This window comes from Callorhinchus milii, unplaced genomic scaffold (assembly GCF_018977255.1).
Source record: "Callorhinchus milii isolate IMCB2004 unplaced genomic scaffold, IMCB_Cmil_1.0 Scaffold6, whole genome shotgun sequence".
NCBI lineage: Eukaryota > Metazoa > Chordata > Chondrichthyes > Chimaeriformes > Callorhinchidae > Callorhinchus > Callorhinchus milii.
This window is the reverse complement of record NW_024704747.1, coordinates 27,804,623-27,859,353: the sequence shown is the minus strand read 5'-3', so window position 1 is coordinate 27,859,353 and position 54,731 is coordinate 27,804,623. Positions and strand designations below refer to the sequence as shown.

The following is a 54,731-nucleotide window of genomic DNA, read 5'->3' as shown; positions in this document are numbered from 1 at the left end:
CTATTCAACAATTAGGTGCACTGCTGTCTGTTTTTATTTGGCTGCATTGCTGTGTGTCTGGTGGGAGTCCCCATAGCATTGAGAGTTGTTAGGTGATGCTCCTAACACTTGCTGCTTGATGGAGTGGAGGAGCTGATTGTCGGGATGTTCACAGACATCGACAGGAGGTTAGAAATGGGAGATAGATATTGAATTTCTTGTCGTTCTGCCTTTGGCGGTACAGATTTTTTTCTCAGATTCCTTTCCATTGTGGCTCGACCAACGTATTATGTGTTGTTCCAACCATATGAGGAGGACAGAAGCCCCAAAAATCACAGTAGGGTTCAGGGAATTGTAGATGTGCAAAACGTTTTACATTGTATTTACCCGATCAACTGTAAATACCAAAATCATAGTAACAGAGGCCAGGTGCCAAGTCTGACCATCCTAGCAACTTGTTTCCTGCCTATTTTTGTTCAGTCACTTTGTTTTCCACCCCCAATAGGCTTTTACCTAAATAGGTCAATCTAAACGCCTGCATGAAATAGGGGAGAAAATATAACTTCCGGTTTGTTTGCTGCTTTTTTTTGGGGGGGGAAAAACTTTGCTGATTTGGGATTCACAATTCTCTGCCTGTGAATGTTGAATCGTTGCAAAACTCCTGGCTTGAGAAGGTTGCCAAAGTCTATAGGTTCGTAGAATGTCCAATGTTTTGGCTTTGCAGTTCAATGAATCAATGTTGGATAAATTGCAGGAAGTTATGCAGAAACTGGCTTCAACAGAAACTGATGTGAGGAACCTGGAGCCACATGTTCTTATGGCTTATAACAGAGCTCCTTTATGCACTGTATTACGAAAGCATATTTTACAGAGGAAATAAGGGTAATTCTATTAACCAACATTCTTATGCAAAACATCCATGTTAACAGAAAATAAATCTCTACAGTATTAAAAGGAGAATCTGAGCTCCTGATCCTCATGTTGGCCTTTGACCGTCCTAATTGGCTGCAGTGCTCGTTCAGTACGTCAATATTATAGTCGATTGTGTTTTAGAAACTAAATTTAATTCTCATTTGCTGTTTAAAAAGAATAAACTGGTTACTCAATTGGCTGCAACAGTATATGCTGTGAAGTGCTTTGGGATGTCACGGACATAAGGTGCTATATCAAATGCAAGGATTATTATTACTTTACCAGCCAGAAAAAAGTCTATTTATTTTCTCATCGTCATTTATACCACCTGGAAGCACATTCTCAGTAGTGTTTCTCTGCCAGTCATTTTTTTCTCTTCAGTGAATAATTATGGTTTTCAATCATTTCATCTGCAGTCCAGAAGTTTCTTTTCCCCCCTCACATTCTCTCTGGGATCTTTCTTATGGAATATATTGCTAACTTGCTGCCATATAAAGATCTGGCAACCTGCTTAGTGCTTCTCATTGAATGGAAACCAATCAAGAATGTTCTGATATTTCAGATAGCAGTAATCTCTTTCAGGGTTCTGCTAACCCGATGGAAGCAATGCACCTAACCTTTACGGTACGGCTTCTATTTTCTCCTGGTCGGCCGGGTGTCTGACACATGTGGAATCCCATCACTGTGCTTAAGAGTATCCAAACCAAGCTGAGAATGCCACACATCCCACCGACACGTACACATTCCAGAGATAGATTGCTAGAATGGAAACTCTCTCTCTGCTTACTTAATTCTAGAAAGTATTAGTGTAGGTTGGAAAGAGCCAAGACTTGCCATCAATATCGCTGCCTGGTGAGCTTTCCCGCTGTTTGTCCAGCTAGGATCATCCTATCCGTTAGGGCTTTGGCTTGCAGGGTTATATTCTGTTAATGGCATATCATTCTTCAGAGCATTCGCTGGTTGTCTTTCACATAGATTCTGGTCATGCTCCAGTTGATCTTAACCATGATCAAAGTTTAATAATTACATGGATTGCACAACAGCACAATTATCCACAATGACTAAGGACAAATGAATACTGTACATATCCAGTAACTCCAAGTTTAAGGACACTATTATTTGGGCGGATAAGTACATATGAACTTGCGTGTTGAAGCACTTATTAGACTTCCGAGACCTTTTGAAACATATCATCAGTATTAATAAAGTCTTTGTCTATTTCCCCCCAAAAATGACACTTCACTGAATACATCCTTTGTACTAACATTGAGTTTAATTTGATTCCTTGGATGTGACAGGATTTGTTTTCATTTAGACAAAGTAGAACAAGTCACATCAGCTGAGTTAAGGATGCAAACATGCTAGTCATGGTGGATAGCAATACTTTGCACACAGAGCATCATTCTTTCCAAAGGCCATTTAACTCATGGGCAGAATACTAGACTTATGTACAGCTTTAAATTGCTGCTTTAATAGATGCATTCTGCTGTATATTTACCTCCACAACTAATGAAAAAGTAACCTTAAATAGCCAGAAGATTGAAATACTGTACAGGCGAGAGCATTCACTTGCACCATTCTATGAGAAGCACGAAGCCAATTTCAGCACAGCAAATTATATGTTTCTTGATACTACTCAAAATGGTGCAATAGAGGTCAAGGCGTCCATTTACTGGAAGTATTTTACTTATGGGCTTTGAATGAGCAAAGGTGGGTGTGCCTTCCCTTTGCCAGGTGATAAGAACGTGTTAATCTCACCATCTAAGCAGTCAGAGGGCCCCTCACATGCCAGGCTGTGATTTTCTGTGCTACATCCTACTTCCTGAATGATGTATACCTCTCCCAGAATTTTGTTTTAATACAGTTGTACTGAACTGGCAAAAAAAATCATAATCATTAACTCTTTCAACGTTTGGCCCCCGGAATATCAGGCCACAAAGAGTTAAACTGTCTCTGTAGACTTAATCCACGACTGTTTGTGGGACACTGCTGTGCGCAATTGGCTGCGGCGTTTCACCCACAAAGTATATAGTCAATTCACTTTACACTACATGCTTTGAAGCGCTTTGATAATTCCCGAAAACACTATAAGGTGCTATTTCAAATGCAAGGATTACTATTATTCTATAGTATCATTGGAGGTGAAGGTATCCACAGCAAAAATAGAGCTTTGGGTAGCCACAGTACTGGAAGTTACACACAAGAATCAAATGTGTCTTTCACTGATTACATGTAATGTTTAAAAGTTGTGCATTTTGCAGGAAGTCTTAATTTATGTTTGGAAATGTTTTTTTTTCTCCCAAACTTCAGGTTTTGGGACTGCCCAGTTCCTAAAGTTGCATAAAGTCAGCACATGATATACAAAACAGGAATAGGATGTCTGCAAGTGAAACAGATGTATGAAATCTGCTACAAAAACAGAAAAAGAACACAATATAAATTAAGACCATAAAAGGCAAACAATTTCTAAAGTGAGAAATATTTGCAGTTAGAGATATACCAGCGACTATACAGCAGTGACCTTCTGCATTACCACTGACCGAATCTTACGGAATTATGATTCTGGCTTTGCTTTGACCAGCATGTCCAAATAATTCACTTTTTTTTTGCATTGGGAAACAAATATAAAAATGTGGGATTTAGGTGAATTATAACCAAATCCAGAAGAGGTTTATTGGCTAAGAGATGTTCCCCATTGTCCTCCTGACATTTGTGAAAGGCGCTACACAAATGTAATGTGCTGTTGCCACATTGATACAGTATATAAATTGTAATTATTTTGAGGGTAATGAAATCAAACAAGAAATGGTAAAATTAAGAGCAAGAAGAACTCTCTAATAAACAGAGCACATTATCCTTCCACTTAAAATATATAGGTAGATTCACTCAAAAGCAGTAAAAGGTTCATATGAAGTAATGGATTATTTTGAATAATAATCCTTGCATTTGATATAGCACCTTATGTCTTTGAGACGTCTCAAAGCTTCACTACGATTAAATGGCTGACAGAGTTTTCTGCAGTCCCAGTGTATCTAAAACCATCTTTAGAAGGAAACAAGGACAATAACCAGGAAATGTCTAACTGGAACATTCAGAAAGTTTTCTACTTCACGTTTAACAGAACTTGCCTACACTCTAATTTAAAGAATTTATGGCAAGAATACGGATTTGTTTTGAAATCTTGATTTATGCCTAAATTTATGAACACTCCTAAATTGGACAAAACTCTAATCCCTCGCTCAGCTCCGCAAAGCACGTGATTCAGGTGAATTTGAAATAAAGACATATGCTGATGTGTTATAATACTTAATTGTGATGCTTTTAGAAGGCTTCAGTGTAATAGCATTTTTCCCATGGAAGGATCCAATAGCGTACAAGGTTTGTGTGTTATTCGGGAAGTTGCGATTTCCCGTTCTAAGACTTGTGGAAGATCACATGTAACATTTTTAACAACAGCCATTATTTCAGTAGTGTGATTAAGCCAGGAAACTTGTCCCATACTGAGGCGGTGATAAGCAGGTCGTGGGTGTAGAGCAACCCGTTTACAAGAACAAGGTGGATTAGTGGATTACTTCATTTATTTTATTCGCCCCTGTTTTTTCCCCCCTCGAATTAAGGCCATTTAAAAACTAGCTTTACAAGATAAGCAAGTTACAATCACTCCTTGCCCTGATTCCATAGTGCGCAATCCTCAAATCTTCCCCTCCCACCCAGCCCTGCGTTTAGATGAGTTATCAGTCAATACATCATTAAACAGTGTGATGCAACAGATTCCTACAATACATTTCTGAATTAGGTCAAGTGTAGAAGCTCAATCTCACCAAAGCCGTGTGCAACATTTGACAGATTAATACATTTCTGACATTAGAGGAATTAGTCACTGTTAAAAATATCATCAATAGAACCTCCTACAATGAAAGTACTAACTTACACTCTGTAGCAAAGTGAAGACAAAATATTTGTGAAAAAAAAACAAATTGTGTTTTTGAGGAGACTTAAAATGATCCTATTTAACGTCAGCTGAGACTCTGCCGAAGCCAAAAGAAACGCACATTCAATTAGTGGCAAAAATAAACGAGCAGGTTCCTGTAATCATTTACAAGGTTGTGTTTTGTTGTTTATATCTTGATATATTTTCAAAAAGTGATTCATGTTGTTGCCATAACGAAGTAAACAAAATGAGATAAATGCAACAGTGACATGATCCTGGAAGGAGGAAACTGAAAAAAAAAGAAGCTATTTTGTGGTTAATTTCATGGAGGGTTGCTAGTTGTTTGTGAAAATACTATTTTGTTTTTGAAAATACTATTCAGAGTATTTTGGAATAGCACATCTAAACACATCTTAAATTGTAGCAAGTTGCCTTTCATCCTCTCCTTAACATAAGTTACCAGAATTGTGATACACCTATTAGACAGTGAACCTCTATTTTGAAGAATACTTTCTTTCAAGAACAATGTTTAACATTAACCTCTCGATTGCACAAAAACAAGTCAAGTTTAAAGAGTCTCCTCTAAACGATGGGAACTTAGTGGAATTCCTACCTATCTGCTGGCAGGGCGACTTACAACAGAAACTGTGCCTGAAGCAAACTGCACCGGTGCATTTACGAGAAAACTTGATGCATACACAAGAGAGAAGGGGTGTGGAACTTGTGTGGAATATAAATGTCGTCACGGACTAGTTGGGCTGAATGGTCTGTCTCCATACTCTCCACCTCTATAGCATTCTTCGCATTGGGAAAATGTCACACAGCCTTTTACACGGTTGACCAAGCAGCAGAGCCTGACACAAGGTTGAGTGGGAGGAAAGGTGACCGAAAGTACAGTCCAAAATATAGGGACCTCCTCAACGGTCACTTTTCATTTGGAAAAAATGATGATTCTACAGGAACAATAATAATCCTTGCATTCGATTATAGCGCCTCATCACACCTTCGAGTCATCTCAAAGCGTTTCATAGAATATACTGTGTATTATGTGGGCAAAAGTAGAGGGATTAGTTAGTTAGTTAGTGTGGTAATAGATGAAAATTAGTCAGCAAAGATCCACAACTGGATCACAAGCGATTGGGTGGATGTTTGTAAAATTATTTTTTTAACATGAGACATCTCACCTGACAGAAAAATATAAAAAGGCTACAATTTTTAGAATTTATATAAAATTAATTTAATATAAAAATCACTTTTAAAGTACAGTTCACCACATCAACCTAATGCCACCATACACACTTATCACACATCAGAGGGACTGCTATCATTCTCAGAAAGATACACATAGCATTTTCCTGTTTTGTGTCACCATGTCATTTGCAAAAAATCTTTTGTATTAGTTAGAGATCCTGTTCATGTCTAATTGAACCTCAGGAAAATTAGGTGATTAAGTACTATTCATGCAAATTCAAACATCAAGATTAGAAACAGCAATTTAGCTGACACATAATAATTTCTTATTTCTGAAGATATACATGTCTTACTTATCACCACTATGAAAAGTAAAGCATTATCAGAAATGGAAGACTCCATTCTTTTCAAAAGAAACTGCAAATATTGGTTCTCAAGTGAAAATAAATGTTATAACTTCACACATAGTACAACCTCAAAAAGGCCTACCAAGCAAACAGAAGCATAACTATTACATTATGTACATACAAATAAGAAAGCAAAGCTTGAATATCAAGAGCTAGTTTGTACCATAATGGCACACAAACCTCTAAGGCAACCTTGATTTACCAAGGTCAGACTTTCAGAATACTTAGAGTTACCCTTACCTCCTTCATATCATCAACACAAGGCTCCCTCACCTCCACTACCTTCTCTATTAAGATCTCTCTCATCAATGATTGTTTTATTCTCAACCACATCAATAACCACTGGTGCCCTTCTCTGAATATAAACTGACCTACCAGTTCAACTCCCTTGTTACAGCCATCAAGTGACATGAGGTATAAAGTTTCCCTATTTATAATGAGGCAACTTTAAACAGAAACATCATCAATTACTATCAAGATCTGGTTCTGCATTGACTAATGAGAACAGCCCTAACTTCAAGAGCTGTATCTAATGAACTCTAATTGTCTCCTTCCCATTGATAGCAGTGGAGGGTGTTTAGTGGCTTGATTGAGTTCAGTCTCAGTGTGAATTATAAAGAGGGGAAGCTCATCAGGGATGTTGAACATTTGAAATGACGGTCATCAACATTCATGTCCCTGGTTTTGTCATCCAAGTCTGTGTTAAAATGGATTTGGAAAATGGGGCGGTGACACTTAAAGTCACCCTGTTTCTCTTTAACCTGCTCTTCTTGGTATTTGTCATTATATTCAATCCTCCATTTTCTATGGCTTCAGGTGAAAAACATCCAGTTATGACATGTCTTGAGATAAGTTAATACAGTATCATTTTTTCATGTTCAGTTGGGACTTTTTGGTAACTTGTTTAAGTGCTCCAGGATGCTACCTTGTGTGAAGGGTACCATATAAGTGCACGTTCTTGCTATCAACTTGCAGAAATTAACTTGTATAGTTATTTTGAAATTGTCTTTTTTTCTCCTCTGGTATTTTCTAATGGTTTTGTGTTGGTTAATTTGGTGCTAATTGGAAAAATCCAAACCAGCCAACACCAAAATAATTTTTCTCCACAGCTATATTTTTGGTGTTCTGTCCTTTCTGCTGTTTAGTGTTTCTTTTCTGAAACCTCCTTTCATTCTGTTGGTTCCAAACTTCAGTTATTTTCTCTCTTTCTCTCTCACCCCTTTGCCTCAGGATAAATTTACATAAATTTCCTGTGTTGTAAAGCCACTCCACTCCAGAAATGCACTTTATTTATTGGCCATTATGATTCTGAAATTCATATTTTCTTAGTGATAGTGATAATCTACAGTTTAATTATCATGTTCTCTAATATTCACTGATATCATTTGGTTTGCATCCAAAGTTTTAGATTTGACTCATGGATTTATGTCTTGGCTAAGTGACTTGCTTGAGAACTCTTTAATTCAATGTTTTGTTTACAGGTTTTTCTTGATTGAATATTTGATTTATGGCATAAATCAATAAAAATTACTTTGTTGGCCAACCAAATGGGTTGGCCCATCCTCTATAGCTTCTGAGTCGGAAGGTTGTAGCTCCTCATCGGTGCTTCAAGCGCTACATTGAGCTTACAGTGTAAACTGACACTCCAGTGTATAGCGCTGAAGATATAAATGTTAATTATTGTTGAGGTTGGGGATGTATTGCATTGTTTAAGTGATGTCCTTCAAGTGAGATGTTAAATTGAAGTCTCACCTGCCTGTTCAGATGAATGTTAAAGATTTCATGGCACTATTTGAAAAGAGAAGGCAGTTTTCCCCCAGTATATTGGCTAAAAATCCTCCCGATAAAATTTTCATTCACTTTATGTTGTGTTTGCCTACAGGCTACTTACTCATTACACTCTTTTGAGACGTTCTGCTGGTGTGAAAGGTGCTATATGAAATGCAAAGATTGTTATTATCATCCCCTTCCAGATCAGGCCAAGATCAGCAATGTCAAAAGGGATACTTTGAGCTTCAGATAACCTGAACTTGTCTCTTATTTGTAGCCAATGACTTAGATTTATAGCTACCAAGCTATCCATCTCTAGTCGATCATCTTATGAAACTGGTGAGAGGAATCGCAATTCCAATAAAGAGGCAGATGCTTTTCCAGCAATAGGAAACTAATAGAAAACAAATGTCTGTGCTGAAGAAATATTAACAGCTGTGCTGGCTTAATATATTACATATATATAAATAATTGTACATTTGCTTCTACTTAAGGAAGAAATCTAAGCCTTTGCTCCATATGGATCATGATTCTAAGAAAGATTCATCTATATGCAACTTGAGATTTAAACAATTCTCTTAACTAATGCAGAACTGCAGTATTTTAATGATTTGACCATTGTCGACTCTGGGATGCGTAAAATGGACTGATGCACTAAAGTTATAATACTTCAAAGGCCTTGCCAGATGGAACATAAATTTATCTTTTTAAGACATCCCGTAAACTTTGTTTCCTCTTTTCCCTAATATAAAACAATAGTTCAAAGTTGACTCCATATAAAATATGGCAAGATGAATTTGCTTAACCTTTGTTACAATAATGCTATATTAACTTCCAGTGTATAACTTGATAAAGCTTTCTTATTTTTTTTAGGTGCTGGGGATTATCCTTATGGGGATTGGTGTCTCAATCCAGTTGAATCTGCACGATATCTCTTTAGTGGTCAGTAAATCAACCTCTGGAGCTCTTGCTGTGCTCACTATCACTGGAGTCGCTGTTTTCTTTATGGCTGTCTTTGGGATTATTGCTGCTTGGAAGGAAAGCGTTACCATGATGAAAGTGGTAAAGTGGCATTTTTCACTTCTGTATTATTCTATCTCAGGTCACCTAATTCAACACACAGCAGATTGAACTTGTGGTCTTCTGCCCTCTGTTGCTTGGTGCTATACTGGACAAAGCTAGGTTATTAGGGGAGTTCGCTGTGGTTTGTGCAGTGATAAGGTTGAAGCTGTTTATGTTTAGTGTGCGCATTTTGTTTTCTATTTCTTTTTTTTTGTCAGCTTGGGGGTTTGCCATGCAGAAATCCCTTGACATGGTTAAGAGTTTCCTCTCCCAGCGACTGAGAACTCAGAGAAGCACGGTTTCTGTTTGCCAGCGCTAGAGTGCACAGTCTTTCCTGGGAAAATGCTCATTTACCCAAGGCCAAAGAACAGAGGTGCAGGTTCCCAGAAGCCAAGGCATTACGCAGTCTGAAGTGGTGTTGGTTACTGTTCCAATTGAAACCACTTGCACTCTGCTGCTTGCCAATACAAGTGAGCTTCCTGCTTTTTGCCCAGTTCAGGTTACCCTACCTGTTAGGATATTGATTATCAGGATTCAAGAGGGAAGATTCAAAAACGTACAGTCATCATGTGATTTTATTGAGTGATGGGAGTTCCCTGTATCGTATTAATCTATTGGTATTAAAGTTCTGCGGTTAAAAAAAAAAAATTATTAGCGAGCAGCTCACAGTGAGTTACTTTCAAAGTTCCAATCTGTGATTGCGAGTCTGCTCTTCACTATTTTCTCTCATTTCATTTTGGAGAAAAGACAGTGAGAGGAATAGTTTAATACTGATTGCAGCTACTATTGCGGCCCAAATGGGAAGGCTAAGTTGAACAATCTTACTAGTTTGAAACTGTCCCAGGTATAGTAGCACAAGCTGAATTTTTACTGGAATTTAATTTCTTCTGTAGTTTCTGATTTTGATGACATTGGTTTTGCTTATGGAAATCACCGTTGAGGTGCTTGCCTACGTCTTCAGAAGTCGAGTAAGTATTGCTTTTATTTCAGATTTACTGAATTCCCTTTTTTTCCTCTATTTCTACAAAAAAAATTACAATAGTGCGATCACAGGTTTGTCTCTGCCATCCCATTTTCTAGGTACACAAGGACCTAGCTGATGGTTTCGAGAAGGCGATGGCGGCTTATGAAAATGAGCCTAAGCTAAGGGCAATGGTGGATGGTTTGCAAATCAGGTCAATTTACAATCGTATGGGTGATGCATCAATCTGACAAATTTGAAATTGCAACCGTGAATGCCTCTATATTAAGTGAAGTCTAACTTGCAAGATGTGAATGCAAAACTGCTGCAAAATTATATTATGCACGTTTATTTTATCATTCCTACAAGATGCAGATGTGCTAATCTTGTGAAGTTTTCTTTTCACTATTTTGTGCTACTGATAATCCACACCTGAAACATTAACCTTTCTTGACCGCTTGCGTTTTTTTATGTATTCTCTATGATTTAAAATTTCCAATCTTTATTTATTATTTGACATCTGTATTGAGGAATCTCGCATCTAAAGTTTTGCTACCATATTACTGCTCTTTCGTTTGATTTACCGCTGTTTGTCTAGCTTATGTTCTTTTACCTTTCACCTTCCTTGCTTATCGCTGTTCTCCTGAATTTGTGTTAATTTCAGAACGTGATGATGTCTCCAACTATTCAAAGAAAATGTAACTTGCCCAACAATGACTATTAACGACAGAATCTTGATGGTGCTTTTGAACTTTAACTTGCACCATTGGAATCAGTTTGCAATTTAAATGTGAAGGTTATTGCATACAGTGTCGCTTTCTGAATGTTTGTTTCTCTAGTGGCTTTGTTACTCAGTAAAATGATTGTTAATCTCCTCGAAAGTATGTGTTCTCTCTTTGAATGTTTTCATAGTTCCACTGTTGTGGTGCCAACAATTACACAGACTGGCTCAAGACCATGTTTGGGCAGGTTGTTCCATCAAGCTGTTACATTCGCATCACAGAGATGAGTGGAAGAAATACTTCATCCCAAACAACAACTATCAATACTCTGGTAAGATTGACTACACACTGATGCAAATTGTATCGGTGGTTGAAGGTAATTGAAAGATTAGCTCAATCATCTCGGAGCCAGGAATAAAGAAATGCTAATTCAAACTCCTTTGGTGGCCTCGTGGGTTAGGTTTTGACTATCGTAGCTTTAAACTATGACCACCAGAAAGTTGCTGGTTTGAATTCACCCCTTTCTAGGCTGAGTTAGCTCATTAGGGCAGTGATTGGATTCAGTGACCCCTTGTTAGAGATGGGGCAATCGCTCAGTCAGGGTATCTGTTTCTAATTGCTTTCCATTGATACCGGCTGGAAATATGTGCACAAGGATATTAATTAAGGAAACCAATGGGGGAATAGACTGTGGCAGCTCACAGATGAAGAATGTAAATAAACACAAATCGATTAACATAATGGGCAGATGAGTGGAAATGAATCACAATGTGATTCATTTTGGCAGAAAAAATGAAGAGTACATATTGAATGGCAGTATCTTGCGAGGAGCAAAGTGGTTTGGGAGTGCAGATACACAAGTCCTTGAAAGTGGCAGAACAATTGGAAAGAAGACGAGAGAATAAATTATTGCAATACAACAACTTGCACTGACAAAGTGCCCTGCACGCAGGGTGGTGTCTCAGAGTGCTTTCTCATGCTAATAGCTGTATTGCGTGTGGTTGTGTACAGGGCTGTCCTGGGGTAATGTCATTGTGGATTGAAGACCATATTTCAACTATTGGAGGAGTTGGTGTTGGCTTTGTGTTTGCACAGGTAACGGCAAAACTATGTAGAAAGATATGGTGTTGATAATATAACAAAACATTAATGTTAATCATGTAAATCATTTTGAGATGTTCTCATGATGTGAAACACGCATAATCAAATGCAACAAGTTAGCATCTAATGCTTAAATGCATTAAAATATTATTTTCTTCTCCTTTAGGTAATTGGGATTGTGGTTTCCTGCTCGTATATAAAGATCCTCCGAGAGAATTATATACCAGATTACTAGTGGCATAAATGTTTTGTTAATTAAATTTCATGTAGAACTGGATACCTGAAGAATCAATAAACATTCACCTGGCAACTTTTGACTTGATTGAAGAATGTTACTTTATTTTTAACACTAAATTGGAATTGAGAAGGCCCATTTCCTCAACAATTTGCATGTATGTACCTTAAAACACAGAGGCCATTCTATGCTGGTGCTCAATGAAGCTAAGTAGTTCAAATCCCATTCCCCTGATCATTTCCCAGACCCTTTAATACTAATCCATGCATTTAATACAGCGCCTTATCATGCCTTGCAGATATATCAAAGCCCTTTACAGAATATACTTAAAAGTGAATTGACTGTATCTTTTGTGGGTGAAACACGGCAGCCAATTGGGCACAGCCAATTCCACACAGGAATTTAATATTACCAAGTATAGATAATTCTATTTTAAATGCTGTTACAGACTCAGCTTTAACAACCATTTGTGGGAAGCATTCCTATGAGTGAACTGTGATTTAAGTTCTATTTTCAATGGAAATTTATTGTGAATTTTATTTAAAAATTACTCAAAGTATCATGGAATTTTAAAATGGCTCTCCAGTATTGTTTTACAATATAATAATTTAGAGTAAAAAAAATTCTGAGTCAAATGAGTAAGGAATTTGATCTAAATAACTAATATGAGACTTTGTAGGAAACATTGAAACAATGCATTACTTAATATCAAATTGAGTAATAATTACAAATGAGTTCATAAATGAAGGAGTTCTTTGCCAGATTAATATGTCAATTAGTATTTACAGCCAATACAGATGTTGGAATGCCTTCAGTGGAATAAATGGGTTTTAGTACCAAGCATTTCTGTTTTCAAACATTAAAGCATTCCAGTGATATTTTCCCTTTCCTACTGACCTAAGAGGTTAAAAAAGAATGAGCAGAAGAAACGTTTTGCTATCAAGTAGAACGTTTTTGCCATTTTTAGACATTTATTTCTTTAAGGAAGTTGAGATCTGTTTTTATCACCCCTACTCACATTCCAGACACATTTCTGTGGCCGAGATCATCTTGTGTTCAGTCAACCAAATTTGGCACAAATACAGTCTCTGAAAAATCAGACTATCTAAAATGCTAATTCCTGCTGACATGGGCAATATAATGTTCATTTTTTCTGAAAACTTAAAAGAAACCTGCAAGAAAACATTGGGGGATCAGGACAAGTGAATAACTAATTTGTCAAGATGCTTTATGCTTGATGCCTGACTCCAATCCAAGAGAAAAGATCGGTTCGAAAGCTGTCTGTGGATCCAGATAATACTTTTTTTATGACCTCATTTGGGGTACAGTAACCTTTTAAACGCTATTTCTAAATAATGATTTTTTTAAACAAATCCTAGGACTAATCTTTCGCATTATTTGGCTTATAATTTTAGATTTTAATTGATTAATTAAAAGATGGTCTCTTTCAACCATTGACCCGTCAACTAGGAATCTCTCAATGGTTTAGACCAGGACTTTATTGTGTGAATATTCAGCTCTTTGATAGGAGATTCTGTTTGGGGAAAGTGCGACACTCCACTCAAGATTAGGAAAGAGCTGACAAAACCCGTTACAAGAGTTGATTTCAGTTCTGTAATTTTAAACCCCAATAAATCTTTTTAGAGCACTTGAAAATCATATCACGTTACATTTGGTTTCATTCAAAAGTAGAAACTACTGTACTCCTATTCTTCAACATTGACATCTTTCAAATTTGAATGCATTTCATATTTTATGTTCATCAAAGTAAACGTCTGCTTTTTAAGATGTTTCTTTCTGGAAGAAATTATTGGCTTTTGGTGAAATAACCTGAAATGAGGGCAGAGCTGGACTTTGCAATTCTCTTGCTCTCGGTACCTCAAACTGAATGCACATCACTTGTATATACAGATTTTAAATGTGATTGAGAAAGTGAACCCAGAACAATACTTTTGAATGTACACCAAGAGAGCAGAAGAGGACACAGGTTTAGGTGAAATTTCAGTTAGACATCAGGAAATGACTGCGTAACACATGAGCTCATATGGGTCCACCTCTGCTCAAAGGTTGTATCACATGAACTCATGTACTGATTTACTTATACAAAACTTATACAATGATTAAGTAATGCAAGTAAAAAATTATCTACTTTTTTGATCTGTAACCTAGTGGAATGTGGAAGTTGCACACTATGGATTAAATGATATGCTTGTAATTGGGGTGTGAGTTTTCTGGTAATAATAACAATAATAATCCTTGCGTTTGACATAGCACCTTATCACGTCTTCTAAGACGTCTCAAAGCGCTTCACAGAATAGACCGTAAAGTGAATTGACTGGATATATTTGTGGGCAAAACGCGGCAGCAATGGATTGAAGTGACCAATTTATTATTGTATTTTGTGTTGTATTTTTTTTCTTGAGGGATTATTATCAGGCGTGTGGAGTAAGGAAACTTACCCAAGGCTTCGCCTTCACTGCCCGGAATCGAACCCAGGTTTCTCGCTTGTGAGGCGAGTGCTCTAACCACTGAGCTACAGGATTCTGATGTGTGGTCATTGCAGATCCTGCGCAACAGGATAGGATGACGTGGAATTGTGCCTCATTGTAAATCAATAGTTCTGCACAAAATGTTCCAGGTGTTCTGTCATTGTTGGCTGGTGTGGAAGGAACCTCTTGTTCAGAAGACAGTTCAGTTTTTGTTACAATGGCACCGCAAAGCATTTAGTTTTCTCTCTCTCAGGCATTGGTGTACGACCTTAGGCAGCGCAACTAAATTGTCATTCCTCACATGCGATTCCCAGACAGGGAGCATCAAGAAGATAATCAGCCTTAACTGAGCCCATTCTTGTCCTCAGCTAACATCCAACTTGTACGTTTTCCAGCAGCATTCACTGGACTGCGTTGTGGAACAGAAACTCTGCCTGAATTTGTTTCCATTCTGTGTTCAGCTAAATAATCTCACCCACGGTAATGGTGGGGCAATGCTGTTTGGTAGCCAAAGCTACTGATATCCAGTGACCCTTCCTCCCAGAAGTATATGTGCGGTTGGTGGATGAGATCAGGATTCAGCAACTGAGATTACTCTCCGAGAGGAATGGACTGTCGACCCTAACTCTCTAGAGTCACATCATGTCATTTACTTGGGTAAATTGCTGGAGGAAGGCTAGAGTTCATGGAGCTGTTATGAGATGGTCTGCGCAAGAGATGACAGGAGAACATAGAGGGGGAAGAGAGATAGTTGCATTGTTTTAACTGGAAGAACAGCACGCACAACAGTGAAAATGAAAACACAAATGCTACAAATAGTTTTGGTGATTTGAAAGGTGGATTGCATAAATCTATTGTATTAGATGACATCTTCAAAGTGTTCCACAATTACAATTAATGATGATGGCCAAAGATGTGCATCATTGTATTAGTGTCAATATCATCTATTTCTAAGCAGCACTGTCAATTTTAAACTTTAGGAACACTATTCTGACTATTGACTTAGCCTTTTAGTATTTTATAATCTAAATTGGCTGTTTTCTTTGAATCTTCATTCTCTAACCCTTTAATATTCATTTTCTCCAGGTGTTTCCTTTGCTGTCTAGACATTGCTGGGAGTGAGTCCCATTTTCCATTTTAATGTTGTGCTGGCTTTTTCTTTTGTTATTTTTCCTGCTTTGCTAACCCATTTGTTTTTTCAAATCATTCCCCTTTTTGAGCGGTTTCCAAATTTTTGGAGACTGAGATCAGGTACCATCACTTGTGTGTGTGTGTGTGTATAGGATGTACTTTCATTGATTAATAGGTTACAGTTGTACTATAAATTATCTAGGTAATCCATCACTGTTTTAATGTGAAAGAATTCTTTGTGGGTTCTCTTNAAAAAAAACTGCTTTAGTTCAGTGGAATGTGCCAGTGTGACAGGTTTCCTTTCTTCTTCAGGAAATAACAGCATATTTTCTACAGCTGAAACTTGTAAATTAAAACGAGAGCTAATTGCACACATATATACATCTTTCAAAAAACGTTCAATACTTCAAGATGAATTTTCTTCACTTAAAGTGGTTCTAGTCAAGAATTTTTGTCTTACAGCTGGAAATTTCTGCGTGAAAATAGGCTCCAATTCAGGGTACTGTTAAAATGATATTGGCCATAATTTAATGGAAAAAATTCTGCATCCGTTCAACCAAAGATACTCTCATTATTGACAGTTCCGGTACACACATAGCCATTGCCATTTTGATCTCCTAAATTATTGTTTTCAATTCAGTATAAATATAAAACAAAATACAATCAACTTTATATCTTCTGTGATTCGCTTGAGCCGTCTCGACGACGTGATAAGGTGCTATACCAAATGCAAGGATGATTATTATTATTAAGTCAAGCAATGTGCTCCATTTACAATAGTTCAGATGTTGCCAAGCATCTTTTTTTGGATGGTCAATATTAATTCCTTTATTCTCCCAACAACGCTTGTCTGACACCAGCATTGAGTGAAAGTGAAAGGGTTAATTCACAGAACGGAACAATTGGTGGAAGTTACATATCCAGTTGCTGACCAAACTAACATATTACGGTAACACATGTAGTCAGTCCCCAGGTTATAGTCAGGTGAATTCCAGGGCACCCAGTCCAGGAGGTTATGAAAACAAGAGAACGTACTGCACATTTATTTTTAACAACTTTGTTCTTCATTTCCTCCTTCCAGTTCTCACTATCCACTTTGGAGGCGGAAGTATGCTTTACTTGTCAAAAGCTGTTAAGTTTGGTTCAATTTTGCAGTCTAATCAAGAGACCAGAATCAAATGAATCGACATTGCTCTCTTCCCCAGAACCCTTTTTTATTCCCGACGGAACCAGACTTCTTTCTGACTCTTTTCTGAATGAATCAAAATGCAACCATATGTTGCATTCATTTTTTGCATTGATCTGTAACAGGGTGTATGAACAGATTTCTCTGGAATTTTAGTCAAGTCGTGAGTACAGTTATTCAGTTGACATAGTGAGCTTGACTGGAATTCCCTCCAGGCATAACAGTTAATTTGGCTTCAACGAGCTTGGATATAAATTGCTAAGTAATTGAAATGTAGCATTTCTTAGTCACAGAAATTATTTAAGTCTGCTAAGCAAGACCACACAAAGCAATTGCTAGAGTAATCATATCAAGGGTAGCAAAACATATTTTACACTAGTCCTGAAAGTGCACCTATTCTTTATCGGTCCGTCAACCCAAATAGTGGAGAAAGCATGCAATTTCTGGGTGTTTATGGCACATTTGCAACAGACTCACAAATGTATACTAGATTTCGTTAATTGTAATTTTTTTTTAAAGGGTCATATTGGAACATTATATTTAGACCTATGTTTAGCAATTACACAAAAAGTTTTGTTTATAAAATGCACTTGTTTCATTCAGCGTTTGTTTAAGTCTCTCAAACATAGAAAACAAATTAGAAAAAAAATCTGTTGTTTCCAGAAGTACAAATATTTCTGTTTTTTTATGCATTCAATATTGTAGGTTCCTATCCTTGCCTTTGCTCCAATCCTAGGATTATCTGGATAATTAACTATGGGATTCATCATGGGCTGATCAATAAATTGGGTGTAATTTCGATTGCTTGTTTAAAAAAAGATGCTATTTTTAAGAAATGTGATAGATCCCAATAGTTAAATGTCGTATTGGATCTTACAGAAGAGCTACAATTTTAGAAGCATTCAATTTATGCAAACATTAGAAAAAGAAACGTCAGCCTTTATTTTCTGAAATTAAATTGGTAGTTACATAAAAACTAAAATGCATTGGCCACAATTACAATAATGCAAAAATACTGATAAAAAGTGTAAAAAAAATATTAAAAACATCAAATCACACTTCTAATGATCAATTAAAACAAAGTCCAGTAATGTGCCCATCCTTTTAAAAAAAAACAACTTAGTTTTGAACATTTTCAGTCAATTCATCTCAAGAAGTCTGTCCGTAAACTTCTTTGCAGTCTGGCAATGTTAGCATCAAGGGCGGCTAAACCATTTTGGAATGCCTGCTCATCACGAGAACTAAATGAAGAAACAGATGACATGGTCCAGTCAGACTTCACAGACCTGGAGTCAAAGGTTGAAAAGCTTGAATCCACTGCCGAAACCCTGCTTTTATTCAACAACAGCCCGTTTCTTTCATGTGGCAAAGAAGTATGTTGATGTGCATTTAGTTTAGGAAGGTTAGATGCATTATCTGTAAAATCAACAGCAGTTATGTCGGAAGGCTTCATCTGAATCAGGTCATTTTCTGGCACAGTCGCTCTGAAAAATATTCTCGATGAGCAATCCGTTGCAGCAATTTCCTGTAATTTACACAAAACAGGTAACTGTTCATCGACTGCTTTTTCTGGCAGTTCCCATGTAGAGGGCATCGCTCCTGCTCTGTTATACAAGTTTGCATCAGAACTTTCATTGTCGATGTTGAATCTTTTTGAATCTCTGCTTGACTGAGGTGGTATACAATTCCTTTGTTCAAATAGTTTGTTTTGTATTTTGGAAACGTTGCCAACCAATGGAATATAAGTAGTTTCATCCAGATTAGATTCCTCACCCACTAAAGTACTGCCATCACTTACAGTTTTTTAGGGCTGGGAAAATTAAGTTGCCTTCCAAAAGCTTTGGGAAGTGCATTATTGGTTGAGTACATTGGAATAGTTGTAAATGTTTGAACAGGAACAGTTGGCTCAGACTCTTGTCTTTCACCTGATTGTAATATTGTTCTTATTGCACAGGCTTTATCAATGTCCAGATTTTTAAGATACATGGCAACCGAGTTTATGCCTTTATCCATGATTGGTTCCTCTTCTAGCTGATGGTTATATTCCTCAAGAAGATTTCTGGTCAGTCTGGTTTCAGGTTTGGCTTTCGTACAGTCTATACTGAGATCAGAGACGAGTCTTGCCATGCTGCATTGCAGGGTTCTGTTAAACAAGTAAGGCCATAGATTAAATGCAAGCAACAGCTTATCAAAATAATTCATCCAGCTGATTGTACAAAGTAAATAATACAGCACAACAGCAGCCAATTCATAAAGATTGCCAACCTATATCTTAATGGTTATCCTCCGTACCTACACTGATTAAGTCAATTGCCTTTTCAAAATACAGCCAAGTAACCTCTTATTGTCAAATGCTGAATTACAAATTCAGTTGATTTTAAGTTGCAGACAGACACAAAGGTCACCCTGAAAGGTTCAGGTTATTAGTTCTTGTAGGGTTATTAGACTGAATATTATGAGAAAGAAAAGTAGCTCTGTTTTGGTTTGACGAGAAGGGGAAAGAAAGAGGGAAATTAGTGAAGATCCATACCTACACCATGAAGGCCAACAGGATGTGTGCACTGAGGTCTGTAGTCATTAAGAGGCCAGGCCTGTCGCTCTTGCCGAGTCTGAGCCATTAAGAGTGTATATTTTTACCTCAAGGTATAGCACCTCCCTCACAGGAACCCTTACTGTCATAATAGAAACTGTTGCTCTAGGTTAAAAGAAATATAAACTTGGAGATTTTCCCAAGAATATGAACTTTACAAAGATATCTATTGAGAGTCAAGGGGAATGCTTATTTGGATGTCAGTGACATTTTCACACTTCAAATGCCATCTAGTAGTCAATGGTACAGTTATAAAGTAATGCAGTTTCTTGGAACCATATATTTCCTCTGTAAATGATTTTGGAATGTATTTATTCTACTCATTACTTTTGTCAATATACAATGTAGAAATAATATTGTTTGATTAGACTAAATTAGATGCCAATGACAATACCTATACTAATTACAACCACAGCTTCATGTATAAAAATGTAGCATTGATGCAAAAAATATGGGGGGAAAAATACAAACGACAGGAATATATATATTTTATATTATATAATTTTAGGCATTAGAAATTTAGAAAGAAGTTTTAAAAATGTTTCTGACTGCAATTGCCAAAAAATTGAATGTCTAGTTTTATAATCGGCTCAAAATAAGTGAATAGCATCAGTTACTCAAGCGGTTATTGCCTTTTCTAACAAAAGGAGGAAAAAGTATTTCCTAATCTAAAAACAAAAGAATATAAATTTTGCTTCTCTCCAGCAACAAAGACAATCTTTGATCTGTTCAATCTTCTAATCTTCAGTGCATCCAAGAATTAATAGCAAATGCTAATAAAATGAGTTAGTGGCACAATGTAACTGCAGCTACATATCATAGATAAGATATTCATATAAAAGCACAATTCAGTTTTAGAGCATCCAATAAAGCTCTCTGCAGTACCTGGTGAGATCTCGTAACCGGCTCACTTCCATATCACGCTGTCGTAGTGTTATTCCTACGATCTGATTCTCTTTCTCAGAAGCCTCCAGTTTCAGTTGAAGACTCCTCATTTTGCCAAAGCTTCATCGACTTCTGTAAATATGTAAATATGTTCTGTAAAAACACATCTGTAAGAATTTTTTTCAAGCTTAAATAAAAAAACAATTTTTCTCTAAACAAAATACCTAACCTACCCATTTTGACCCGAGTTGTGTCCCTCTCACATTGCTGTCTATTGTGGAACAGATCCTGTTCTTTCTCTTGCATTTGTTGCAGTAGCTGTTTATTCCCTTTACTCTGTTCATCTATTACACTCAGAAGCTCTTCATTCTTTCTCTGCAGTGACTCAAGTCCTTTCTGAGACTCTTTAAGCTGTGTCTGCAGTGTAGTATTCATGCACTGCAAAGAGATCACTACAGGAGGTATGAAAAAATACTTGTGGGTACACATCAATTGTGTAATCAGAACAAAAGAATATCAAGATAACAGACAAACACTTGATGTAAATTACAGACATCCTGATACTTTTGTTTTACTTTAAAAAGTTAGTTTAAAAATGAAAAGCAGTATCAGAACTTTTTTTTAAAAATAGGAATTTGTAAATATTCCCCAACAAGAGCTTCAATAGATCAATTTGTTATCCTGAAAAGGCCATATTACGTTCAAAGTTGCAGTCCGTGATCCTAGATTCTTTCTCAGCTCTTTCTCGCTCTCGAAGCTGCTGGTTTACTATCCTTAACCGCCTGTGAAGATTAAAAGAAAACATTACTTGAAAAGAAATGAAAAACAGTGGCTGTAAGACAAATCAAAATTATCCAAGATTCAGACAAAAATCAGAAATTCTATTTCATTAAATTCAATTTTATTTTGTTAAGAATTACGGCAACTTTAACCTCACAGTATTACTGACCTGCGCAGTTGTGCATTCTCACTACGCAGAGACTGAAGACCGATAGCTATTTCTGCTTGTACGTTTGTGCTTCCAACCCCGGTTGGCAAGAGAGAGACACTTTCGTCCAGCTCCATTATCAACCTGATAATCTCAGAGTCATCTGCCAGTAAAAAGACACTGATGCTCAACAAATCACATCAAAATGCATTTCTCATATACACTTTATTACCAATGTGACATATAACAAATCATAAATTCAGTTGTAAAAGCCTCTTGTTTATCCAATATTGAATAAATAAAACAGGGTTCAATGAGAAGACATTAAATGAATTAATATGTGCAAATTAACACAAATATTTTCAAACAAGAAATCCTCAAGCATTGATTTCAGGCATTTTGAAGACCATTTGTGTTAGAACAGTCTCAGATTTGCACCAAATGGATTGCTGCTGAAGCCTTGTTTTTGATTTTTCTGTAAATGTCATTGATTTGAAATCACTTGCCTCATCCCTAATATGTAGGGTTGGTGGAAATTGATTTTGTTTTATTATTTTTGTGAAGATGATATCACCGATTATTTCTATGGGGGGGGATGTTTATGACAAAAAAGGCTAACATGTGGGTCATCGAGTCACCATAGAAATTTGGTTTCATACTCAAAATTACAGAGATAAAAAAGATGAAATACATTTATTTCTATTGATTTGAATAAACAATACTGGATTGAGCTAAATTGCAATGTCAGATATGCAAATATGAGTTGAAGCAAATCATTACAACTACCTTTATCAGAAACCCGTGTTTTCAGTTCACTGAGAAGATTTTTCACAGTTCTCACTTTCTTTGCTGTTTTATCAGGACTTCTCGTTTTCAGTTGCAAGTGTCTGTCAAAGCTGGTTTGACAGCTCGTGTCTCTTACTGGTGTTATATCTACTGAATTTAAGTCATCTTCTTCAGTCGTAGTCCCATCACAGCCCTCTTCGTCTGACTCAGATGACTCCTGGACCCGTGCCTGTGTTTGCCAAGCTTTCTGCTGGAGTTCTACCTCGGGATTTTGCATCTTGGTGACTTGATGTTGAATGCACTTCAATGGGTCTCGTTCTTTTAGGCACTGTTCACCGTAGTTAATCAAGGTACCAACTCCATCGCCACCACTTAGAGGCTGAATTAAGGTAGGCATAGCCACAGTATGTAGACTTGTATGAGGGATTCCAGATGGAGCAAAAGTCATCACAGGTTGGATTGCAGGGGCTGTAGTTGTATAAATTGGAAAAAAGTTCATTCCTCCCTGTGATGAAGTTTGGTTGTAAAGATCATGAGGCATGGCCTGTTAAAAATTAAAAAAAGATGGTTTATGAATCTAGCAACTCTCAAAATGTGCTCTCTCCAATGTTGAATTAAACGTTTCATGGAACACTTCTCCCTAAAGACCGTTCTGAAAAAAATCCTAGTTACTTGTAACAGTGGCCGTTAAGAAATTACACCTGTTTAGCTTAAGTCTATAATTCATCAGCAGCATGCGTTTGCTCACGGAACATTAACATTTTGGCTGACAAATTGATTAATGGAAAACAGATGTTGAAACATGACACCATATCATTTTCCATTTGTTTCTTCCAATGATGCCAGTCTGGCTCAGGAGATAGCATTCTCGCCTCAGAGTCACAAGGTTGTGAGTTAAAGGCCCCGTGTCTAGGCTTCAAAATAATTAGCTTTACTAAGTGTGGGGGTGGGGAGGGAGCTAAACTTTTCAATGCAATATCTTGGTTGCTTGGGTATAAAAAGATTTTGAAATTTAAATTAATTTATTTAAATCACTGTTTTTCACATTAATTAAATCTCAAAAACAGTCACATTTTGAACTACACATTTGTAAAAGAGTGCCTATACTTTTTAAATTTAAAAAGCAGCTTGATGCTATGATGGGACGAAACTAGGATGAGTGGGTGTTTTTGAAGGATGAGATCCAATGGGCCAAAAAGCCTTTTTCGTCCCATCTGGTGACCTTGTGAGTATACTTACAGATTGGATTACCAATGGTTGGCCAGCATTCTGAGGAGACAAAGCTGGAGTGGAGGTCGGAAGTCGAGAATTAAACTTTGGAGCATCTTGACAACCTAATAAAAAGCATTAACAATGAATCATGATTGGATCTTACGTGCACATGCAATCCCCATCTTATAAGACTCCCAACCATTCCAATAGAATGATGATAGGTCTCTTGCAACCACAAATAAAACTCAGGAGGTAATTTCTTACCCGATTCCATGACTGCATAGTAAGACTGCATTGGTATTCCATTAGAGGCACTTTTTGCAGCTTGGCTGTTAATAAGCGACATCTGTGTCTGCACTTCACCAGAGACAGGCTGATTCATTACAGACACGTGCTTGTTGGATGGAACTGCGACCTGCAGCATTGTCAATTCAGCTCCATTGTTGTTCACAACTGGTTCAGCTGCACCAGGGAGCACCTTGAACTCCGATACTGAGACTAACAGAACAAATACATTTGAAACTCTTAGTAAAGTTTGCTTTGCATCATGGTGATAGCTCGCATCACAGCACTGCGTGAAATAAAATTCCTAATGTTTGTAATACACTTCTAATTAAGAGGCTCATCAAACATTTATATTGTACATTAATAGGCTCACAATACAGTTACATGCTATTGTATGTAGTGAAAAGCTACATAAATACACATACATCAGATCAACAGTAGAAATTTCATGACCAATTTGCATTTGCAAGTTCCTATAATACCTCCACCAATATAAAGCACCACTTGTACCACATCTCTAGTTTATTACCAGATCACCATTTGCTCTTTCTATAACTTACCAATCTGTTTTTGTACATGTGAGGTACGTGGAACAGGGCCATTCTTCTTAAATTCCTTCCTTTTAGTACTTTCTCCTTTGCTAAGTATTCCTTTGGATTTTGTAACATTTCCTGGATTTAGAGTAGCAGTCTTCAAATCTAACGGTGGTTGGTAGAAAACAAGGTTAGTAAGCCACATTTCCAACTTAGAAAATGCCCTCTGGAAAGTCAATTCGATTTTTTTATATAACAATAATCCTGGCCTTCCATATAGCATCTTATCACATCAACAAGTCTCACAGTGCTTCAGTTTTGTATAGTGTAGTGAATCCATTTACGTAGGCAAAAATGGCAAGCAATTTGCACACCGCAGTGTTCCACAAACAGCCATGAAGTTAATTACTTTTTTTAAATAAAGTACTCCCTCTCATTCTTTTCAAGTTATATTTTGAAAATTCCTTACAGAAGTGAGAGCATAAAGACTAACAGGACAGACATGCTCATTTTCCAGCTAATGTCAAAGGTAAACATGAATTAGTTGAATCAATTAATTTGCGCCAGCTTTCTGTTTTGTAGTTGAAGAAAGACCTGTCTGTAAATACAAACTGCTAAGTTTTGTACTACTGTTAAGCTACTTACACGGATAGCTACAAAATAATTCCACCATAACTAATTTCTTCAAAACATTCTAGCCAAGTGAAAAAAAATAATTTTGCATTTACTTGCGGTATCATTTTGCAAGATATCCTGCAATAAAGCTGCACATCGGTCAAGACCTTTATGAATATAGGTAACCTATGGGCGGGATTTAAAAATATGGTTGAGATAGATTATAGCATGTTTAAGATATCAATAACATATCTTACTATATTCAGCATTCATATGCAACATAGCATAAATAAAACTAGAAGTACATTCAAATCCTAAAAAGAGCTGTACCTGATCCTCAGAATCAGTGGAATACAGAGAGTAACCAGACTCCACAGATGATGTTGAAGCTTTTCCACTTGCAGTCCTAGATAAAATAGGGAAAATGAACATGGGAAATCTTTACTGAACGAACATCATAGGGTAAATCATTTGCATACGTTTAATTCAATGTGAAATTTTCACTTCAATGGACACATTAAGGGCTTTATTTATAGTTAGAGCTTGAGGTATTGAGGCACTAACATGGGCTAAACAGGACAACCTCAGTTTGTCAATACTGTGTTGGGAAAGGTACAGCTCATCCATGACTGAAAGGCATCTGTTAGAGCACCAATAATTCTGGAGTTGAGGGTGGAGACACGATCAAGTGGGTGTCACATTACAAATGCACATTAAAATTCAACAATTGTCAAAAATAATGGGAGCAAATGATAACTGACAGACACCAGTAAATCTATAATACAACTCTCTATAACATTAAGGTTAATATGACAATCAAAAAATAGTTCCAGAATATGCACCACCACATAGCCTTCTGTGGCATATTGTTATATGTCAGGAGACACAAATGATGAGTTTCCTAATTTTAGGGGATAAGATATATTCCCTGGGAAAATAACCTAATTACTCATAATCTTTCAAATGGTGTAGTGAGATGATGGAAGAGAATATTTATACTTTTTTTTTACATAAAACAGTAGTTTGTCTTTACCTGTTGTTGTGAGCATATGGTCTGCAAACAAATACATGGAGAAAACAGATTAGCAATTAAGTTTGTGAAAATATAGAATGCTTAAGGCAACAAAACTATATCAAATGCATTTGCTATACAGAAGTACAAAGAATTGGGGATAACATTTTTCTTCAGGGGTAATACTGAAACACAGAATCATTTTTTTTTAAATGTCAGGAAGAAGTACCAGGAATTACTACTGTGTGTAAATATTGGCACGACATTGATGACGATAACGTAGGCTGCTATAAAAGTAATTTAAGCATACACGTTAAGGGGAGAAACAATACTGCCAAGCCAAAAGACGTACTGTGCAAAACGTGGCCTGAAAAATCAAAGGAATAGATAAAGATAACTTAACACTACCATACATCATTTATTTAATAGAGTGGTCACGTTATGGAGTTTGACTGCCACCTAGTGTAGTACATCATAATTCACCTTAAGCAATGAGGAACAAATTGGATTTATTCCCAGAAATAGAAAGAAATGCTGAACGATGAGAATCCGAATTATAAGCGATTGGCACTGAATAAAAACACAGTCATAATTTTAGGACCTTACCTCTGTTTTCCATTCCACGGTTTGGAAGAACCTACTAACCTTCCTGAAGAGAATACCTGGCAAGGAAATGGGAATTATCGTACTTGCATAAAACTCAAAAAACTCTTCAAAAAGCGACCAAAATTACCACGTGTAATCCCTTGAACTTCCTCCATACCGTTTTCACGCAATTCAAATGAGTGTTTTAAGTGCAACAACGAAAATCCACGTACAAACGAGGGTAGTGAGTGTTGTTCACCTCAGTGTGACTGACCGGTACGGTTCGGTTCACTTGAAGGACGATGATTTGTATTTAAGTGAAGCAACAACGAAATGACATTTGTATAGCGCCTTTCACGTCGGGAGGACGTCCCAAGGCGCTGGACAGACAAGAGTTTCGGACAGAGTTTTAAACAAGCCTTACAGCGGCAATCTGCAGCCCATTCGATGACTCCCACCATCCCGGTAACCGCTGCAGACGACGGGCAGAATCAATCCAGTCCAATCATTCCCCCCCACCCACCCCGCAGAGAATTCCTCGCCCACCCACCCCAGTCCGCAGTCGGTTCACGGCGCGGCGCGGGGTACCCAGGAAAGAAAAAAAAACTACAATCCCAATTTGGGCGCTCAGTCCACGACCGTTCGTTCGCGGGACACTTGCGAAGCGCTCGCGCTGCGCCCGCGAAACACACGGTCACTGCGCGCTGCGGTGTGTCCCGCGAAAGCGCTTTGAGACGTCCCGGTAGAAGACGCGATGAGACGCTCCATCAAATGCAAGGATTATTATTATTATTATTATTGTGATTGCTATTATTATTCCAGTCCCTTACCTTGCCCGTCCTGCCGGCTTTGGCCTTTGGGTTCCTGTCTCGCTTGTACCCCACGGGCATCTCCTAGGGGGGGGGGAGTGTGGGGGGGGGGGGGGGGGGGGGGGAGAGGGGCGATCAGACCACGAAGACGTTTACCCCCTTTAAGCCCAGGTCTCGGAGGTGCAGGACAAGGAGGCCATGAGCCCGCGGAGGCGGCTGTTTACGTTTGAATTCGTCACCTCGACCCTCCCCGCCTCCCCCTTCTCTCAGCGGAAAGCCCCGGCAGTTCCTTCCACCGGGCAGCGAGCGCTGCGGACAGCCAAAGCCCTTCGCGGGTTGACAGTTGGGCAATTCAAACAGCCGCCATTCCTCTCTCTCCTTCTCACTCACTCACTCACCTCAGAGCGGAGGAAGTCCCGCCCCCCCCCTCTCCCCACCCCGCCGCTTCTGATTGGTCCGGTTTCCTAACGGGGGCGGAGGCTCGGTCGTCGTCCTGTCTGGTGAGTGGCCAGGCGACCTGTCACTCACGCCGTGGCCCCTCCCCCTCTCGCCCCGTCCCCCCCTCCCTCCTCCCCTCAGGCAGTTGGCGGTTGGCGGTGGCGCGCGCTGTGCCGCCGCGAGCCGTTAGTCCAGAGGGAGGGAGCGATGGGGGGAGAGACGTGGGTTCGCGGGGGACGGAGCGCATTCTCCCGCCGCCGATTATTATTATTATTATTATCATCGACAACAACAACTTGCATTTATATAGCGACCCCCCCACACCCCCCCCACCCGGGCAGGGTACTGTCCCGCAGCGCTTGACAACGGCGGAGCAAGACGGTGAGCCCCGGGGGAGGGGGGAGGGGGGATGTGAGGTGACCGTAGGGCCCGGTCGAAGAGGAAAGGTCTGCGGGGGCGAAGGGAATCGGAGGAAAAGGCGAGCGAGAGGGCCGGACGTGCGGGGAGTGTGTGTGGGGAGGGGGGGGGGTGGGCTCCGAGGGAGGGCCGGACGTGCGGGGAGTGTGTGTGGGGGGGTGGCTCCGAGGAGGGCCGGACGTGCGGGGAGTGTGTGTGGGGGGGGTGGGCTCCCGAGGGAGGGACGGAGACGGACGGACGGGGGAAGGGGAAAGGCCGCCGGTCCTTTCCGAAGAGCCTCCTTTAGATCCGGGGGTGGGTGGGGGGGAGGGGTGGGGGTTTGGGTAATATCCCGGGACCCGACCTCCGCCAGAGCGGGCACCTGGTCCCGCCGAAACCCGCCTCGGTTCTCGACACGCAGGGTGGTCCGACCGGTCGGCTGCGGTTGGGGAGGAGGTGGCGGGGGGGTGGGGGGGGAAGGGTGGGTGGGGGTGGGGGGCCGCGAGTGCCCCGTTTGAGCGACGCCCGCGAGGCCGCACGAGCGAATACTTTCCGGGGTTCCCCTTCCGTAAAAGGTAACTTGACATTCGCGCAGCGTCCTCCCTCGCGTTCGGGAAGGGACGTCTCAAAAGTGCTGTCTCCGAGGGTGTCGGGGGGGGGGGGGGGGCGTTGGGGTGGGAGGGGGATGGGGAAGGGCAAATAAGACGACCGGTCAAAGAGTTGGGTCTTCTCGACGTGCCTTGAAGGGGGTGGGGGGGGGGGGCGGGAGCGCGGGAGGAAGCGGGTTGGAGGGACTCTGGGAACGGAACTCCAGAGAGCCGGGGTGGGGGCAAAATGCCGATGGTGGGGGTGGGGGTGGGGGGGGGGGGGCAGACGGGCTGGGATGACCCTAAGCAAAGCCGGTGTTTCGCTGGGCAAAGGGAACGGGCGGGTCGAGGATGATGAGGAGGATGAGGAGGGGCGGATGAAGGATATAGAGGCAAAGTGGGTTTGACACCCTAATCGTTCATTTTATTCTTGTTTGTTATGACATAAGAGCGTTACGAAACACCGAGCTTTTTTTTGGGAGAGAGCGATCAAAATCTGCATAACACCGCTTACACGGGGTGGGGGAGGCGGGGGGTGGGGGGGGGGGGCGCTGGGGGAGCTGCACAAAATGACGCTAAGATGACGCGACTCCAAATTCTAGCTCGTGTAAAAGAAAATTATTTATTTCTAACAGTATTTTAGAGGGAAAGGTTAAATAATTTAAATATTTTTGTCATCTTTTTTTAAATTAGCGCAATAAAATCGTAATGATATAGCACTTAATAAAATATTCTACTGCTAATGAGCAGTACGAAAGTTAGAACATTTTGAGTAGGCTTATTCCATTAAAGTTAGATAGAAAATCTTAGATAAATTTTACCTTGCATCACCCGATTATTAACACAGACATCTGAAAATGTATTTCTCCACTAATCTACAAGGTTTATTGATGTATGCAAATTTAAGTGGCATTATGGACAAAGTAAGTTCATTGCCAAGCAGTGCTGTTTCTGAAAGGGCAAAAGAATTTTAATTGGCACAATTTGTGCTTAGCCTTCACATTTTTCACTGGATGATTTCATCTGGTGGCTAGTTCCATCATCTACAGTTGCTGGTAAAATCGGACACTTTGACAAGACCATCGCTTTCAGCGCTGTGGGTCACAGGAAAAAGATGTAGTTATAGTGAAGGCAGTATGGCAGTTATTAATACTATAATTGTATAGTATTACTCACAAAAAATACAGTCAATTCACTTTACAGTACATTCTGTGAAGCGCTTAGAGACGCCTCGAAGAAGTGATAAGGCACTATAACAAATGCAAGGATTATTATTTTTAATTAATTCAAAACTACCTCATGCAAAGGAGTTTCTTTTGTACAGATCATATATTTAATTAGCTTTTAGTTTTACTGTAGTCTCTTGTAATTTATGTTTTGAAGAATAATTAGGTTGAATATCCATAACCAGGATATAGAATTGTTGGATGTATGAAAATTAGGCTATTTTAATGAAGCCGTGTTTGAAAATCTCATTAAAAATTAAAGGAAGATTCTGACTACAAACAAAAATCCACCCCGCTGTTAGTACAGTATCTAATTTTAGTTCAAAGAAAAGGGTAATTTTAAAATTGTTTATATTGTTATCAGTGAAGCAGTAGATTTTTTTTAAAAAGGAACCTTTCGGCTAAAGTCTGGTGCAGAGTTTAAATATCCTGGTCATTTTATTCTTTTAAATTGAGTGTTTCTTTTTAAAAAAAATAAGATTACTGCATTTAATTAATTTAAGAATGTCACCAGTCTTCAGTTGAACAGCCCTTTTTAATTTAAGAAAAAACACAGAACAGCTAAATTACATAGAAATACATTTAGAATGTTTTATCTGAAATATTCTGGTTTGTGTGATCAGATCTGTGTTTTTGAAGTGAGTTTAATACTAATGGTACTAATTTCACCCACAAAATATACAGTCAATTCACTTTACAGTATATTCTGTGAAGCGCTTTGAGACGTCTCGAAGATATGATAAGGCACTATATCAAATGCAAGGATTATTATTATTACTAGTATATAACCACGTAAACTCCTTAGGATGCATTTGAAAAGGCTCTCAAATGTGAATGCAGGAATCAAGAATTTAGCGGCCTTATGAAATATATTGTTAATTTTCCCCATCAGGTGGATAAGAATCCTTCAACCCAGTAAAGGCCCAGGTTTAATATGATAAACTGGAAAACCTTAAACGAGACTAGTGGGTAGAGTTGAACAGCCACTAGAAGTAGCCTGTGAAAGATTATTTTGTTTGGTTCTATTAATTTTAAGCCTAAAGGACTTCTTTCCTCCTCTTGAGCTACAATGATACGGAGGAAACATGATATAGGCCTGAGGAATACTCATGCTATGAGGTAGTGAGTTTATCTTTCCTTTATAAAATATTCTCATCATACTTACACTTGACGCTCAATGTTGTTCAACATTTTTTCAATTTGTGATCGATGAATTTCTCCATCTATCATAGCAAGATAGCTGTATAGAAATCGGAATGTGGTGTAAGGGATTCGACCACTTTCTTCATTTGAGCTCAAAATTTCAAAGGCATATTTCATGGCATTTGTGATGTTCTGTGGACAAAGAGTGAAATCTTTTTTGTGCAGCACGCAGGAAGTGAAACCAGCGATGTTTAATGCTGAAAGTGTTGTCAGTGGCTGTCTGGGAGGCAGTGAATGTTTAGAGCAGAAAACTGGCTAATTAACTCCACAATCGAGGTGTATTGCGTTTCCAGTACAGGGTCAAGCTACCCCCACTTCCTGTTTTCACCCCTTCTCCTTAAGGCACTCACTCGATAGATTCTGTGGCCTTCCTGCAAGTTACTCAAGTGGCCACTTTTCACACGGGGGCTGTATTTATTATTGACTGGCGATTTGACTGGTGCCAATTACTTTCATTTTTCTTCCCTGAAAAGTACTAGGGCCAAACGTAGTGATCTGTGGCTGTCGAACTAGGAGCAAATGTTGCTTGACCATGACTAATTTTGTTACTGGACTGACAAATTCATTTTGTTAAAATGCCATTGATGGCATTTCAGCTTTAGTAATGAGAACTACATGAAGGTAAACTAATCCATTAACTAGTAATTTGGGATTAAATTTAAAAATATATAATAAAAGACTGCCAGGATACTTACTGAATCAATAGTGCTGCACCCTAGTGCAAAGAACTTCATCCATTCAATTTCAGTGCCAAAACCACCCACAGTCATGATTCGTCTCAGAATGTCATGTGGTAGTCCAAGATCATTCCATTTTTGTTCAATTTCTTTTGATTGTACTATTAATCTTCCATTGACCTTATAAAGAGGGGAAACTGGATTGATAACTACAAATTATGTGCATCTTACGTTAATCAGCATCCAATAATAATAATACTGAACTCCAAATGTAAAGGTTGAAATCTTGTACATTACATTTTACTATCAAAATAATAATTGCTCCTCTGCTCTCAGTGGATTGTTTCACTAATGTTTGATGCGACGCAATAATAATAATAATAATAATAATCCTTGTATTTGATACAGCAACTTATATCTTCAAGATGTCTCAAAGCGCTTCACAGAATATACTGTAAAGTGAATTGACTAGATTTTGTGGACAAAACTCAGCAGCTAATTGCGCACAACAGTGTTTCACAAATGGTCGTGGATTGAGGGACCAAATTATTATTATCATTTTTACAGTTTTATGACAGTAGGTTAATTAATGTGCTGAGATGATAATAAAGATAGTCACAAATTAATAGGTTTTTGAACATTGAATACTTGAAAAAAATGAAGTTTTTGAAAAAAATGAAATGATGATTTCTATAAAACGTTTTTTATCTGCCAAATTTACAACTTTAGATACAAATTTCCTTTGATGCTATTTGCTTTACAAGAATATCAAGAAGTATTTTGATGTACAATCTCCTAGAGACATGTAATTGAAATGAATCTTGTTCCCAAATGAAAACGTTAATATTGTTCATTTTTAGTTATGGTACTAGAGTAAATGCAAACAGATTTGTCCTACTCTTTCATTTCCACTGGGTTCTCCCAGTGCTACAGCTTGGTGAAGCCAATATGGTGAGTAAGATGAAATCTGTTCGTGAGCTTCTATCAATGTTATTCTTAAATGGTCACGAATGTAAAATTAACAAATTCAAACATAACTGAGTTTTGGTTTATGATGACATATCAATTGTTGGAAATCAACCCCTCCACCTCACCCCTGTGAATAAGCGGCAGCTTCCTTCATCATGCTGACAGATGTATCACACGCCTCCCTTCATGTCATCGGACGTTGCTGCCTCTTCTAGTTAAACAGCTGTGTTGACAGGTGCACTTTTATGAGATCACAAAAGATAAGCCTGCAGTTTGAGAGTTGCTTTATGTGAGGCAGCGGGACAAAGACTGAAACTAATGTAAATGATTTGGGAACTATCCATGAAAAGTCAAAATAAAAGGCCAATTTGTGGCATAGAGTCGGATATTACAGTCTCTTGTACAAAAAGTATGATTTGATTCAAACCTAGAATTCCCCATAAAATAAGTTTTCAAAAGAGTGACAATGAAGGAAGGAGGTGAAAACAGATATGAAGTGAGTGAACCTTAACCATTTCTACTTAATAGTAAGTATTGCAAATTATCAGGAAAGTTTCAGTTTGCTTGCACTATTAGCAGTGGCAGGATAAAATAGGAATTATTCTTCATTAATCATTTTTCGCACTTACTGTGCTGTTTACAATTAGATAAAATGAATTGAAGAGACAAAAAAAAGTATACTCTCTTACTTGTGAGTGTAATGCCCTTAATAAGCCAGGTGTAAGAGTTACTTTGCATGGTGGTAGAGACTTTTCTTTTTCCTCCTTTGATCTTCCTGGACGAAGTTCTCCAGTTGCCATCGTGATGAAGTAACTGCAGAAATTATATTTTTGTTAAGTATGCAGAGGTAGAATGTCACTCATAAAATAGCACTCTTGAGATGTAGAGCAGAGAAAGCTACATTCTTATCTCACTTGTATTCCTACTCAGTTCCTGTTACCCCTACAAGTCAGATCCCCAACAACTAGATTGGCCGATTGAATCTACACCGCTGTTACACCTATCAAACAGTGAGGATTAGATCTGGTAGACCATTTCACATCTTCTACTTATTGTATAGGTCATTTCAACAAGCTGCGACTTTCATAACTCTTGGCGTAATAATAATCTTTGCATTTGGTATAGCACCTTATCACATCAGTCTCAAAGCGCTTCACAGGATTTACTGTGAAATGGAGTGACTATGTATTTGTACGCAAACGCTGCAGCCCAATTGTCCACAGCACAAACAGCCATGAAACGCCACATCAGATATGACATCTTGGGGCAACGTATGGGGCATTCCTTGTCTTAAATAGCAATTGGGACCAGAAATGTTTTAAGGAGTACATGCAACATTGTTAGTGTTCCTAAATTAGAACCATTCATGCTATTAGAGCACTTACCTTTACACCCCGCTGCTCTTGACCTCTGATTTCCCCCACTGCCGACTTCTCCCGGTGAGCTAGCTGTCCACTTGCTGGTTTAACATAAACACCTTTATTTGGTCAGGTGTAGGTCAGAAAGATGGTTGTAATGACATATTAGGAATTTGACCTTGGGGGAAATCGTTAGTTAAAATTCCTAATATGGGTTTAAAACCACAATTTTGGCTCACACAAGGAAACTGACCATATCAAGAGTGTTTTCCCTGGTAATTAGCCAGCTGACCAAGAGAAGCGTCTATGGGGGAATCAGACCAGAGAATCGTGAGGTGAGTAAAGGTGAACCCTTAATAGACACGTGATGATTAAGGGATAACAAATTTGAAGGATTTATTGACATGTTCCATGTGCTGATTAATACAAGCGGCTTGTTGAAGAACCACTGCAAATGTTGCCCCAATAGTCCATAGCTAAAAAGATTACATAGAGCCAGAGCCCACGGAAGGTGGACAGGGGATAATAGCACTTCACTGAGGGTAAAACTTAAACGTTCCAATGCAACTTACTCTGCAGACCCACTGAATGTATCACAAGGTTGAGCCCTAATGCAATCCTATGTACATTGTTTCAGGATATCCGGAAGCTGGATAAATCAATATTGCCCCAATATTCCCCAGCTAAATTTTGGTTGCCGCGTTTCACCCACAAAATATACAGTCAATTCACTTTACAGTATATTCTGTGAAGCGCTTTAAGACGTCTCAAAGATGTGATAAGGCGCTATATCAAATGCAAGGTTTATTATTACGTAGAGCCAAAGGCTATGGAAAATGAATAGGGAATTACACTGAGGTAAAACTTAAAGAGTTTAATGTAACTTACTCTGTAGACCACTGAATGATATCTGAAGGTTGGGCCCTAATACAATCCTTTGTATACTGTTTCAGGATATCCGGAAGCTGGCCTACAGCAGTACCATATTTCTGTGTAGATGGCATCTTCCCCAGTCTACTGGAAACAACACGTATCAAGATTAGCTCTATTAAAATTATCATATAAGTCAAGAATTTTCTAATTGAAACTAAGAAATATTGTAATGGGGATCTAATTTACAAGATTCATAAAGGAATTTATATTTAATAAAAATAGTAGATCTACAGGGATATTAATTTCCAATAACATGTACCAAGACAACCACAGATGTCCAAATGGGATTGATGATTCTCAAAGCTGCCAACTTGCTATATCAAAAATAAAATGAACATCCAGAGTTCTGGAGAAATGGCATGAGATACATCCACCTCCTTACGGTCTTATGGTCACCTCCCCCCTCCCTCTCCCCCTGGCTTGTGTCAGACTCCGCTAGGCCACGTGAAGGGCGCTACATGAAAGCAAGTTGTTGAAGTAACCAAGATAGATGCCTAATCGTGCTATTCACCTGGAAGCTGGCAGCGAGTATATACTACCCAGAAAGTGAGGGTTTTAACCTAGATTTGTAGGATTTCAACTAGTGACTATCCTCCTTTGGATAGGGTGAGGTGAGCAGGGTTTTCTTGCGGCTGAGCTGGCTTCAAAATGAAATATTTAGCCACCGTGGAATTCAAAAAAAGCTGTTTAGGGGGACTTTGAGGCAATCTCAGAATGGATTAACATAGCTTCCAGTTTGTTATTTTTTATTTGGATTGTTCAGATCAATATTATTTTAGTTTCTGAAGCATCTAATGTTTTGAAGGTTATCCTCCCAAAGTGTACATTTTATTCCAAAGGTAGCAAAACTATTTATACAAGGTTGGGGAATTTGCTTCATGTTTGTAAGATGATGCTTTCACTAAATAGTTCATAAGTTGATAACCTACAAAGTATACAGTCATTACATTTGGCATTATATCCTGTGAAGCGCTTTGAGATGTGCTCCCAATGTGAAAATCACTATGTCAAATGCATGGATTATTATTAAGTATTACTCAAAGTCCATTTACACCTTAACTAGTGGTCATTCTTTCAGCACATACTGCATGTTCAAGTCTGCTAACCTTATTGATCTTTATTAAAATGCATTAGACCTTGGGCTTAAATGGACCTAATCATTTTTGGTGCTGCCCTCCTCTCTCGTGTTCATCGCGTATCCATTTTCTGTATCTTATCAATTGCTCATCAGCTCTCGTGTCACAAATATTACAAAGGCTAAACATGTCAACCTCTGGTGTGTGTTGTGAAAGTCCACTGCAGCTCGAAAACAGCTGCTGCATACAAAGCCAAAGCTTTGAAGTTCTATTATTATTTTTCTAAGCTGTCCCCTAACATAATGTTAGATGGATGCCAACAGAAATTTGACAAATCTTTATCTTCCTTTATTATTCCCCAGAGCCTGACTGCTCAAGTAAAAATTAAAATTTTCAGTTTTTTTTTTTAAAAAAATCAAAGAACAATTAACTGGTGCTGGTTATTCCTGTATAATTAGGAGTACAGAGGATATCGTGCAGAGCGGAAATTGACCAGACTGGAAGCAGAGCACGTATATTAAAAGGTATAAATGCAGTTTCTACCAATTGGTGTAATTTTGCACCAACTAGAAAATCAGAATTTCCAATGCCAAACACTGCTGCACTCCTCTTCCTTTCAGCTCATGTTATTAGCTCACCCCACAGCAGGACCAGCATTCAAAATCAGCACTTGGGCTATTTCAAACACTGTTACAGAACCTTAAAAAATACTATGTGTATTGCAAGTTGGAATACACACCCATTACAATGTTTTGACAGTGAATAAACCACTGGAATGACTGAGGTAACTCGCTCGTGGCTGCAACACTGGAGTGGGGTCTTTCTTGTGCTGTTTAACCACTCAACTTGATTTATTTTTCATAAATAATGGCTCAAAAAGTTGTATTCTATCCTTAAAAGCGTTCCCTGGCGGTTTGAGGTCGTGCAGCATCCTATGGGGGGGGGGGGGGGGTGCGCCGGGTTTGATGAATGATAATTCTCGCTGAGCTTTTGTTTGCAGTTGGAGTGGTTGTGTGTGTGACACAGTTCCACCGGTGAGGGATCCCCTAATGCTATTTCCTCGGGAAACACTCACTGTATTGCGTTGACACCTGAAGAGCTCTCCCCTCGGAGAGGGACCTAAAAGCTGCCAGAATCTAACCCCCGGGATGAAACAAGGCGGAGAGGTGACTAAATCGGAAGGAAAATATATATGTATTTTTTTATATATATATATATGTGTATATATACATATGAAAGACGTGTCAGCGTTTTGCTGGAAAAGAGCGCAGCGCAACAGAGGCGGAGAGAGAGAGAGAGAGAGAGGAAAAAAGAATTGAGATCAAAGAGAGAAACCCCCTGTCGCCCCCTCTTGCAAACCACTCGAGTGTCAGAGGAATTACCTGAAATATTCAAGACTGCGCTGTGCTGCGTTGAAATGACCTCTCTCTCAGCGGCGCATCATTCAGGTATCGGAGGGGGATGTGTGCGGCGGTGTTGTGTTGTGTTGCGTACGGTGTTGCGGTCCATTGTCCGCATTGCGTTGTGACCCGTCTCCCGGCAACTGACCGCCTGACGGCACAGACGGGTTTGGCTACGCTGTGGCTCTCGCACTTTCAAGCAGTGAAACAACAGCTAAAGGCAGAGGTCCAACTTGTAAGGTGTGAGTCCCCCCCTCTCCCTCCTCTCCTCTCTCTCTCCCCTGGGGTTGGGGGGTCAAAGTGACAAGACACCGTGGAGCTGATCGCCGATGGATCGGTCGTTACAAGTTCCGTCCATCTCTGGTCACACAGTGCGACTTTTCAGTTTTTCTTTTTTTTTTGTGTGGTTGTCGGTTAAAAAAAATAATATATGGATTGAATTAAAAAAAAGGTTGGAAACCAGCGCGTGACTCCTGGCAAATCTCTGTGTGTGTCTGTGTGTGTCTGTGTGTGTGTGTTTTTGTGGGGGGGTCCGATTTAGTGCTTTTCTTGTGAGTTATTGGCGATGCGCACTGCGCGCTGACGGGTCCCACACCTCTCAGCCTCAGGTGATGAGAGAGAGAGAGTGTGTGTGTGTGGGTTCGGGTGTGAATCGTGAGAGACGCACCGGGGGAGTGGGGAGTGGGAGTGGTGTTGAGAGCCATCAGCTCAGACGTGTGGTGGCCTCACGGATCATTCTGTGCGAGTGATAACTGTCTGTGCAACAGGTGAGCCTCTGGACACAGGTGTGTGTGTGTTTTTTTTATTGAGCAAAATCCCGAGTATTTCAACTTCACACCGAGAACTGATGAAACGATCACCAAAATTGCTCTTTTTTGTTCCCTGAGGTGCGATCGCCCCTCTCTCCAATTTTCGGAGCCGATCTAAAACATCTCAGTGACAAGTAACCGTGAGCAGAAAAGTGCTCACACGGTGAGCAGATTGACTCCGGGGAATACATAAGTCTCGTGTGTTTAAGCAAAACAAAACCCGTGACACCTAAATGGAATTTTAAAAAAAAGACTTATCTTATGTGGAGTCCTGTAGCTCAGTGGTTAGAGCACTCGCTTTGCGAGCGAGTAGACCTGAGATCAATTCCAGGCAGAGGGCGAAACCTTGGGCCAAGTTTCCTTACTCCACACAGAGCCTAATAATAATCCCTCCATAACCCAAAACAATAATAAATTGGTCATTTTCAATCCACGACTGTTTGTGGGACATTGCTGTGCGCAATTGGCTGCCGCGTTCGCCCACAAATATACAGTCGATTCACTTTACAGTGTGTTCTGTGAAGCGCTTTGGGACGTCCTCCCGACGTGAAAAGCGCTATATCAAATGCAAGGATTATTATTATTATTATTATTATCATCATCGTGTCGGTTGGCGGAGACGAGATCACTCGCCGTACCACAAGGTCGCGATGATCACATTCCAAATGACAGATAACCCGCAGATTAAAACAAGACTGGGGGGGACGAGTACCTTCGTGGGAATAAATAATAATAATAATAATAATAATAATAATCCTTGCATTACGCAACGATCGATGGGAAGAGAATTGGGATACTGCTGAGTGCTTAAACCCAACAGCAGACGGCGGTACACAGCCACGGAATGGTCCAGGTCCAGGTCAGGGAACCAGCGCTGCTCTCCACCCTTCCTTTTAATTTTTTTTTTAAAAAAAGGGGAAGGGTTTTCACCGTAAGAGCAGCTCTCAGTGCAGGGACAGCTGCCCAAGTGGGATCACTGCCTCTGCCTTTCTCGAACACATCCTATTTTGATTTGTTTCAATTCTAACGTTGCAAATTCCTTCTGCCAGAAACCCACATCACCAAGTCAAGGTTTCCTAATTGGGCTTTTTTTTTGGGGGGTGGGGGGTGGGGTGGGGTGGGGGGGCTAAGGGCAAACGCCCTGTGTGTGTGTGTGTGTGTGTGTTTGTCTGTGTCATTAATGTTATTTCAATTGGAGGCTTTCGCTGATTCACTCACTCACTCACTCACTGTGGTTGAGTTGCATTTTAGGCTCATTTTTTTAAAAAAAAAACTGGTTCTGTTACTTATTGGGGGGGGGAAAGGGTGAGTGGGCATTTCTGCCCTTCGTGTGGACGTCCCCCCGATCTGTTGCATGTTTTAAAGGCGGTGTGTGTGTGTGTGTGTGTGTTAAAGGACTGAGCTGTCACTGGGGGGGGAAATGCACAGCATTGAGTCGAGCTCCATGTGCAGCCTATGGTTGGTGTTGTGATGCTGCTGTTGGGGAGAGGAGGGCGCATGTGAACAATAGAGAGAGGACACAGACAGACACAGGAGAGGGTTCAACCACTCGATCAGAGAGAAAGACAGACAGAGAGAGACACACACACACAGAGAGAGAGACAGACACACACACACACACACACACACAGGGGTGAGCAAGCCCTGCCCTCACCAGTGGCGAGCTCGCCAGCCAAACACCCAACATGGAGCTGCACTAGAAGTGGATGTAATTGTATATCTCTACACCCAGACCAAGCCATGAATCCCACGGAAGGGACAGAAGAATGCGTCAACGATGCTGACATCGCAGCATTTTTCAAGACAGGTAAGTGAAAGCCTGACTTGGGGGGTGTGGGGAGGATGGAGAAGGGGGGGGGGGGGGGGGGAGGATGGAGAGGGGGGAGGATGGAGAGGGGGGGAGGATGGAGAGGGGGGGGATGGAGAGGGGGGGATGGAGAGGGGGGAGATGGAGAGGGGGGAGGATGGAGAAGGGGGGAGGATGGAGAGGGGGGGGATGGAGAAGGGGGGAGGATGGAGAGGGGGGAGGATGGAGAGGGGGGAGGATGGAGAGGGGGGAGGATGGAGAGGGGGGGAGGATGGAGAGGGGGGGAGGAGGGGAGGATGGAGAGGAGGGGAGGATGGAGAGGAGGGGAGGATGGAGAGGGGGAGGATGGAGAGGGGGGAGGATGGAGAGGGGGGGAGGATGGAGAGGGGGGAGGATGGAGAGGGGGGAGGATGGAGAGGGGGGAGGATGGAGAGGGGGGGGAGATGCTTCTTTGCTTCACCCTTGTCTGTGCTGTTGAACAGCATCCCTGACTTGCCCACCGTTGGTTGATGCCCTGGAGTGAGTTCAGTGTGGTCACTGTCACCCTGACTCAATCATTACTTGTCTGCCTTTTCCACCACTCTGGCAAACTGCTGTCTTGAATTTAGTGGGGGGGGGAACTGAGCTGAAATCTTTCTTTGATAGCCCAAATGAAAAATGCATTCATCTTGTCTTTATTTATTCTGAACCCCCCCCCCCCCCCCTCCCCTCCCTCCTAAAAAAAAGTGTGTGTGTGTGTGTGTTTAAACTGTCAGCTGATATCGCTTGTTCATTGTTCTGAAAAAATCAGGGCTTTTCTCTTGATTTCTGTTGATTTTTATTGGTGTAAAATAAACACACACACAACACACATTGCTCAGTTTGAAGGCCGTGTGTGTGTGTGTGTGTGTGTGTGTGTTGTAATCATTGGGAGGTATTGGGCATTTACAATGGCGCTTTGTGCTTCCTTTGGGGGAAATCCAGATTACATTGGTTGAAATCTTCACAAATGTATGTCTTGTGCAAAATCATGCGCTGGTTGTGGAGCAATTCATTGAATTAAAAAAAAAGATTCAATTCTTCAAGCCCTTCGTTTCTGGAAGGGTTAAATCCTGATCAAACGCAAGATGCTTAAAGTGAAATGTTGGTTCTAATTTAAGCGCGTTGGATTGTAATGGTTTTTTTTCTCTGCAGACACCAATAGTATTGTTAATGCTGCCATTGCTATGTCCTTTCTACTGTTCTGGAGAACCTCTGCATGTCAGATACCTTGCTGGGTATTAGCACTCCAAACACGCCTGCGGTGTGGCTTATAGGATCTGCTGATGGAAACATGGGTCCTTTTTGAACGTGTGTGTAGGAAAAACTGCCCATGGCTAGAATTTGCAATAAATATACAGACTGTAGCAATCTCTCATTTTCCATTCAGAGACCCAAGTCTTTCTTTCCTCTCCCCACGTTGACAAGTGATGGTCGAAAGATGCTAAAATGTAAATTATTTGTTCCCCCAATGCAAGAGGTTAGTGTGTGCACAATGACAGTGTTGAAATCCCCTTTGCTATGTGGTCATAAATCGTTCTGCGTTACCACTAAATCCATAATAACATTGGAACTGGATCATTCGAGTGTTTTATTTATGATCGACAATTGCAGTCGTGTGTGTGTGTGTGTGTGTGTAAAGAAAAGAAAGTCATCAAAACCAATATTAATTGTTTAAATATCCTTAGCTGCTTCTAATCTTGAGTATTAATAATAATTAATAACAAAGAGTCCACGTCTGGGTGGTGGGGAAGAGGGAAATGTCTTCTTTTGTTTGTTTATTGGATCAACAGATGTTTAAAGCACCATGTTGCATTTTTGGAAGAATAAGATGTCATTGAGCTTAATTCTGTTTTTTTTTAAATTGCAATTTTAAACTTCGAATCCATATATCCAAACATTGGCAGTTAAAGGTCAGATGCAGTGCTAAACATGAGGGAAGGGGTATTTTGCCTCTCTCTCTACCCCCACCCCAACCCAACATGTTGTCTAGGAAACTAGATCATTTGGGACTGATCACAGGCTGTAGCACCCCAGCTGGTCTCTGATCAGTGGGCTTGTCAGAGATGCAGAAGTGGCCTTATCTCGTGGTCTCTTCTTTACAACCCTATTAATGGGGAATAAAGCAAGAGTAAGCAGTTTTTAACAGGTCTGGTTTTTTTTAAAAAAACTTGATTTTTAAGATGTATTATTTGCTGTCTTGAAGCTTCTACCCCACATCTGCGCCATGACCCGCTCTGCCTTCCCCCCACTCCCGTAATGTCACCCGGCTCTGACACTGTCTCACACCACAGGCCACCAAAACCCTCAGACACGCTTTCATTACATCGAGGCTCGACTATGCAAACTCACTGCTTGTCGGCCTTTCCAACTCCTCCCTCCACAGGCTGCAGATCACCCAGAACTCTGTAGCCCGTGTCCTCTCTTGCACCAGGCTCCGTGACCCCATCACCCCATCCTCACCCAACTCCACTGGCTTCCCATCAGAGATACTGTTCAAGATCCTGGTCCTCACCTTCAAATCCCTCCATGGTCTTGCTCCCCCCGACCTCTGCGACCTCCTAACCCCCTACCACCACGTTCGCTCCCTCCGCTCAGCGGGCTCCGGCCTGCTTCATGTCCCCCGTCTTGCTCGCCCCACTATCGGTGGGCGGGCTCCTGCAATTCCTCCGTCTCACCCCCTCCCTCGCCACCTTCAAGACCCTCCTCTTCAACCGTGCTTTCGATCTCTCTGCTTCACCCCCTGCCCTCCCCCCTCTCCCACCCTGACACTCAGCTCGGGTCCGTAACTCTGTCTGTCCAGCGCCTTGGGACGTCCTCCCGACATGAAAGGCGCTATACAAATGTAACTTTGTTGATGTTGTAATAATTGATTGTTCAATCCATGATTGTTTGTGGGACTCTGCTATGCGCAATTATCTGCCGCAATTCGCCCAAAATGGTCAATTCACTTTGCAGTATATTCTGTGAAGCACTTTGAGATGTCTCAATGACGTGATAAGGCTTTATATTGAATGCAAGGATTATTATTATTAGAAATATTTCAAGTTTGATACTTCTGCTCAGCAGCTACTGACAGTTTGGTGCAGTTAAGCAGCACTTTTGTTTCTGAGTCAACTCGGAAGGTTCTAAGTTCAAGCCTCAAATCAAGACTTTAGCTTCAAATTGACCTGACGTGTTGGTTGAGGTATTGGAGCAGAGAGAACTGCATTGTGGAGATAATTCAAAACGAAGACTTGGCTGCCTGTTTAGGTGGACAGCAAAAAACCTTTGGCACAATTTCAAAAAAACAGAGAGTTCCACCACTGTTCTACAAACATTCCTCTCTTGCCCAAGTTCACCAAATAATAGTTAGTTGGTCATTCATCTCATCAATATTTGTGGGACATTAGTGGTGCAGAATAGCTGCTGCATTCACATACATAACTATTATATATAACAAAGCAACTCATTGAAGTGTCTTGAGCCATTTTAATGTGCCAAGGCACCATATCAATTGCATATATTGATGTTCAATATTTTTTACAAGGTAATTTTGGAAGTAGATTTGCTTACGCCCATATAAACAGTCCAGTTAGACTCTTTCATGTTTAACACTAAATGAGTGATGTCATTCAGGGATAACAAAGAGGTTTTGTATGTTGAATTGAAGTGCCAAATTGCTACAAGAAAGGGTGCATTGCTCCAAATTAAATTTACCATCAAAGTGTAGCTTTGCATCTATCTCAGCAATACCTGCCGCTGAATGGAGTGGGGAACGATGCAATTTCCTAGCGGTGCAAAATTTCACCCTTTTTGTCTAAAATATTTTATCTGATTTTATTTTTTAAATATTTAAAAATATTTTTTAAAAATTTAAATATTTAAAAAATTCCCCTTAAGGATGCCCACAGAGCAGTTGGGGAAAGTTTTAAGTACGTAGTATTGTAAGGGTATCATAATATTCAAAGTGTATCTGTAACCTTCAGTGTATATACATGGGGGTTGGGTCATTGACAGATGTTTGGTTAATGTGCTAAGATTTTGCTTTTGTGCAGTTTGTGTTCATCGCCACAAACTTATGTACTGAGCATTTCTTAGCAAGCCTGCTTTCAAGTTATTAGAAAAAGCTGTGTCTGTTGTCACATTATAATTAATTAACAGCTGTCAGCCTGGCTCAGTTGGTAGGGTCCTCGCTTCATGATCAGAAAGTTACGGGTTCAAGTCCCGTGTCGGGATAGGAAGCTCACGCCTAGACTGAGACGCTAGTGTAGAACTGGGGGAGCACTACATTGTTGGAGGTGTTATTATTTAGATGATATGCTGAGCCAAGGTCTCATCTGCTTGTTCAGGTGGACGTTAAAGAACCGATGGCACAATTCGAAAAGAGTAAGGAGTTTCTCTCAGTATCCTGCCCGATAATCCCAAAGATAAAATTGGTCATTCACTTCATGGGCTAATGTGGGCAAATGTTCTTTCAATTTTCTTTTTCCTTAATTAGGGAAACTTATCTCTGTGAAGCATTCCTCTCAGATGGTTTTAGCTGCAATTGGGAACTCTCACTGTAGATTGTAGTGCTTTTGAAGGTATTCTTGACAAAGCAGGGAACATACTTTAATTCTGATAACTCGAAATCTTGATTATGAACACAAATAATTAGGCCTCTTGGCTTGACCGAGCACTTCAAAAAGGAAATTAAGTGGAATGTATCATTACTGGCTGATCTAATGTAAGGTCTAGTACCAATTACAGATGCGATGAACTAATCATACAATACAAAATTGAAATCATATTTAACACTAACATTCGAGCTTTCAGGAGAATGAGGGGATGGTGGTTGAGATATGTGTGTATATAGAGAGAGCGTGGGTGTGATATGCAAAGGACATATTCTGTTGAATTCTTCTGTGGCATTGCCTGTTCTATAATTCCACTAATCTTTCAAGCAGGAAGAAAACTCCTTTGTTATTGAAAGAGTGCAGTAAACATCCATTCTGCTAATCTGACGTCCATCAGAGGATGGAAAGATCCAGTTGCAAATTAGTTTAGTTCTGAAATAACTTGTGCCGGATTCTGTCTTGTTTCAAGTCTCAAAGTCTGCAGGCCAAAAATATTTTGCCAGAGTACTGCTTGATTCTCTTCCGGTTGAATGCAAACTATCTAGAGATTTCAAGAACCAAAATAGAAATTCTTAGTTTGATGATTCTCCCTCAGAGTTCCATCTTACACCAACTCTTGAAAAGTCAAATAATTTTCAGGTTTTATTTGTGTGGACGTGGAAGTAAAATAATGGTTTGTTTTATCCTTTTTTTCTGAAGTCCCTTTCACATGACACCAAAGTGTGTTATATTGCAAAAGGAATTCACATGTACAGTGAAAAAGTACTGTAATGCTGTTAGCATCAATAGAATAACACACAGCGGGGCTGTGCAAATCATTTATTATTGCTGTACTCACTGTTAGATAGATGTCCATTGCCTTTGGAGGGGAATCGCTTAAATTGTCAAATCACTTACACCATAGACACTTATTACCTCCAAACCAATTTATTACTTCTTATTTATTCTTGATTAACGGACACAGCTTTCCATCACACTGCAAGGTATAAGTTCATGACTGTTTCATCGCAAAAAATCTTCCAGCAAACACACCTAGACTTTTATTATAATAATAATAATAATAATCCTTGCATTTGATATAGCGCTTTTCACGTCGGGAGGACGTCCCAAAGCTTTCGCCCTGCTTGGAATTGAACTCAGGTCTCTCGCTTGCAAAGCAAGTGCTCTAACCACTGAGCTACAAGACTCCACTTTTCAACTTGATTACAGCTTTTAACAACCATCATGACAATATTGACCCAGAGCACCTAACATTTGCTTTACTTAAAACCCTTCTCATGTGTTTTACAGTATTTCTTCAATTCTCCCTCTTTGTTGCTTTATTTTACGTTAAACGGTAAAGTATTTACTCCTGAGAGCTACTGAAGATCGACATACAACTTGCAGAGATGGCAGGAATGAAGCAGAACACAGCTGAACTTGTCTCTTCTCTGGTTTGGTATTCTATCTGCTTACTGGAGCGCAGGCTTCAGTCAGCAGATAGATTTCTCCTAACCTTTCAGAGATGTTCTTTGGTGATTTCCTTAAATACATATGAGAATACTTTTGATTGAATTTACTCCTTTCTATTGTTTCCCTTCTGAAATCTCTTTGAGGTTTTACTTTTTTCCTCAGTTTTTTTTAATCCTTTTTGATATTCGGATAGCATTATAATGTCAAAGTTATCTAATTTTTCAACACAGAAGGTCTTTGTATATTCTCTTTATAAAGGCCTCATAGAATTTGTTTTGGGGGAGTTGGTTGCTCAATAACACTCCATATTCTCATTTTTTTTTACTGTCTACTGCACAGCCATCTTAATCAAACATTATTTTATTGCTGGTTATTGAAATTACATTGTGGTGGGTTTACTTGGTTTGCGTTGGCAGTGCATTGTGGAAAATGAGGAGGTGCAATTCGCAATACCACCAGCTGAAAGGAGGGTCCCAACATGAGTTGACGAATGACTGTAAGAGGGCTCCTCTGTACATAAAAGACTTATTGAGTTTCCATTCCATCAGCTGCCATTCCTCATTTTGAATACATTTCTTTCAACTGCACGCAGCTGAGGTCTTGCCTGGTCTGTTGCTTGCATTCAGGCTAATGCTGTTGGTGCCACTGATTCATTATGTAATACTGTACCATTTTTAAAATGGGATTTGGGTTTCTCGAGATCATTTACTGCCGTCCCTTTGGTTCAGTAAGCTAACACTAGGGTTTCTCCCCTTTGGACAGGTGTGTCTGCCATCTGTATATAAATACTGGCTTCAAGCTGTAGCTGTTTTCGCAGCTGCTGTGACCTTGTGCTGGTGAGGAGACTGAAAATATCTCGGGGCAGCTTTGATACTAATTTGTATTTTAAATGTATATTGGTACGCTGAATGTAGGTGTAAGCAATGCAGATTTAAAACAATTGGATTAGGATATTTGTATTGATGAGCTCGAAAATGTTTGCTAAAAATGCTGTATTTGCTTCTTTTATATTTCTCCCTTACCCCCTCCTCTAATTAAGATGGTTGAGTAGTCTGCTGTGTGTGTGACACTCACTGCCAAGCCTCAAACGTGAAGTCACTTGTGCTTATGAACCATCCTGCAACATAATAATAATAAAATAATAATCCTTGCATTTGATACAGCGCCTTATCATGTCTTCGAGACCTCCCAAAGCGCTTCACAGAATATACTATAAGGTGAATTGATCATATAACGAATGTGAGGCAGTACCTTCGGAGGAAGAGTGGAGAGAGAGGGATTTTGTTTTGGTCTTTTGTAGTACTGTAGCTCAGCTGCCATTATTGTGAATAGATCATTTGTTTCAGCAGTCGAAGCAAGACGCAAAGGGCCAGTACAAAGACAGCACACACCCGCCCAAGCACCAAAAAATGAGCACAGGTGACTGAAAATTACCTGAGAGCTTATCGAGAAGGTTTTTGAAGACTATCATCTGAAAGATGTCCGATCAAGTCGCTATTTGAAATTACTATTAACTCTGTAAAGCAATAACACTCTAATATGAGGTCTCATAACACAAAGAGATCTGTCCACTTGTTTTGATTCTTTCACTTTAGATATACAGGAGTTAGCTCCATTCAAATATGTGCATCCAATTCCACTGCCCTGTTAAATTTACGTTTACAGTGATTTTGACTATTTTCTATGCACTATATGTTTAAATACAAGTCAATGAGTATTGAAAACACTCTTTCCTCCGAATGTATAAGAATTAGAGTCTGTTTATACTCTTTCATTGTCCCAAAATCTTTGTTGATTAATAGCTATTTTCTCTGCATTTGTTATTTGACAAAGTCAGGATTGGAAATACGTAAGTAAATGTCATATGGAGAGTTACTGCATAGAGATGAGCAGAACCGTGCGAAAACGCTTGAGTAACTTATGTGATTCGAATATTAAGTTGAGGTGGTGTAGGTTAACCAGAGAGGCAGTTTGTCTTGGTCGCATCACAATGTCTTGCCGGAAGAGAAACACTGGACTTTAAATGTGCAGCTGTGACCTTCTAAGCCCTCGGGATGCGTTTTCAGCAGAAATGCTTCCTATGTAGCATATGTATTAGTGCTGAAGCCTTTCTCCTCTGTTCCGCTTGGTATAGATTCGTATTTGGTGCCACTTCCCTCGATTCAGGGTTTGCCTGTCACGCACCGATTTCCAGCCAAGAAAGTGGTCATTTGCAAGTCCCACACCTGATCTTGCTGCTAGGTGGCATGCAAGAACAAGCAAATGTAACCTGCCAAACTATACTCCCCTTCTACTTTGTGCAAACACCTCTCTTACCATCAGTGTATTCCTCGAAGACATCCTTAGATTGATGTGTGGAAAATCAGATTTGAACTTGTATCCTACCCTGTGGCATATCGCAATATTCTTCCAGAAATTCACCATCTTTTTGTTTTAAAACTTGTAGTCCTGTTGTGAGCATAAGTGATTACTGCTTGCACTGCGCTCAGACACAAAGCTTTGCCAAAGTGGATAGTGTTTGATATTCTTGGCTATAATAGCTACTGCTGTGGGGCTGGATCTGTACAGGATTGTCACTACTGGATAACATACTGTTGTGTTTGCATACATACAATAATAAGACAAAATAATACAAAACTCAAGGGAGCCGCAAAAGCCAGGTGCTTATCTAATTGTGGTTTAAGCTCCACAGACTAATGTGATGTTTAAAACTTTCTGTTTTCTATGTAAACCCGTTCCTTGGCTCTCAGATATTTTCAAACATTTGGTCCGAAAATATATAGACAAGAATATATTGGACTTCTATTAGTATATAATAATAATAATCCTTGCATTTGATACAGGGCCTTATCATGTTGTTTTGAGACGTCTCAAAGCACTTCACAGAATATAATAATAATAATCCTTGCATTTGATATAGCGCCTTATCACGTCTTCTAGACGTCTCAAAGCGCTTCACAGAATATACTGTAAAGTGAATTGGCTGTATATTTGTAAAGTGAATTGACTGAGTTTGTATTTATATTTTAGTAATGTCTTCATTGAAGGAAGTTTTATAACATATAGGCTTGCAGATTGTCAGCGGTAATGTACATCTCTCAAACAAAACAAACTCACAAATGGTTTAACCATAAGTCTTTCCCCTGATTTGTTTAATTTACTTGTTTGTTTCTTTCCTGGCTGACTTTATCTACCACAAGCTCTGTTTCCCATTTTCAGTTTCCATGTTTTTCTAAAAGTATTTAATTCATGTTGTGAAATGTCTTTGTTCCATAGACATGGTATTCATTGTTCTATTCCCCATGATCCAAATATTATTTTCTATGATTGTGTTTTTCTTATTCATGAAATTTTGACATGCAAAAATATCAACATTTATTTCATTTTTTTGTTGTAAATTAGCTATTGTCAGAGCTTTGGTGTTTATTTCCCTTTTGCGTAAAAAATCATCAGACCAGAAATACACAAACAATAACATTTTGTTAATACCTAACCAGCTGAGGTTGACTATGAAATCTATCATTTAAGGGAGAGAGAATCGGTAAATGATGAGTGACAGGTGTAGGTGGATCTCATATGTTGGACTGTATTATAATCAGTTCCTGAACAGTGATTATTCTAAGTGTAACACACCATATTTTTCAAAGTATCATTTTATTAGACGATCAAACCTATAGAATTTTATTAGGCTTTCATATATACAATATAATGTGTAATATATATTTAAAAAATTACATTTGATATACATTGCAAAGTGCTTCACAGGATAGTGTGTAAAGTGTAGTGATTTTGTATGTTGTGTATTTTAAAACATTTGGCAGCCAATTATTGGGTTGAGGGATTAGTCCACCAACAACCAAGAAGTAATTGACCAACAACAAGTTTAATCCTGGTTTCATTTGAGGTGCTCTGTTTATTTTACAATACCACAGGCCTATTAAGTCATGAAACTATAAATTTTGTTTAGCTCAGTGGAACATTTTTAAAGAGATCTATTGCTAGGGTTATGCATCAAGTAGTTGTGGAGACCAACAGACTCTTCCTGTGCTTGAATAAATCCCACAAATCAAACGGTATGCATAACTAATATTGCAGCTTTTGTAAAGACGTGCGATATAAAGTGATTGATTATGAAAAGGGTTCAATAAAGTATCTACTTAAGCTCAGCCAAATGTCATTGTTTTCACTACACGTGGCCCCAGCAGCAGTCTAAGGCTGTTTTAAACCTGTCGGATTCACAGATCTGCGGGAGAAATTGATCGTGTGGTTCCAGATTAGTCGGGCAGACTAGTCTGTTGATAGCAATCCTGACAATGTCTCCTCATGAATGTATCTAAAACTTAAGATGACCAGCTTGTGTCATTTAACAGTTAAATGCTCCGGGACACTAAGTTGTTGTTGTTGAATTGACCTTGCACTAGTAAAGCTAATGATTTAAGCAAAAACAGAGAGAGCCGGGAACACTCAGCAGGTCAGGCAGCATCTATGGAGAAAGGAAAGTGAGTCAACGTTTCGGGTCCAAGACCCTTCGTTAGAACTGGGGCACGTTGGGAGGGAGAGGTTTTTAAGGACAAGTTGAGAGGGGGAGGCAGGACAAGGAAGACAAAGAAGAAAAAAGAGGACAAAGGAGAGAATGTGTTATTTGAGAATGTGTTAATAATAATAATCCTTGCATTTGACATAGTGCTGTTTCACGTCTTCTAGACGACTCAAAGCACTTCACAGAATCTACTGTAAAGTGAATTGACTGTATATTTGTTAGTTGATCTAAGCATTATGTAGAGGTTGTTGAGTTCAAATCTTGTCCATCTAGTGATACGACGACGACAACAATCTGTGCTTATGTAAGCTATTCATGCAGGATAATGTCTCAAAGCACTTTACAGGGACAAGATAGGAAGAGGGTGAGGGAGGAGTGTATTAATAAAGTGCGCAGTCAAAAAGGCATATATTTAGAACGGCTTTGAAGTTGGGGTGGGAGTTTTGCTCCTTATTAGTTGTGAAGAATTTGGTGCCATCTGTTCGTTAGATCCCATCCCAGTGTTGCCAAATCTGAATGTTACTGGATTATCAGCATGGCAGAGATTTACTGACACCTATTGTGTGATCCACTGTGGATTATTTCAATCTCCCTGCTGTTCTGTTTAGGAAATGTCAGAGTTTTTGTCGCCTTTAATGTAGGATGTGACCTTTACTCAAGGTCCTATTAATTATCCTTCTTCTTGGCATTTATTAAGTGACAATTTGTAGAGGTGCCGTACTGTTATTTAAGAAGCGAGGGCTTAGTAGAAATGGCTACCTTGTACCTCTGGTCTGAAGCCTGTCTGATAAGGTGGCTTTAGAAAGGTCTATCCTGCTGGCTTTTTCACAACTGGCAGTCTGTATTCTGCAGAGTATCATGGTGCCAGGACAATACTGCCAGAGACTTGATTGTTAGATGGAACAATAATTCCTGTGACATGCCGGCTGTGGTCTTTCACTGATGGGAGTGTGTTCCTTTTGTGAAATGATACAGCCATGGCAGATGGCTAATTGAACATGATAAACCACTCGGGCTGCTAAGGATAGTAAAAGGAGCTTTAAATGGATTACTTAATCATGATCTCTTGCTGAAAATGAAACTTTCCTGGAAAGCACTTGACTTCATCTTCTTGCTTGCCCAGACATTTTTTTTAAAAAACAAAGTTGAAAGCTTTAAACACTTATGGTGTTTTTTTATGAAAATCCAATTCAAGTAAATGTGGTTTTGTGTTTTCACCCACTTCTGTCTAATTTTGCAATCTCACTTTGCCTGTTTTTTGCTTTTTTCACTGCTGAAGTCTATCCTCACAATAATAATAATAATCCTCGAGTTTGATACAGCGCCTTATCAGATTGCTGAGAACGTCTCAAAGCATTTCACAGAATAAACTGTAAAGAGTAGTTTTTAGAGCAAAGTTTGTGTCTGTACTATTCCCTTGCTTATTTGAAGGAGTGTTGTTGTTATATGGGAGATGTTTAAAGAATTCTCAAAAACAGCCGCCACCAGCCACTGTGAAAAGCCAGGCGAGAACGCAACTGTTTTGAGTAACGGGGAGGGCTGGCACACACTTACTTCAATTTTTCTTCTCGAGTCTTAAAGTTGGCTCCTTGACTAACCCATTGTGTTTTACTGAAATACTCTCAGTATCCTGATATCCCTCTGAGAATTGTAGTCCCCTTGTGTTTGCATCAAGAAAGTTTCCTCTATGCTTTATTCCTCTATTATTGGCTCTTTTTGAATGAATTCCCTTTTCTTCCCAGTTGATCTCAGTTAGTGGCTGATTAAATCGGGAAAGATTTGTTCCACGAGAAGAATAGTTTTTTAGAGCAAAGTTTGTAGCTGTGCTATTCTCTTGCTCATTTGAAGGAGTGTTGTTGTTGTTGTTATTGTACGGGAGATATATCAAGCAAGCTTACTCAGTTCCTGGAACTGTCCATAAGAAGCTGCTGTGCATTGGTGCTTGAAACTCTGCTATGACAAGCCACTGGGAAAAGTTGGTTCTGTTTGCAGACAAGGTATCGTCTCCCCAACACAAATCTCTCCAATGCATTTTCACATTCCAGTCTTTGTTTTCCAGTCTGTGTATTTTGCCCACAAAACATACTTTAGAGTATACTCTGCGAAGCGCTTTGAGATGTCTCAATGAGGTGATAAGGTACTATAGCAAATGCAAGGATTTGTTTTATTATATTAAAGGGACCTTCCCCTGGTGGGGGCTGTTTCAGGCCAATCAATCCCAGATTGATTTTATTGTCAATAATAATATTTTTCTCAAAAAGAAATCAGGAACTTGAACTGCCCGAAAGGATTAATGACAGGATGTTGCAATTGTGTAGCCAGATCTCTGTATACTATGATGTCTTAATGAATACTATCTGCTGGTGGCATGTATATCAATAATTGCGGCTTCACCCTACTTGATATATATATTATATATATAACATAGCCTCCTAATTTCTGGAACTATCCATTCCTTTTTTTTTTGAAGCACAACTCTTTTTTTTCCGTTCTCCCCCCTCCCACCTGCATTCTTCTGAACCAGGATTGAATTGAAAGAAGTATTCATTTCACAATCCAGATAATGTCGGTTTGAGTTCCTGAATGATGAAATTGCCTTGCCTTGCTAGTCTTTAGTCGTGAGCAATATTAATGTTGCAGCGACCGTAATGGGTTCATGATCAATTGGGAATTCTTTCACTGTCAAGAAGCAAAGCTGAAACACCCATTTTCTAATCCTGTAGACGTCTTAAGGACATGATGAGGCACTATAAATCAAATGCAAGGATTATTATTATTATACATGCTTCCATAGCTTACATTTCATCGAGTGCATCTTTCCAATGTTATGTTTATTTTAGCAATACTGTGTCCCCTTCAGTACAGCAGTTGGAGAAGTGTAGTTCTTGCAGCTGAAACATCAATAACCTAACATTTAACACTGATTATCATTAATTTAGTTGTAGGAATAAATATGCCTCAAAACATTCTTCTTATGTGATGAACAAGTAGCTAAATTATGTTATACGACTTTTAAAATAACTAAAAATGACCTTGTCCCACGTTGGAAAGAAAAGTGGTGAATTAATAAACGGGAACAGATCATTTTGAATACTTCAATACCAGACAATAATAGAAATGTGAAGTGCAATACTGATTTCGTTAGGAGGTCTTAGAAATTGATCGAGCAGAAAATGCAGAAATAAAATTCTACAAATACTAAACTTATTTGGAGTTGAGGTACAGATCAACCGTGATCTAATGGAATGGCAGAACAGGCTTCAGGGGCTGAATGGCCTCCTCCTGTTCCTATGTAATCTAGCTGGCATTGGGTGACTCTCAATACGTTGCCCATCTCCCCTTCCGTGTAAAATGCGCTGTTCAGCATTTGTTGCTGAACCTGATCTGACTGACCTTAGATTGCTGTGAACTAATGGAAAGAAAAGATGATTAAAGACCGGAACATTGATAATGTTATCATGGCATGAGCAAACAGAAGTAAGGACAAACATCACTCTGATTTACAACACCGAGGTGGAATAAGTGGCACAAAATCCAACCTGGATCACACTGCCACTGAAGTAATATTTTCCCACACTTTGTTAGTTATCTTTATGACTCTGTTACTTCTATTATAGGTTAGTACAACTTTCTGCATTTGTTGACAGTCATGAAATACTGTCTAGGTAGGTCTGCAGGAAAGCACATTGCAGCTTTTAATTCACTTTGACTTGGAAGTGATTTGTTACAGTCTAGTGTTATTAGGCTTGGTAGTTTCTGCTTTTATTATTTGTTAAACCAATGACTGTTTTGTCCTTCCGATTTCGAGTTGAATTTGGCAGAAATCCCATTATAGGCCTGGCAATTTTCCCTTTTTTTTTTCCTTTCTTATTTTCGACCTTTTCCCTTGGTCTAGAATTTCTCACTATCTGCTCAATCTTAACAAAA

General features: G+C 39.5%; 3 protein-coding genes and 1 long non-coding RNA gene across 7 annotated transcripts; 2 read left to right on the top strand and 2 right to left on the bottom strand.

The window, feature by feature from the left end:
* Positions 1-10,366: 10,366 nt before the first annotated feature.
* Positions 10,367-12,350, top strand: LOC103176419 (CD151 antigen). Its single transcript, XM_007889939.2, has 4 exons — positions 10,367-10,427; positions 11,126-11,266; positions 11,947-12,030; positions 12,203-12,350. The coding sequence occupies exons 2-4, from the start codon at positions 11,171-11,173 to the stop codon at positions 12,269-12,271; spliced, it is 249 nt and encodes an 82-aa protein (XP_007888130.2). The 5' UTR covers positions 10,367-10,427; positions 11,126-11,170; the 3' UTR covers positions 12,272-12,350.
* Positions 12,351-17,999: 5,649 nt separating this feature from the next.
* On the bottom strand, positions 18,000-27,739 carry ccdc14 (coiled-coil domain containing 14). The gene is given in 16 exon segments (XM_042336551.1): positions 18,000-19,220; positions 20,553-20,667; positions 20,670-20,684; positions 20,786-21,004; positions 21,252-21,334; positions 21,502-21,643; positions 22,267-22,810; positions 23,506-23,600; positions 23,743-23,976; positions 24,324-24,461; positions 25,025-25,097; positions 25,242-25,317; positions 25,945-25,965; positions 26,530-26,585; positions 27,339-27,401; positions 27,716-27,739. Coding segments are annotated over 15 exon segments (2,220 nt in total). The 5' UTR covers positions 27,399-27,401; positions 27,716-27,739; the 3' UTR covers positions 18,000-18,871.
* Positions 27,740-28,061: 322 nt separating this feature from the next.
* Positions 28,062-37,472, top strand: LOC103176420. 2 transcript variants are annotated; one of them, XR_487590.2, is made up of 3 exons: positions 28,062-28,136; positions 36,639-36,704; positions 37,181-37,472. It is a non-coding gene; the product is annotated as an uncharacterized LOC103176420 (long non-coding RNA). The 2 variants fall into 2 exon arrangements; XR_487589.2 differs by lacking the exon at positions 28,062-28,136 and having other exon boundaries at positions 36,101-36,704.
* ropporin-1 lies at positions 29,283-38,010 on the bottom strand. 3 transcript variants are annotated; one of them, XM_007889942.2, is made up of 6 exons: positions 37,563-38,010; positions 35,060-35,188; positions 33,503-33,626; positions 31,863-32,024; positions 31,130-31,299; positions 29,283-29,832 (listed from the first exon to the last, which is right to left on the bottom strand). In XM_007889942.2, the coding sequence occupies exons 2-6, from the start codon at positions 35,173-35,175 to the stop codon at positions 29,778-29,780; spliced, it is 627 nt and encodes a 208-aa protein (XP_007888133.1). In that variant the 5' UTR covers positions 35,176-35,188; positions 37,563-38,010; the 3' UTR covers positions 29,283-29,777. The 3 variants fall into 3 exon arrangements, with proteins under 3 accessions (XP_007888133.1, XP_007888134.1, XP_007888132.1); XM_007889943.2 differs by having other exon boundaries at positions 35,060-35,185; XM_007889941.2 differs by lacking the exon at positions 37,563-38,010 and having other exon boundaries at positions 35,060-35,345.
* Positions 38,011-54,731: the final 16,721 nt, after the last annotated feature.

Bases quoted from the DNA above. Each gene is read 5' to 3' on its own strand.
- ropporin-1 (XM_007889941.2), bottom strand. From the start codon at position 35,232: ATGATAATTTTAATAGAGCTAATCTTGATACGTGTTGTTTCCAGTAGA. The intron at 33,627-35,059 runs GTAAGTTACATT...TAATTTCTGCAG, and splicing joins ATCATTCAGTGGTCTACAGA to TTACTTCATCACGATGGCAA. The intron at 29,833-31,129 runs GTAAGTATGATG...TGTGACCCACAG, and splicing joins AACAACATTGAGCGTCAAGT to CGCTGAAAGCGATGGTCTTG.
- LOC103176419 (XM_007889939.2), top strand. From the start codon at position 11,171: ATGTTTGGGCAGGTTGTTCCATCAAGCTGTTACATTCGCATCACAGAG. The intron at 11,267-11,946 runs GTAAGATTGACT...GGTTGTGTACAG, and splicing joins CAACAACTATCAATACTCTG to GGCTGTCCTGGGGTAATGTC. The intron at 12,031-12,202 runs GTAACGGCAAAA...CTTCTCCTTTAG, and splicing joins TTGGCTTTGTGTTTGCACAG to GTAATTGGGATTGTGGTTTC.